A 72,089-nucleotide genomic window follows, 5' to 3' on the forward strand; every position below is an offset into this window, starting at 1 on the left:
TTCATATATATATATATATATATATATATATATATATATATATATATATATATATATATATATATATATCCTTGACTAAAGATGATTAAAATCTTAATCCTTGACTAAAGATGATTAAAATCTCAATCTAAGCTTTTAGATTTAAAATGAAGTATAATTTCCTCTCCCTTAATTATAGCAAAACAACTTTTACCTAATTGAAACTTTTGTTTTCTATAATTAACATTGCTAACTTGCAACACTTATCATAATTTATTATGCTCCCACTAGCATAATAATTACTAGCATAACCATTATGCTCCGACTAGCTTTGACATGTACTCAGAAATCAACTGAACTTCTAGAAATCAATACTTTATTGACTTTCTTACCAAAGTTCAGATTTCTGATACGAGATGCTTTGATAAGAGTTTATCAAAATCATACACCTTTTCTTAGATAGCTCACATGTGTGTCTAAACAATTTTTAGAACTATGAAAAGGGATGCCGTAATCATAGTCTCAATTGTTTAGACCTTTGCCGTTTCTCACAAGTCCATGTTAGTGTGCCGGTTAACCATACACGCTCCACTAACGACTTTGAGAATGCAAATATCACAATTGCTATCTACTTAAAATCTACTTAGTGAAAGCGTTTCCTCACCGTCATTTTCATGAATCGGAGAGAGACCTTATGGCACTTAGATTTTATGGTGTATGTGTTCCTATCCATGTGAATTTGTCATACCTGCAAGAGGAGGTTAGTGACCAATCGAAACTCATATGGATTGAACTTTTTTCAATCTTAACTTCTTGCCACCTGGCAGCACAAGGGCCTACCATTGCTTCCAAGTAGTTATGCAAACAACTAAGAACTCACAGAACTCACATGCATAGTCAACTTTTAACTAGAATGGGCACAGAAATAAGAATATGTCAACACGATAGGTTACAAGCCTCAAGTCGTGTGCTCATGATAAACAATACCCTTGATTAGTTCTTGAGACTTTTCAAGATCTTTAAGACTCCCACTGACCTCTTGACATATAAGATTCTCTTGTCAAGAACCATTCCTTGACAAAACAAATATTCAAGAGTTCGTGCGTATTCTTATCAAGATAAACACTTCACTCAATTGGTCTTAGTTGTTCTTTGTTTTATCCAAAAACATCACAACTTACCAATTTCAAATGTACAAGAGTAAGGAAACATTTTACTCTACATTTGACAAGTGTTATAAACCTTCTTAAGATTATGTCACTCAAGTTACAATCTTGGAGTATGACTCTAAGACTTGTTTTGGAACGAAGTATGATTCATCTTTTTTATTTTAACCATTTCAACAATCCACGATTCCTCTTCTTAGCCAAACAAATGCACTAAGATGTCCTTAAAGAATCAATTGTGATATGGTTTCACAATCACTAAGATAATCATAAAACAAGATACTCAAGTACTCTCCCATCTTTTCAAATTGGAGAAACTTTTATCTTTCTGCCTAATTTGATTCTTCTTGTTCGTTCTGCCTTACATTGAAACTTTTCCAATGTTTCAGAATTACACTTAAACTTGTAAGTATAACCATATTCACTAAACTTTAGTAAATCATGACGAATAGTCTTATCGATCTTTGTGGTGGACCTTGACCAGTGCACTAGAATGTGTACTCGATCCCTTAGTCCTTCACTTGACTCACATATACATGTGATCAAGGAATTAGTCTTAATTTCCCAAAGATGAAAATTCTCATTCATCATACAATACAAGTTGCACGATTCCAAGTTTCTATCCAACTGAAACTTGGGTGATGGGAATCTTTCCTTATTTGGTAAATTATGACACTACCACAAACGAAAGAATCAAATCCATTTTCCAATATATCTATCAATTGAATCATATAAACAACAATTTTTCACAAATGCCATTGTAAGGAAACTTTAAATAAGATAAAAATAAAACTTTTCTTTTATTTATAAAATATTTGCGGAAAAACTTTTCCTTACAATGCACTTACAAGTGAAAACTATGTTGTTATTTACTCCTAATCAATCTATCACAACTCTTTAAGTAACAACTCAAAATTCTGATCACCGAACCATGCGATCGAAATCCATCTTCGCGATCAGAATCAACATGTTCTTCTTTTAAGCTTCCTTTCTTTTGATTCTACAAAACATCAAGATGTGACCTAGTCACATCATGTAATAAGAATCTCCAAATAGGAACTTAATAGAGTTAGATAGTGGACTTTACCTAAAGCAAAGTCAATCTTTTTGACTTTTACCATCCTCATGTACTTTCAGGTAAACAGGGCAGCTTCGCAACCAATGTCCCTTCCTTTGGCAATAGAAACATATGGACTCTTTAGTAATGGTACACGAGACTATCTTAGACTTAGCCTTTCTCTTTACCATTTGGTCAACCGGGTTGACCATGGCCGATCCCTTTCCATTGGGAAGAGAAAACTTTTCTGGATTTCCAATGTTACCATTGTCAATGTCCATGGAAGTTTGGGAAATCGATCTTCCAATCAAATTTGCTCTACCCGTGCTCAAAATCATTGCTGATTCAGCAGCATCAAGCAAATAGGTAAGATCATTAAGGGTCATGTCATGGTCTTGTTGGATAAGGTGTCTAAGTCCATAACTTATTTGGTATATACTTGACCCGACCCGGCATGGTCCATTTGGGTTGCACTTCATCCGAACTAGTTATGGATAATTTTATGAGAATTGTATACTTACGATTTATTAATATATTATAAGTTATAATATATTAATATATAGTCATGTTATTTAATTAGTTTTAATCTTGAATTAATTATGAATTGATTTAGTGATTAAAAGGAAGACTAATTAAATCATGGGCTATTATATTTATATGGTGTGGGCTAACACTCATTTGGAATGGGCTAAGCTTATATGGAAGTCCATGGATGATCCATGGAGCTTTTACCCATGGATCCTTGGAAGAGGAAAAGACATGGGTTATTAGGGTTTCACCCTAACCATGTACACTATATAAACAAGCTTATGTTGCATGAAAAAGACACTAATGTGTGTGTAAGTGTGGTGGCCAAAATCAAGAGTTAGTATACTCTCTCATACATTTTCCAAGTTTGTGGTGATTTGTGATTTCCATTTGAGGCATTCACATTATTGGTGCTTGGCTCTCAAACTCCAAGGAATCAACAATCAACAAAAGGTATGTAATTCATCTAGTTCTTTTATGGTTAAAAGTACCCCATGCCATGCTAGATAGGTTATAAACCTTGGAAAATAATATTTTGCATGTATCTTAGACAAACATAGATCCAAGGTTTAATAGGGTTGCATGTACACTTAGGAAGTGTTAGAATGCTCAAAACCCAACAGTGGTATCAGAGCCTAGGCTTGTTTGTTTGATACTTGATGCAAAATAGTGAAAAAAGTCGAATTTTTTGTTGTCTGCCTGATGAACTCGCCGAGTCCATGGGGGGACTCGCCGAGTTCATGAGTAAACTCATCCTACTCGGTGAGTAGGTTCGTGCACTCGGCGAGTAGGAGCCTCAGAATGCAGATTTTCGACTTTTACTGCTGGAAATGGACTAGAAACATTACCCTAAACTGTTTTGGTGTTTTAAAACTTGTTTTAGTTGGTGTAATGGTTGTTCTAATCCATTTACAATAGCTTATATCAAAATTTCATGCTTTGTATGTGTTCATATAATTCTTGAAACTTTGATGATCATGTTCATGTTCTTATGAATTTAGAAGATGATAGGAATTATTTGCTGAATTGTTTAGGATTAATTCTTGATCATTTATGTGTTTTAATGGAGTCCATAATTTGTCCTCAAGTTATGGTTATCCAAAGGTCACTTCTTTTAAACACACACTTAAAACACATAAGTTACATGGAAATGAAGAGTCTTCATTTTTATGAACCTTTAATTCATAAGTTATGAAATGAAAAGTTTTGAATAGTTTCAAAACTTGTCCTCAAGTTTTGGAATTTGTAAAGTTACACACACTTTAATATACTTTAATTCCAAACCCTTAGAGTTTTAAAAGTTAAAATTCAACCCTTATACTATTTATAACATTAATGGTTAATTATTATATATATGTATAAGTTCAAAGTCGTCTTACCGCTAGTACGCCTCATTCACGAAGCCAGTCTATAAGGTGGGTATAAAGTTGTTGCCTATAAAATGGCAACTTAATGGGTGTCCACTCTCACCCACCGCTTGCTTGACTGGTGGAGGGTCGTTAGCCGAACGGGTAGGACACGAAGGGTGACTTAATGTTTATCATAGATCGGTGGAGCGTGTGTGGTTAACCGGCACATTGATTAGGTGATAATATTAAGGGTACCAAGTGAATTTGCATGGTTATTCACACCTTGTTTTGTGATCCTCGGCATCCCAGTCACAAAACTTGAACGGCACAATCGAGATTGAAACATGCCATTGAAAAGTTCAATGAATCTCAAAGGAATCTAGGAATTTCAAAACCAATTAAACCTAATAATTCATTTCGTTTTCATGGTGGAAATTGGTGAATCGTCATTCACCTACCTTCAAATATATTATAGCTTAGATTACGGCATCCCTCTTCTAAGTTATAATACATTGTGTTGGATCCTAGCCTTAATATTACATTTGGGTGTATTATTAAGGATTCGATATATCTAATCTAAACTTGTTTTCTTCTTTTCAGATGTCTTCCAACAACAAAGCTTCAGGCTCTAACCCTACTGGCTCCTTTTCCCTCATGAACCTTTGTGGGAGGGTCATCTTTGATGGTTCCAACTTCATGGATTGGATCCGGAACATCAGGATGGTTACTCATTACGAGGACAAGGAATATGTCCTTGATAAGGAGCTAAAGGAGCTTGATGAGTCCACTGCTACTCCTGAGGAGGTCGCTGAGTATCAGGCACATGAAAGAGATGTCACCAAGGTGGCATGCATCATGATGGCCACCATGACAGCTGAACTCCAAAAGTCCTATAAGGACTATTACCCTTTTGAGATGCATCAGGATCTGATGGAAAGGTACCATCAGAGTGCTCGTCAAGAGCGGTATGAAATAATCTCCTCCATGATCACTACCCGTATGAAGGATAGCGAACCAATCACGAGCCACATGCAGAACATGAAAAGGTATGTGGACCGTCTAATGAAACTGAATGTGAACTTCCCTTAGGAGTTGGCAATTGATATCATTTTGCACTCCTTGCCATCGTGTTATGATCAATTTCGTATGACATACCACATGAACAAGGAGGAAGTCACACTCAGTAAGCTTCAAGGACTTCTGAAGACTGCCGAAAGTGGTCTTAAGAGTAAGTCGGCTGCTACTCCTACTCCTACTACTACCCCTGTTTTGGCTATCGGGCAAGGCAAAGGGAAAAAGAGGAAGCACCCTTCGAAGGGTACCAAGGGAAAGTCCCTTGAAGGCTCCTCATCTGGAACCAAAGGTGGTTCTATCACTCCTTCTGCCATCCCTAAGGATGCTGAATGCTTCTACTGTCAAAATAAGGGGCACTGGAAGCGAAACTGCCCAAAGTACTTGCAGGATGTCAAGGATGGGAAAGTGAAACCATCCCATGCAGGTATTTACACTATATTGTCTAATAACTCACCATATTCTAATTCTTGGGTTCTTGATACAGGTTGTGGTATTCACATCTATTGTGACTTGCAGGGCCTAAGAAGAAGTGAGGATGTGGAGCACGGAAAGATAAACTTAATCATGGGGAACAAGAAGGTTGCACCTGTTACCAAGATTGGAGTTTATACTTTGTTGCTAGATAGTGGGTTAAAGTTAGATTTGAATAAATGTGTGTACTCATCTGAAATGGCGAGGAATATTATTTCCTTTCATGCTTTGTACAAACAAGGTTTTACCTTTTCATTTGATAATGAAGTTGGTAGTATTAATGCTTTCTTTAATAATGTTCTTTATTTTAAAGCATTACCTTGTGATGGTGTGTATGAAGCTGTATCGGTTGTAGATAATTTAGGAAATAATGTATTATGTATTGATTCTTCTACTAGCTTGGATAAAGCATCTTTGTGGCATTGTCGTCTTGGACATGTAAGCAAGAAACGCATAGGCCAGCTCCAAAAGGATGGAGTCTTGGAGTCGTTCGACCTCAAGTCGGATGATAGTTATGAGTCTTGTCTACTTGGAAAAATGACAAAATCACCCTTCACTGGTACTTGTGCAAGGGGTGAGGGTTTGTTGGACCTTATACATACTGATGTATGTCGACCATTCAAAACCGCCACAAGGGATGCTAATCGCTATTATGTGACTTTTATTGATGATTTTAGTAGATATGGTTATGTCTACTTAATCAAACATAAGTCAGAAACTTTTCAAAGGTTTAAAGAGTTTAAAAAGGAAGTAGAAAATCAATTGGGCAGGAACATTAAGATGCTTCGATCCGATCGAGGTGGTGAGTATCTTAGTACTGAGTTCCTCGACTATCTTAAGGAGTGTGGGATTGTCTCACAATTGACACCTCCCAGGACACCACAGCTGAATGGTGTAGCTGAGAGGCACAATCGAACTTTGTTGGACATAGTTCGCTCTATGATGAGTCGAGCTTCGCTACCAATCTCTTTTTGGGGGTATGCCTTAGAGACTGCCGCCCACATCCTTAATCTAGTCCCTACAAAGAAGGTTGCCAAAACACCTCATGAGATGTGGACTGGGGAAGTTCCCAATTTGGACCACATCAAGATTTGGGGTTGCGAGGCTTTCGTGAGGCGCGAGACTCATGACAAGCTCGAACCTCGAAGTGAAAGGTGTATTTTCATCGGCTACCCACAAAAATACTTTGGTTACCTCTTCTACAGACCCAGTGAGAATGTGGTCTTTGTGGCTAGGAGAGGGGTCTTTCGAGAGAGAGAATTTATAAGCCAAGGAGACAGTGGGAGGCAAATTGACCTTGAAGAAATTCAAGACTCGATTGGTGAAGGAACCTCAGACACTAGCAATCAACTTGAGGAGGAAATTCCTGTTGATCCAGCTGACGAGTCTATACTTCCGAGGCGTTCCACAAGGGTTAGGAACACACCTGAGTTTTATTATGGATTTCATATTACTACGGAAGGTGATACATTTATCAGTGACAGTACACTGGTAAATCTGGATGAACCTAACAGTGTTAAGGAAGCCATGGCAGGCCCAGAGTCTGCTAAATAGAAGGAGGCTATGGACAGCGAGATACAGTCCATGTATGACAATCAAGTTTGGAACTTGGTTGACAATGTACCAGGCCGTAAGACAGTCGGGTGCAAATGGATCTTCAAGAAGAAGACCGACATGGATGGGAAGGTGCACACTTATAAGGCTCGACTGGTTGCGAAGGGGTTTACTCAGACTCAGGGAATTGATTATGATGAAACCTTTTCACCAGTAGCAAAGATTAAGTCTATTAGGGTTATGCTAGCCATTGCTGCATTTCATGATTATGAAATATGGCAAATGGATGTCAAAACCGCTTTCCTTAACGGAAAGTTGACTGAGGATGTTTACATGAATCATCCAGAAGGTTTTGTCAGTGCAGAGTACCCCAATAGAGTGTGCAAGCTTGAGAAATCCATTTATGGATTGAAACAAGCATCTCGAAGTTGGAATCTTTGTTTCGATGAGAAGGTCAAAGAGTTTGGTTTCTCAAGAAGTGAAGATGAGTCCTGCGTGTATGTCAGAGCTAGTGGGAGTATAGTTAGTTTTTGGTACTGTATGTGGATGACATACTACTCATAGGAAATGACATCCCAACCTTGCAGGAGGTTAAGTCCTGGCTTGGGAAGTGCTTTGCTATGAAGGACCTTGGAGAAGCTACCTATATCCTAGGGATAAGGATATTAAGAGAAAGGAGTAAAAGACTAATTGGACTTAGTCAGAGTATCTACTTGGATAAGGTGTTGAAAAGGTTCAACATGCAGAATTCCAAGAAAGGAGAATTACCGATCCAAAGCAATGCCAAACTGAGCAAGGCTCAGAGCCCGAGTACAGAAGATGAGATAGCTGAGATGAGTCGATTACCTTATGCTTCCGCTGTTGGTTCGATCATGTATGCTATGACTTGTACTCGTCCTGATGTGGCCTTCGCTTTGAGCATGGTTAGCAGATATCAGGGGAACCCTGGCAAGGCTTATTGGACTGCGGTAAAGAATATTCTCAAGTATCTGCGGAGGACTAAGGATTGGATCCTTACCCTTGGTGGGAGTGATGACTTGAGAGTAGTAGGGTATAGTGATGCTAGCTTTCAGACTGATAGGGATAACTTCCGCTCTCAGTCAGGCTGGGTCTTTACCTTAAATGGAGGGGCAATCACTTGGAAGAGTTCCAAACAGGAGACTGTAGCTGATTCGACTTGTGAATCAGAGTACATAGCAGCGAGTGAAGCGGCAAAGGAGGCGATATGGCTGAGGAACTTCATCGGAGACCTTGGAGTTGTACCAGCTATTAAGGAGCCTATGGAGATTTTCTGTGACAGCAATAGTGCGGTTGCCTTAGCCAAGGAACCAAGAGATCATGGCAGATCCCGACACATTGACAGAAAATATCACTTCATACGACACAAGATAGAAGAGGGACTCCTCGTGGCAAAGAGGGTATCGTCAGATGAGAACCCTACGGATCCCCTTACGAAGGGACTGACGAGGGTGAAGCATTTGCAGCATGCGAGGCGCATCGGGCTGAGGGACGATATTAGTTTTATAGATTAGATAGCCTTTTTCTAAAACTTGTAAAATGTAATCGACGTTTGATGATGAATAAAATTTGTGATTTATTTGTGAGCAAAGTGTTGCTATCATTGTCAATTATTTACTATTGTTTCAGTTTTGCATGTTTTGACTTCCAGAATAATTAATTTATTCAAACTCTCCACAGTCGGTCATATGTCGGAAGTAGGTATGAATCAATACTGTCATGAATTGGGATTGTAGATGACTAAAGGTGTTTAGCCATAGCAATGGTTGCTACAACATTCATGAGTACTCATAAGTTATGAGTATTGGAATAAATCCACGCTCACTTGTATCACTTCATGGAATTTATCTCGAGTGATCGTGAGACGGTAATATCATATAAGTCTTCAAACCTAGAGATATGAGTTGTTACCTATGAGTTGGTTGTGCATTGATTGCACGTAAACGCATCAGTAACTTGATGTTATAAAACGTGCCTTTGTGTGCAATTCAATAAGTAGTAGAACAAGCATATGAGTCGAAGTTTATCTGTTCCTTCTAGAAATAGAAGCGATATCTGGGCCCCTCGATGATTTTGTGTTGACCCATGTACCGGGCCCGGTCAGAACTAAATTGATGTGTTCAGTTAAGTTCTTTGTCAAACAAATCGGAAATCGAGAAACAACTGCTAGACAATAAGTAAGACATTGTTCCATGTATTTGTCCGGCTGATATCATGAGAGCAGAGGATTATATGATCACTTATCTAAAATGGCGCTTCATAGTTCACAAGAGTTTTCGAGAGCTACGATTGCCGGTTGGTTCCTGAAGTAATATAGGCAAATACAGTTATTAGACTTATCCAAGTGGGAGTCTGTTGGATAAGGTGTCTAAGTCCATAACTTATTTGGTATATACTTGACCCGACCCGGCATGGTCCATTTGGGTTGCACTTCACCCGAACTAGTTATGGATAATTTTATGAGAATTGTATACTTACGATTTATTAATATATTATAAGTTATAATATATTAATATATAGTCATGTTATTTAATTAGTTTTAATCTTGAATTAATTATGAATTGATTTAGTGATTAAAAGGAAGACTAATTAAATCATGGGCTATTATATTTATATGGTGTGGGCTAACACTCATTTGGAATGGGCTAAGCTTATATGGAAGTCCATGGATGATCCATGGAGCTTTTACCCATGGATCCTTGGAAGAGGAAAAGACATGGGTTACTAGGGTTTCACCCTAACCATGTACACTATATAAACAAGCTTATGTTGCATGAAAAAGACACTAATGTGTGTGTAAGTGTGGTGGCCAAAATCAAGAGTTAGTATACTCTCTCATACATTTTCCAAGTTTGTGGTGATTTGTGATTTCCATTTGAGGCATTCACATTATTGGTGCTTGGCTCTCAAACTCCAAGGAATCAACAATCAACAAAAGGTATGTAATTCATCTAGTTCTTTTATGGTTAAAACTACCCCATGCCATGCTAGATAGGTTATAAACCTTGGAAAATAATATTTTGCATGTATCTTAGACAAACATAGATCCAAGGTTTAATAGGGTTGCATGTACACTTAGGAAGTGTTAGAATGCTCAAAACCCAACAGGTCTGTCATGTAGCAGTCCTAAAGGAACTCACTATGTGACATAGAAGGTGATTGAAGAACCTAGTCAACAACCAACTTCCTCAAGACCTTGACACCTAACTCTCCCGGCTTGTCAATATGTGACTTTATCTCCAAGATGTGAGCACACATAGACTTTGCTTGCCAATAGGGATTGAGTGACCTTGAACTTTTCAAGAACTTGTGGGTTAAGGAGAATAATTGGAGGAGGTGGAGGAAGAGAAGTATGATTTCCATGATCCAACCACTGGACATCATCTTCCTTAGGAAAGCTTGTTTCAAGGGATTTGGGAAGATCATAGTTGTCTTAACCAGACATCTATAATGGGAGAAATTCAAGTTAGTTGATTTAAATCCTTAATATAACACCTAATATGAAACATTACGGCTATTACCCAACAAAATATTTTATGACTTGAAAGAGGGATGCTGTAATCCAAGCTAAAAAATATTTGAAGGTAGGTAAATGACGATTTACCAATTTCCACCACGAAAAACGAAAAAAGAATTTTAGGTCTTAAGTGAATTGAAACTCCTAGATCCTTTGAGATTCATTGAACTTTTCAATGGCATGTTTAAATCTCGATTGTGCCCTTCAAGTTTTGTGACTGGGATGCCGAGGATCACAAAACAAGGTGTGAATAACCATGCAAATTAACTTGGTACCCTAAATTTTATCACCTATGCGATGTGCCGGTTAACCACACGCGCTCCACCAATCTATGATAAACATTAAGTTACCCTTTGCCACATATTTTCAGTCCCATGTTAGTGTGTCGGTTAACAACACACGCTCCACTAACGACTTGGTAAGGTGCAAAGTGCAATTTCATGGGTTAGCACCAAATTCACATTTTCCTAAGTAACTATGATTGCGAATTTATAAGTATTTAGTTACTTAGTATTTATCATTATACTTTTAATGAAGGGAGAATTATAGTCCTGTTAAACCCGTTCGGCTAACGACCCTCCACCAGTCAAGGAAGCGGTGGGTGAGAGTGGACACTCATTAAACTGTCATTTTATAGGCAGTAACCTTATACCCCCCTTATAGATCGGCTTCGTGAATGAGTCCTACTAACGATAAGACTGACTTTTACTCTTATATATATATATATTAACTATTAATATTATACTAGTATAAGGGTTGAATTTTAAACTCTTAAAATTCTAAGGGTCTAACTTGGAATTAAAGTATTCATGGGGGGAAACTTTACAAATTCCAAAACTTGAAGGCAAGTTTTGAACAATTCAAAAACTTTTGGTTTCCATAACTTATGAGTTTAAGGTAGTTTTAATGAAAAACTCTTCAAGTTCCATAACTTGAGGACAAGTTTTGGAAGACTTTAAAACATTAAAAGAAATGAGACTCTTCATTTTCATAACTTATGGAAATCTTATGAGTTCTAAAAATCATAAATGAGACTTTTCATATAACTTGAGGACAAGTTACAAAAACACATTTTATGAACAACTTTTAGATTAATTTGGACCGAAAACAAATTATCACATAACTTTTCTATTAATCTAAACTAACTCATAAGAACAAGATAATTCAAATCATCAATCATTAAGAAATTAGCATGAACACATAAACTAATACAAATCTTGAAATTATGACAATTATCTTAGAAATTGGATTAGCATGAACATTACCACATCAAAAACAAGTTTATAAGTTCAAAAACAGCTTAGGGTAATGTTCCTAGTCCAATTCCAGCCAAAAAACTCGAAGATATGCTGTCAGGGGGTTCAACTCGCCGAGTGCAAGATCCATCTCGACGAGTTGGATGATTTTATACATGGACACGTCGAGTCCCCTGTCCAGACAGCACAAAACTTCGATTTTCATCCATTTGCATCAAGTATAATTGAAAACAAGCCTTGGCTCTGATACCACTGATGGGTTTTAGTATACTACAACATCCTATGGTGCACATACAACCCTAAATACCTTGGATCTATGTTTTCACTAATTATACATGCAAAGGAGTTTCCAAGGTATTAAGCCTATAACTAGCATGCAAAGATGTAAACTACACAAGATGCTAGTTAGTGTAACATACCTTTTATGTGGTTGGAAGTCTTGATGCATTTGGCCTTTAAGAACTTAGTGCCCCAAGTGTTGCACCTCAAATGGAATCACAACTCACCTAGACACAAAGGTGACTCTTGAGAGAGAAACTCCATGCACCAAAAACCTTCATGAACTCCAAGCACAAGCACACACACAAGGTGGGGGTTTTAGGTCATCATATATGTATTTATATGTGTGGTATTTCAAGGGTCATGGGTATAACCCAAATCCATACCCAAGGGTTTTTATGATCCATGGTTCATGTGGCCCAACTTTTTATGTATTCATACATAAACTTGGTCCAACATCGATCATAAGCCCAACACATATAAATATAATTAATTACCATAATTAGTCCCCATAGATTTATTAGTCTCTTTTGATCACTAAATTAATTCCAAATTAATTCTTGATCAATAATAATTAAAACATATGATCTTATATTAATATATTAGAACTAATAATATATTAATAAATCATATATAACCTTTCTCTCAAGAGTCCATCCTAACAAATTGTCCATGTGTTATGCAACCCAAATGGACCATGCTACTCTCGGGTCGAGTACATACCAATAATAGTTATGAGCTTAGACATCTAATCCAACACATAGATAGGCCATAACTGGGCCTCGATGATTATGAGATATTGGGCCATCAGAATGACAAGTGTTGGACCAATAATAAATGGTTGGGCCTTAAGGTAAGACCATGTGAGGAGCTTGGGCCCAATTTGGAAAATTGGGCCATAGTTGGGCCTTGGTTCATTATTAGACTTTAGGGCCTTGGGCTTGAGTCAAGATAAGTTAGGGATAATGTAGTCTTTTACCCCAAGCAAGGACTTATGGATATGTATTAGGATCTAACTAATAATTGGGTTTATTTGGAAGTTGACAGCTTGGTGATCTGTCAGCCAGCAGCCCGTGATTTATTCGCGGGACTTCAACAGTGCAAGGTGAGTCCTCTTCCAGTAGGAATGGGTCTAAGGCACCAATGCCGGCCCGTGTAGTTTATATGTTCTTGATAGGAACACAGAGTGTGGGCGGGGCCCGTATCTCATTATTACCAGAGTATAGATATCAGTCAGATTGTTGGATTGCTATACTTGTTGTCTGTGTGATACATGTATGTGGTTGTTTATGTCTGTGAGTGTAGGCGGGGCCCGTATCTCATTATTATTCGAGTGTGGGCAGGGCCCGAATCTCATAGAAGCCGAGTGTGGGCGGGGCCCGAATCTCGTAGTATTATTTGAGTATGGATATGCGACTGCTTGATAGAATTAGATATACTTGTTGTATGTGTGATACTTGTATGCATGTTAGTAGCGGAGTGTGGGCGGGGCCTGAATCTCCTAGACAGCGGAGTGTAGGCGGGGCTCGAATCTCCTAGACAGCGGAGTGTGGGCGGGGCCCGAATATCCTAGATAGTAGAGTGTAGGTGGTGCCCGAATCTCCATGAGAGTGGACGGGGCCCGTATCTTCCAGTTGCATGTTATGTGTATGGTATGTGGTAGTTTAGGGAGACTCACTAAGCTTCGTGCTTACAGTTTTCAGTTTTGGTTTCAGGTACTTCGGTTTTCAAAAGAGGAGCTCGGGATGATTGCAGTGCACACACCATTTGTTCAGCCTGGGATGTTTATACTCTTATATATTGACAGATGTTATGATATTCTTGAGATACACGATTTATGATTTTTACATGTTGAATGATAATTATGGTTTTATAAATGATTTAAAACGAAATTTTTAGACTGTATTTTTGGGATGTTTCATTATACCTGTAAAATTTTATGTTTGCTAATATTCTAATACATGATTCTTTCATATATAGATTCTTGAGAGCATTTCTCTGAGCAGTTTGTTTGGTACTAGACAATCGAATAAGATATGTCGGGCTGCTGAATAGTCGAAACTAAAGAAGTTACATATGGAGCAATGCGAGAGGTTTCTTATAGTCTAAGGGTATGATTATTTTGGTTTTGATACATGATTCTTTCATATATGGATTCTGGAGAGTTTTCTGGTCAACATTTTGTTTGGTACCCAACCTCCGAAAGTGATCCATCGGGCTGTTGGATGGTCCAATCTTAGGAAGTTACAAATGCAATAATGCAACGTGTTTCTTGATGTTGAGCGGGCATGATTATTGATATAAATTTCCCATGGTCACCATATTTATAATGATGTTAAAAGTTGATGTATAATTATGTTATGAGGATAATAAGCTTATAAAGAAATTGCAGTCGATAGCAGATAAGAGTCGTACCAACTGGTGGTTTTTTATCTCCACGTGGATTGAATGAGATTCTTTACCTAATGCACATAATCAACTGGCACAACCTCTAACACTATCACCTGGAAAGTCACCTATTTATCAACCTCCACAAAATCAGGCATGACGAGCTGCAAGAAAAGGTTCATATCGATCTGACCCACCACCACTACCACCATAAACTGGACCAAAAATTGATAAAGACAAAATCATAACATAGTTTCAAAAGAAGCTTCAAGATTGTCAATGGAAATTGTTGGCAAATGATATATGTATGTCTCGTGTTAAGGTTATGTAAGAGATACATTTAGATCTTAATGATAAGGGTACCAGGATGACGGTACCTCACTGGGTTGGAGGTAAGTTATTATTTAACCCTCGTACATTGTTATTTAAATTAATGGTATGACTATTATTGCATCATTCATTATTTAATAGTATGGAACTGTTATATTATTATAGGATGACAAGGTTTCCCATGTAGAACCATTTATCATTGAGGATCGTGGTACGTTGCATGACGACAACTTTTGGACACTTGGATATGAGGTAGATAAATAATCACGTGTGTTATTACCCGTTGATGTATTGTTAAAAACATAATTATATTTATTCTTATCTTTTTGAAGGGTGACACTAATACTCTCATATAGGATGATAGACTTGATTGGATGTTTTTCACTCTCAACATATACGATAAGCTACTATAATGGCGATTATTTTTCAGAATTAGCATCTTGGTTTATCTCTATGTGAACCTGTATCCACAAACTCCTAATGTCTAGAAAGTATTAGGGTACAAAGCCTACTAATGTAATCCCCATAGCGAGTTTCAAACTCACCCTTGTGAAGGGCGTATGTGTACCACAATAGTCAGGCAATAAAGAGGAATGTGGAGTGTTCTTATGTTGGTTCCTAAAGAGGTTGGTCGCTGACCAATCTATGAGCATAGAGGGTAGCACCCAAACCTGTATCGAATGAGACTTGCATAAATTGCATGAGGTACAAGGAAAAAGTAGGGTTCATTTGCACGTTGTATTATTATTTAATATATTTATGTTTTGTAATTATTAGTTTTTACACTAGATTTATTTGTTTTTGCAATATAGTCTTTTCTTAAATCATATAAAAACCCACTTAACCATAATTAAACACATAAATATACACACTACAAATGACCAACGATTAATTTAAAATGGACAAACTAGAAAAACCCACTCCAAAATGAACACACTACAACAATGAGTAAACCTCCATAATGGCTTATTTGGAATTTTAGACGAAATGAACTTCCACATCTACTCATCCAACTGTCCGACTCCAAAGCCCGAACCCTCACCAGTACTAGAACCACTACCAGGTCTTCCTCGAGTGACCACCATACTGAAAATAGATCATTCAAAACATCAGGACACAATATATATATATATATATATATATATATATATATATATATATATATATATATATATATATATATATATATATATATATATATATATATATATATCGAGGAATCCCATATTCTACAAGCATCCTGGTATCATTGCAGCTTTCCTTGACTCAAGTACGGATCCTCTGCTTCCAGTAGTATGGGCCCATACTACCTTCCACATCTATTTGTACTTTCCCCAAGGATTGCTCCGAATCCTCCAAGTCACTCCCTTATCCGTACATACAACCCTCAACAAGACAAGGCTCCCCGCATAAAATCTCTTCCTAGGGTAGTCACCACACCACTCTCCGACATCAGATGCAGAAGGAACTCCCTCTAACCCCCTCTAACTAGCTCACGAATACAATTACATATCACCGAAACCAGATAATTCTTCGAATGAAAGGTCTCACACTACAACGGTTGGACTCAAACAAGAGCTGCACAATAGAGTTAAAACCTAACCATCTAAAATTATTTAGTCTCAATAATATTTAACTTAGCATATTTGCTTACTAGTTAACTGAGGTTAATGAGAACTCCTAAAAAGCATAAAGCAAGCAGCATTCGAGCATTGAGTAATCAGAACAAGTATAACCTAAACAGGCCATCCTATCACTGACTGATCAGTATTAGCATGCAAGTCTACAAGCTCATATAGCAGGCATATAAATGCATCTCTTCTAGATCCTTAGCCCTAATCTAGCATGCAATTCACAGGTTCACATATCAAGCATATCAGAAAATGTGTATAGGTATTTTGGGAAAACTTACTTGAGCTCAGTTGATTGCATGCACCACACCCCTTTCTTTTGTTAGAAAATTCCTCTTGTAAAACATTAATTTTTATAAAAACCTACCAAATCCTTAGTTTGAGATCAGACACACCCGAGAGTGTGCCCGAATCCCTCAAACCAAGGCTCTAATATCAACTTGTAACGTCGCAAAAATTAAGACCAAAAAATTCTTTAAATTATAGTAAAAACCATCATTCAAAACGTGTTCATAAAACCATAATAGAATCAGACTATGATCAAAACATCCAAATACATCATAGTCAAATATACTGCATAACAATATGGTGTGTGCGATGCGATGACCCCGAGCTCTTCCCTTTTGATCCAGAAGTACCTGAAACATAAACTGAAAACCGTAAGCACGAAGCTTAGTAATTTCCCCAAAACATCACATATCATACATATCAAACATATAATGGGCCCCACCTGGAATCGAGCCCCGCTCGGAACAGATCTGTCAATCATCAGGCCCCGCCTGGCATCGAGCCCGGCCCGGTATACATACAAACACATAAACACATGCAAGAATCATAAAGATAAATAACATACAATATATCATCAGGCCCCGCCTGGCATCGGGCCCCGCCCAGTATACATATCAAGTATCATACATGCAAGAGTCACACATACAACTAGCATTTTAATCATAACAAACTATGGGCCGACATTGGTGCCTTCGACCCGCCAAACACAGTGAGGAAACTCACCTCAATCTGCTGAATCTCTCAGATAAAATCTCGGACTACTGATCCGGAAAAATCCCCGCGCTAACACCTTCAAATAATATCCAATTAATAATTGGTCCACAATCTAAAACTGGAATCCTAGTCCGAAGTCCAACCCTCAGGGTAAAAGTCCATTTTACCCTTTCCTCACTTGGCCCAAACCTAAGGCCCAAAAAGCCCAATAATGCCCAACTTCCTAGTTAGACCCAAAACCCATCATGGTCCTAATCCAAGAAAGCCCAAAGCCTTATAATGCCCCAATATCAAAAGACTATTGGCCCAACAAGGCCCAAACCCTAAAAGTCCAAAATCTAGCCCAACAGGCGAAAGTCAACAAAAGTCAAGCTGCTGAGTACGCTTGGCGTACTCAGACTTACGCTCAGCATACTCCCTCGGGGCCAGTACGTGCAACGTACGAGCTGGTTACGCCCCGCTTACTCCACAGACGACCAACCCAACCCATTAAGCACTTAATCGGTTAACCTACTAATCTAAACTCTCAGATCTTATCCTAAGTGGTGTCCTAATACGTAAAGTTGGCAACTTTACTCCCATGCATGACTTAATGGGACCCAAACCTCAAAGAGAACCATAATAATGATCCTAACACATGCATGGACCAATATAACTCATAAATATTGCATATTTTAGGACAAGGGACCTCAAAGGTGATAAGATCTAACATCCATGGCTTCTAGAGTAGATCATACTCTCAATTATGGCTTATACGACTCAAAAATGCAAAAGTGAAGCCCTAACTTGGATCTAGCAAATGGAACCATCAAGTTGAGAGCTTTATACCCCAGATAGCTTGCAAAGATGATGATGATTCTGGAACTACAAGCTCAAGCCACTCCAAAGCAACCTCTGACTGTTCTTCTTCCTTCAAGTCACCAAAAGCACCACCAAAACTCACTTCCAAGCTAAAATCTCACAAATGCCATTTAGGGATTCAAACTTAGGGTATAGAGAGATGGAGGTTGGTCATATGGAGGTCTAAGGGTGACATAAGTTGTTTAAATAGGGCACCAACCCTAAAAAATAGGGTTCTCCCCTGCTTAGCGTACACCCTGCGTACTCCCACATACGCCCAACGTATGTGGGTGCTTCCGCGTTCCACTCACGAGCCAGTACGCTCAGCGTACTCATAGAGTACGCCCCGCGTACTCGGCTAGGGACTAAAATGAAAGGAATTTTACATTAAGGGCTAAAAAGAAACATGCCTACATGGAAAAAGGGTTAGAAGGGTTGGAAAAAATGAGTTCCTTCCACCTTTAGAGAAAATATAATGATTTAGGTAAGTAGAGAGTCTTTCTAGCTATTACAAATACATCTAAGGTTAAGTGTGCATATCTAACATGCAACTTTTAATTTCAAGAAATTGAATGTCATCACGATCCTAACTTCCTCTTTTGTATATACCTATGTCCCTTTGATTCGTGGCATCGCCATCTTCGAATTTGAAGGATTAGTCGATTTGGAATAAAGAATCACCAAATCTATTGACTAAGATGTCAAATTGCTTCATCATCTTCTAAAAATTGTCCTCAAGTGCTCTGATTTATGATTTCTGAATGCACCACGTTAATTCTTCATTCCATCTCATTAAATCTTGAGTTAATGTCTCCCTAAAATGAAATAAAACCCTAAACTAACTAGAAAAATGACATAAGACCTTTTAAATTGTAGGAAATAGTTAAATAACACTTTTAGTCCATGTAGTTTCAAGTTTTTGGAATTATATTTTTGGTCTTTAAGTTTTTTATTTTTATAAGTTACATTTCAGGTTTAAGATAACATTTAATAAATGGTCATGTGGTATTCAAAAAGTTGCAAGTTCATGATAACTTTCGATTGCCTTGCACCCATGGTACCTCAAGTTACCAAATCAAACACGGTTGGTTCCTCATCCGTTAAAGTTAACTTTTTACTTTATATTTAATTTTAAATGACTAAATTACTCTTTGACCAAAATTGAATTATACAAATACTACAATGACCGTTTTTGTAATCTTATTTTATTTCTATTTTTCTATTTTTAATGTTTTTTTATTGTTTTTTGGTTTTTTGGTTTTTTTTTTTTTTTTGGTTTTTTTTTGTTTATAAACTAGACTTTTCTTTTAGATATTATGTATTATTATATAATTCGAAATAATATTAAAATTACAATACACAAATAAAAAATATTAAAAGTGAAAAGTAAAATACAAAATTACAACACTACAAGAAATATGGGCATTAGCGGCAACGTCTGTCGCTAATGCCCTTTTTGTCGCCGCTAATACTTCACTGTCGCCGCTATTGACCTGTCGCCGCTAATACTTCACTGTCGCTGCTAAAAACACGTCACCGCTAATACTTTCGTGTCGCCGCTAAAAGCGTCGCCGCAAAAACTCTTTTCATTTTTTTTTGTTACAATTTTATGAAATCTGTTACAATTAAAAATATTAGTCGCGATAACTTATAATAAATTATTGAAAATAGCTAATAAATATATCAGAATAAAACTTACCATCCTGTTCATGCTGCCCGCGACCAAAGCCTCCTAGAGGTGGTGGATCTCCAGCTCTATCACCTCCGTGACCAAGGCCCATAACATCGGCCATCATAACAAAGAATATCGCCCACGTAAACCTCATTTGTAGCCTGTAAAATTAAAAGATGTACAATATAGAAACACAATATGAATAAAAGTTAGTTACAAAACAATTTATGATTATGAATAACTATATTTCTTATAACTATATTTAATATCTAAATTAATAATAGAAAATTTAATTAAATAGTTTTACAAAACAAGTTATGATTATGAATAATTTTAAAACTAAAATACCACATAAATATTAAATTTGATTTGAAAATTACTCTTTGTAATATACACACTTTGTTTTTCACACATAACATACATAAATACACACATTATACATACAAATACACATAAACATTTTCCTACACATATTCATTATAACATCATACTTATTTTTCTATTATAGCAACCTAATTTTTTTCATTTTTTCCATACATACAAATCACATATATAATTTCAAAACTCATACACATACACAAACACAAATAATACACATACAAATAACACACAAAAACAATTATGACGACAATTTCGGTAAGAATTCCAAATTCCAAATAATAACCATACAAATAACACACAAAAACATACAAATCAGATATATAATTTGAAAAGTCATGAAAAAAAACCTGTGCTAGTGTAATTTAGAGATTTTCCAATAAGAAATCCAATTTTCCGGCAACAATTCCGGCAAGAGATCCGGCAGAACTAGATTTTTCGACAAGGGTTCCAAAAACCTTAAATTAAACACTTAAAACTAGTAAGGAAAACTCCAAAACAGAAGTTGAATAGAAAATAGGGGAGAAATCGGACCTTTAATCGAACTTTTGTCGTCGGAAATAAGTGTGGTCGCCGGTAATAATGGAGCTCCACTGGTGGCCGACGGTAATGGTTGCCGGAGACGAGTCCTGTGGCGCAAACAAAGTCGTCGGACGAGGTGAAAGGAAGCAGAACGAACAGGATAGTGACGCAGTGGGGGGTTATCTGCGACGCATATTAGCGGCGACGCTAGGGTTTTAGCGGCGACAAAAGTTATTAGCGGCGACACCCCTGGAGGGAAAAGACAACGCCATTTTTCCTCATTTCCCACCGTTGGATGAAAACCAGATCGAACGGACAGGGTTCATTTGACGCGGATCAACACTGTAGCAACATTAGCGGCGACGGCTTTAGCGGTGACGCCAGCTATTAGCGGCGACATGTAACGCGTCAATTACATGTCGCCGCTAATAGCTTGTGTCGCCGCTAAAGGCGTCGCCTCTAATGCCCGTATTTCTTGTAGTGCAAGACTAATGCTCCTTATTATTCTATTTCTCCTCTTTGTTTTTTCTGAGTTTGTAGTGGTGCGATGAGATATGGCAACTGGAGTTTATGGTGGTACTCCCCTTCCCTCGTATCTTTGTGTCTCCTCTATTCCTTTTTTCTTTTTCTTTTTTAGTTGTAGGTCCGATCGGTAAGAAGATCGATCAACAGGAGTTAATTTTGATGAGTTTGTGGTTGTGTGATTGAGATATGACAAAGAATGTGGCGTGTGATGATTAGAATAAGAGATGGAGATGGTGGTCCACCCCAAAATCTAAAATTAAATTATTGGTTGATAATTTGTTTGGTGATTTCCGGTTAGAATTTTTGGGTAACTTGTTGGCAGGATCTTTGTTAGGAAGATAAACATGATAAACAAAAATAACATAATTCAACATATATATAAAGTTAGAAAGGGGTAAATTAGTCGTTTCACATGTTTAACCAACATCTTTTAATGGAGTTACATAAATGGATCAATCATGCTTGACTTGGAAACTTAGGTCCCGTTTGATAGTTTCTGTCTGCGAAAGTGATGTCTGGTAAAGTGCTGTCTGGGAAAGTTTTCTGACCGGGAAAGAAACCATGCTGTTTGATTGTACATCTGATTCAATAAAAAATAAATTTTAAAAAAGTTATTTAAAAATAATTAATAATCCAAGAAAGAAAGAAAGAGGCCGGGTTTGGTGCATAATTGTCTTTCCAGCCAATTCAGCCAGAAAGATATGATTTTTGAGCTTTCCGGGAAAGACATATCTTACCGAGAAAGACCCTTTTTTGTGCAAATCAAACAGTCTTTCCGGTCCATTCAGCCAGAAAGATATGTTTGGACCTGCAAAGATGCGTATCAAACGGGGCCTTAAGGTACCACGGATGTAACGCAAACAAAAGTTATCCTGAATTAATTTGCTACTTTTTGAAAACCACCCATTTATAAATTTTTGTCTAGTTTTAAATTTCCGAATAACACTTTAAGTTCTTTAACTTGTTAATTTGTAAGAATAAAAAACATTTTTTTGTCCCTTTAGTTTCAAGTTTTTAGAACCATATTTTTGGTCCCTAAAATTTAGTTTGTATGAATTATATTTCTAGTCCTTGCCTCATTACTTCTCACAGAAAAATAATCCCAATAGAAAAAGAATTTTACGGTACAAAATAGGTATAACTTTTCACAATTAATTTTAATTTTTAAGAAACAAATGATTTATACTTTTGGTCGACCCTATTTTTTGCAATGTTCTGCACTTAATTACGTCTACGTTTAAATACCTTTTTCTAAAAAGACTAAATTACATTTTGGATCCATATGCTTTCTATAATTACTTATTATTTGTTTTATTAATATCTCTTAAATTACACAAATTACATGCCAACTTTTTATATTATTTTATTCTGTGAAAAATATTATTTTAAGATTAATGAAACCGACGACCCGTGTAGGCCATCACTACGTGTTTATTACAAAGCATTAAGAAATTTCCAACAAGCAAACTCATTTAACCCTTCTAGACTTACCCGATGCCATGTAACTTTTCCTTTATCCATGCACGCATCATGCATTCTTTATTTCCGGCTCATGTGTGAACAAAAGGCCATAGAGAGACTCAAGTGACATAGTCTTCAAGTTCTTCGTTTGTCTTATCATAAATGTTACAGATGCCCATGCTGAAGATAGACTTTTGAGAAATTTATTCAGAATTTCATCATTATCAAAGGTTTTGCGGTGTTGTCTCAAATCATTGATGAGATTATTAAAACGGAGGTATGTCTGAGTCAATGATTCATCAGGCTTGCATGTGAACACCTCGTACTGCTGTATAAGGAGAGATCTACGAGAGTCCATTGTTTCATCAGTACCTTTAAACAGGACGATGAGATTGTCCCACATATCCTTAGCTGACTCACAGTACATGACAAAACGATAAATCTCATCAGGCAGGGACACATTCAGAATATGCATTGCTGTATAATCAAGGCCGACTTTCTTTTTATCTTCATCACTCAATTTGGATCGTTCCTTTAGAGGAATATGCCGACCTTCCTTTATTGTTTCCACCAATTTGCTGTCAACAAAGTTTAGCTAACCAATCATACGGTTCTTCCAAATGGAGAAGTTATCAACACTAGAGAGTCTTGGGGGCTCATTTATTGAGCTATGTTGGTCTTCTGAATTACTTCCGGATGCCATAACCAAATCCTGCAACCCATTAATTGCATTGTTCATTAGTAATATCTATACACACATACACACACACAAAGGAAGTATATAAACATGCATGAATTGATGAATTAAGTGGAATGCAAAACTCGAATCTTGCAACTGTAGGGTACGTACAACCATGTCCTCATAAAATCAAAAGAAACGGTTTCTGTTAGGATGAAGTTAAATAAAGAATCCGGGATATTATAATGAGAACTTTGGTCGTTAGATCTAACCTGTTTTTTTATGTCTCTATTGAAGATAAACTATAAGGATATTATTGTAATTTTATAATAGATAGCCAGTTAGAATCGTTTTACTTTTCCCTCATGTATATATGTAACAGCTTTATTGTTGAAAGTAATGGACTGATTACTTTTCTGTTAGATGTAATATGGTATCAGAGCTAAGAAACACTCAAATTTCCGCTTTCAGTTCATATGTTCCTTGATCTGAATCAATCATTCGTTCTTATTTTGTAAGGTCGTCTTCGTTGATTCTATTTCCTTGAATTCTCAATTCACAAATTGCTCTTGTAAATTATATTTCTTTGATTTCTCGATTCACAAATTGTTCTTGTGAATTTGTATTGTATCGATTCATTTCATCTTGATCTGAAAATCATATCTTCAACATCTAATTCTCATCCAAATTCTCCGATTGATGATCGGATGCATCCGTACTACTTACATCACTCTGAGAGCCCTGGATTCATTCTTGTATCACAACTTTTAACCGTTGATAATTACAATTCATGGAGTCAGGCTATGCAAGTAGCATTATCTGTGAAAAACAAAACTGGACTCATTGATGGAACTCTTCCAAAGCCCAACAATGGTGATCCTAATTACAGTGCTTGGATAAGGAACAACAAACTTGTTATATCTTGGATCTTGAATTCTGTATCCAAAGAGATATCTACAAGTATCATGTTCACTGAAAATGCTCACGATATCTGGAAGGATTTACATGAACGTTTCCAACAGAGTAATGGTCTGAGAATTTTTCAAATCAGGAGAGAGATCATCAATTTGAATCAAAATCAAGACTCAATTGGTGTTTACTTTACTAAATTGACGTCTCTTACTGAAGAATTGGTCAATTTCAGACCTCACTGTACTTGTAACAAATGTGATTGTAATGGAGTTCAAGAGATCGAGAAGTATTTTCAAACAGAGTACATCATGAATTTCTTAATGGGATTGAATGACTCTTTTTCTCAAACTAGAGGTCAGATACTCTTCATGGATCATGTTCCTTCCATTAATCGTGTTTTCTCTTTGGTTGCTCAAGAAGAAAAACAAAAATCCATTATCAAAGAATCTCAACAAAGTGTGGCCTTCCTTGCTAGAACTAATCAAAGTTTAAGTTCAACTCGCAAGAATAGCAGCAATGTTACCAGATCTTCAAACAAAGAAAGGTCATATTGTACTCATTGCAAGTTTCAGGGGCATACTATTGACTAGTGTTATAAGATTCATGGTTATCCCCCAGGATATAAACCAAAATCAAAGTCTAATTTCACAGTTGCTGCTATCACCAATGATCAATCATCAAAGAACAACAATTCTTCCTCCATTAATGATGGTCTTAGCAACATGTTCAGAGGATTTTCTCAAGAGCAATGTCAACAAATCATGTCTACTCTATCTTCTCACATGATTTCTGTTAATCCTAGTGAAGAGACCACTACAGGTAAACATTATTCTCTCTCAATTATGTTGGGGTTGGAAAACTCTTCTATTAAACACGAAAATAGAATTACAATAGGAGGAGCAACTCTCACACTCAACTATTACAAAAAACCAACCCTCTCACTAACTCTCTCACTCTAAGTGTTATACTATCTTTTTCTCTGTGTTTTTTGGGATGCATACAACTGAAGAATGAAGTCTCTATTTATAGTCTTGGCAGCCACCATTGTAGTTGCGTCTATTAATTGTCTTCATCATAGGGTGGGAAGAAAAACTTGTCCCGTAGGTTTCATTTTGTCAACAATGATGGCTACTGTAGCTTTGGAGGCTTTGGAGGCTGGAACACAACAAATCTCCCCCTCCAGTCTCCGTCCAACAATCCTCATCCCAACTATGTCAGCACATAGTCTGTGTTTCTCTTGTGTCACCACCTTTGTCAACATGTCTGCAGGATTGTTATTGGTGTTGATCTTTAACAACTTCAATTCTCGTCCCTCAATTGCTTCTCTAAGCCAGTGATAACGTATATCAATATGTTTTGTATGGGAATGGTACATCGAGTTCTTACTCAGGTCCATAGCACTCTGACTATCGCAATGAATGATGTACTCTTCTTGTGGAAAGCCTAATTCTTGAAGAAACCGTTTCATCCATATAAGCTCCTTCCCAGCTTCAACGGCAGCAATATACTCGGCTTCTGTTGTTGACAGTGCGACACACTTCTGTAACTTGGATTGCCACGAGATAGCTCCCCCTGCCAAAGTAAAAATGTAACTTGATGTAGATTTCCTACTATCAAGATCTCCTGCCATATCGGCATCTGTATAACCTTCCACGATTGGCTTTGCTCCCCCGTAGCATAAACATAGTTTCGAACTACCCTTCAGGTATCGAAGTATCCATTTGACTGCTTCCCAATGTTGTTTTCCCGGATTAGCTAGATATCTACTCACAACACCGACAGCATGAGCAATATCTGGTCTTGTACACACCATTGCATACATAAGACTTCCTACGGCTGAGGAATAGGGGACTGCCTTCATCTCTTCTTTTTCTTTCTCAGAAGATGGACAATTTTTCTTACTCAACTTAAAGTGGTTAGCCAAGGGCGTACCAACGGGCTTGGCATTTTCCATGTTGAACCTTTTGATCACACGTTCAACATACTCTTCTTGTGATAAGCACAATTTTCTTGATTTTCTATCACGGATAATTTTCATGCCCAATATCTGTTGTGCTTGGCCTAAGTCTTTCATATCAAAGAACTTAGACAAATCCTTCTTCAAGTTGTTGATCATCATTGCATCTTGGCCTACTATCAACATATCATCCACGTAGAGCAAAAGGATGACAAATTTCCCATCTGGAAACTTCTTCAGATAGACACAATGGTCTGCAACAGTTCTCTTGTACTCATGATTCATCATAAATGAATCAAACTTCTTGTACCACTGCCTTGGGGCTTGCTTAAGACCATAAAGGCTCTTCTTTAATTTACAGACGAGATGCTCTTTCTTTGGGACTTTAAATCCATCAGGTTACTCCATATATATTTCTTCATCCAAATCACCATGGAGAAAGGTTGTTTTCACATCCATCTGCTCAAGTTCAAGATCTAGACTGGCAACTAATCCGAGTACAACTCGAATAGACATCATCTTCACAACTGGCGAAAAAATTTCATCAAAGTCGATTCCTTCTTTTCGTTGGAAACCTTTGACAACGAGTCTCGCCTTATACTTCATAGTATTTCCCTTGCCGTCTTTCTTCAACTTGAAAACCCACTTGTTTTTCAAGGCTTTCTTTCCTTTGGGGAGGTTTACCAACTCATATGTTTGATTCTTCTGCAAAGAATTCGTTTCTTCTTCCATGGCCTTCTGCCAATTTGCTTTGTCAATATGAGATTGAGCTTCTTGAAAACTCTCTGGCTCCCCCTCACTAGTAAGAAGGATGTAGTTTGAAGTCGGATATCTTGTTGATGGAGCACGTACTCGTTCGGATCGTCTAACTTGAGTTCCTTCGTTTGCAACTTCTGGCAGTGGATCTGAATTATCCAGGGGTGGAAGCTCCCCCTGCTCAACACCTTCTTGATCTGCATCATCGACTTCTTCATCCACTTCTTCAGTGGAAACATCATCTTTATTTTTAGATATTATATCTGAAACTTTGGAGCTTTGTTGCTTGTTAACCGGTGCCTTGAAATCATAATACTGGTTTTCATAAAAAACCACATCTCTGCTTCGAATAACCTTATTTAGTTCTGGGTCCCATAGCCTGTACCCGAACTCTTCATCTCCATATCCAATAAAGATGCATGGAGTGGATTTGAGGTCCAATTTCTTCTGCAATTCACTTGATACATGTGCAAACGCTTTGCGCCCAAATACTCTCAAGTGAGAATATGATATGTCTTCACCCGTCCATATCTTCTCCGGAACTTCAAAATTCAATGGAGCGGAAGGTGACCTATTTATTAGATAGCAAGATGTCAATACAGCTTCACCCCAGAATGGCTTTGGGAGTTTAGTCATGCTGAGCATGCATCGAACTTTCTCAACAATGGTGCGATTCATCCGTTCTGCTACACCATTGTGTTGTGGGGTTCGTGGGACAGTCTTTTCATGTCTGATACCATGTTCCGTGCAGTATTTAGAGAACTCACGGGAATAGTATTCGCCTCCATTATCTGATCGGAGACATTTTAGCTTCTTGCATGTTTGTCTTTCCACCATTGCATGAAAAGCTTTGAAGCGGTCCAATACTTGGTCCTTCGTTCTCAAACAGTATGCCCATACCTTTCGTGACGCATCGTCAATGAATGTCACAAAATATCGGCTTCCACCAAGAGATTCTACTTCAATGGGTCCACATACGTCGGAGTGGACAAGGCTCAGCAACTCAGAGCGGTTCTTTCTTGTGGAGCTAAAGGAAACTCTGTGTTGTTTCCCGAATAGGCAGTATTTACAAGGATCCAAGGCAACATCTTTTGCCATTGAAATGGACTCCTTCTTTGCAAGAGTCGTCAATCCCTTCTCGCTCATGTGGCCTAGTCTTCTATGCCACAAGTTTGGTGATGTCTCTTCTTTAACAACATTGAGACTTGGTTGAAGCAACTTTGCATGACTTTTATAAAGAGTACCATCAAGTTTTCCCCTTGCAACAACCATAACACCTTTCAACAACTTCCAGGTGCCATTTTTGAATTGATTATCATATCCTTGGACGTCAAGAGCTCCAACAGAGATAAGATTCATTCTCAGCTCTGGGACATGCCGAACATCTTTCAACACCAATGTACATCCAACATTGGTCTTTAAATGCACATCACCAATACCAGCAATGCTTGAGAAACTGGTGTTTCCCATCTTCACGGTACCATGGTCTCCGGGTTTATAAGTACTGAATAAATCCCGGTTTGGAGTCGAATGATATGATGCAGCGCTATCAATCACCCACTCATCATCATGAGTTTCAACATGTAGGCATGCTTCCTCCTCGTATGTAACAAGGGCAACGTCTTGTGTTATGGTGACCATGGTTTCACCATTCTCCCTGCTTGGATTCTGGCTTGTCTCGGGCTGCTCTCGTAAGAACCTTCGGCAATCACTCCTTTTGTGGCCATAATAATTACAATGATTGCAATAGCCTTCGAACCATGTATTTGAAGATTTACCTCGCTCTCGCGATTTCCCTCGATCTCGTGATTTCCCACGATCTTGGGATCTTCCTCTACTTTGACCATGTCTACCTCTGCCTCTACCTCGACCTCGGCCTCCAGTTCTGCCTCCGCCTCTTTCTTTGTTTTCTGACACGAGGGCAAAAGACTGGTCTGTACCAGCTTCTTTCCTTCTGGCTTCCTCGTTCATTAGGGCATCTGTGACCATCTCCATTGTCACTTTACCACCGGGGGCAAAATTGCTGAGAGTCACAACAAGCGTCTCCCAATTATCTGGTAGAGAACTCAAGAGCAATATGGCTTGTTCCTCGTCTTTGAGAACCCAATCAGCAGCACCGAGCTGGTTTACGAGATCCTGGAACTGACTCGTATGCTCGGTTATGGACGTACCACTTCGTAACTTGTGGTTTACAAGGCGCCTCATCAGCAAGGTCTTGTTGCGTGCCGTCTTTGCCTGATACATATTCTCGAGCTTCTCCCAAAGTTTGTACGCGTCTGTCTCTTGAGAGACATGATGAAAAACACTATGGTCGATCCACTGTCGAATTTGTGCCACCGTTTTCCTGTTTATTCTCGTCCAAACTTCGTCTGTCTTCGTGTTGGGTTTGACGCCTTGCTTTTCTATAGGCTCTGCTAAATCTTTCAGATTAAGCAAATCTTCCATCCTTGGCTTCCACATGTTGTAATTTGTGGGCGTAAGTCGAACCATCGTAATCGTACTTGTAGATTCCATCGAAAATAATTGCAAATTTATTTTACAAATATTTCGAGGAAAAATTAGATAAAACCGAGCTCTCGGTTGGATTCGGAAGCGTAAAAAATGGTGGGGTAGAGTTTTTCGGGGTCAAAATATACTTTCTTGAAAAGTTATGTGTTAATTTGTAACTTTTCGGAACTACAGGGGCTAAACTGTAATTTTCGGAACTTACAGGGGCCAATCTGAAATATTTCTGCCAACCAAGGACTTTTCTGAAACTTTTCAGAACTCCAGGGACCAAAACAGTTATTTTCAGAACAACAGGGACCGAACTGCAGTTTTTCAGAAACAGATGGACCTTTCTGCAATTTTTGGAAACTTCAGGGGCTAAACTGCAACTTTTCTAAAAAGCTGGTCAATGCTGACGTCACTGATGACGTCACTCGTCTTCTCCGGCAGTCTTCTCCGGCCACCTGGTTTTTCCGGTGAATTTTCCGGCAGGTTTGACCAATCTTTGACCGGTGTTTTGGAGGTCTTCCCGTGGTCAAAAAATTACGAAAAATATATTTTCGGAATCCTTGAAACGAGATCTTTCTAATGGTGTACCTAGAAATCGATTTTGAGACAAAACAATTTTGACGAAAAAACAGAGAAATTCGTGAAAAATTCCCTGGACACCAAACGGTGCTCTGATACCAGTTGTTGGGGTTGGAAAACTCTTCTATTAAACACGAAAATAGAATTACAATAGGAGGAGCAACTCTCACACTCAACTATTACAAAAAACCAACCCTCTCACTAACTCTCTCACTCTAAGTGTTATACTATCTTTTTCTCTGTGTTTTTTGGGATGCATACAACTGAAGAATGAAGTCTCTATTTATAGTCTTGGCAGCCACCATTATAGTTGCGTCTATTAATGGTGTTCATCATAGGGTGGGAAGAAAAACTTGTCCCGTAGGTTTCATTTTGTCAACAATGATGGCTACTGTAGCTTTGGAGGCTGGAACACAACAAATCTCCCCCTCCAGTCTCCGTCCAACAATCCTCATCCCAACTATGTCAGCACATAGTCTGTGTTTCTCTTGTGTCACCACCTTTGTCAACATGTCTGCAGGATTGTTATTGGTGTTGATCTTTAACAACTTCAATTCTCGTCCCTCAATTGCTTCTCTAAGCCAGTGATAACGTTTATCAATATGTTTTGTACGGGAATGGTACATCGAGTTCTTACTCAGGTCCATAGCACTCTGACTATCGCAATGAATGATGTACTCTTCTTGTGGAAAGCCTAATTCTTGAAGAAACCGTTTCATCCATATAAGCTCCTTCCCAGCTTCAACGGCAGCAATATACTCGGCTTCTGTTGTTGACAGTGCGACACACTTCTGTAACTTGGATTGCCACGAGATAGCTCCCCCTGCCAAAGTAAAAATGTAACTTGATGTAGATTTCCTACTATCAAGATCTCCTGCCATATCGGCATCTGTATAACCTTCCACGATTGGCTTTGCTCCCCCGTAGCATAAACATAGTTTCGAACTACCCTTCAGGTATCGAAGTATCCATTTGACTGCTTCCCAATGTTGTTTTCCCGGATTAGCTAGATATCTACTCACAACACCGACAGCATGAGCAATATCTGGTCTTGTACACACCATTTCATACATAAGACTTCCTACGGCTGAGGAATAGAGGACTGCCTTCATCTCTTCTTTTTCTTTCTCAGAAGATGGACAATTTTTCTTACTCAACTTAAAGTGGTTAGCCAAGGGCGTACCAACGGGCTTGGCATTTTCCATGTTGAACTTTTTGATCACACGTTCAACATACTCTTCTTGTGATAAGAACAATTTTCTTGATGGTCTTAGCAACATGTTCAGAGGATTTTCTCAAGAGCAATGTCAACAAATCATGTCTACTCTATCTTCTCACATGATTTCTGTTAATCCTAGTGAAGAGACCACTACAGGTAAACATTATTCTCTCTCAATTAGACATGGTTCCAAATTCTCTTTGTGGATTCTTGATTTAGGGGCTTCTCAACATTTGTGTCATGATATAACTCTTTTTCACAACAAAAGGAAGGTGTATAGACATACATTAACTCTTCCTAACAAAGTTACTTTACCTGTTCATCTTGTTGATGATGTGAAATTAGATCCTATAATCACTCTTCAAAATGTGTTGTATGTTGCTGATTTTGATATGAAACTTATATCAATCAGTGCACTTACTAGAACACAAAGATTTATAGTATATTTCACTTACAGTCATGCAATGATTTAGTATATCAAGGAAATGAAGATGTTTGGCAAGGCTGAAATTGATGAAGGATTATATGTCATGGGAAATTGTGGAGTCAAGAAGGAAGAATCTCAGTTTACTACATCAAGGATTAGTAATGTTTCTTTACAAGTATGGCATAAACGATTAGACCATCCATCCAATAAATGTTTGATTCCTATTAAAGAACTTTTGAATGCTTTTGTCTCTAGTAATCAAAATGACAACTATTGTCCAATTTGCCCCTTGGCTAAACAGAAACAACTTCCTTTTAATTCCATGAATCATATTTGTGATGAGAATTTTTCCTTAGTTCATTGTGACATATGGGGGCCTTATCAAAATGTTACACACACTACACATAGATATTTTGCAACTTTGGTTGATGATCACAGCTGATATACATGGATACATCTTTTAAAACAAAAGTTAGACATTCAAGAAATAAACCCAAAGTTCTATTCATTCATTTTAACTCAATTTAACAAAAAGATAAAGATTTTTAGATCTGATAATGCTAAAGAATTGGAGTTTAAGAATTTTTTTTTGGAGAAAAAGGGATTGAACATCAAAAATCATGTGTTGCAAGACGTCAACAGAATTCTGTAGTTGAAAGAAACATCAAAATCTATTAAATGTTGCAAGGTCTTTAATGTTCCAGTCACATCTTCTAATTACTTTTTGGGGGCGAATCTGTTCTTCCAGCTGCATATCTCATCAACAGAATTCCTTCTAAGGTTTTTTATAATGATTCACCGTATCTCTGATTACATGGTTTCAATCCCGAATACTCTTCTCTTAGAACCTTTGGCTATTTAGCATTTGCTTCAACATTAACAGCTAATCGTCTCAAATTTGAACCAAGAGCAAAGATGTGTGTTTTTCTTGGGTATCCTCCAAATATGAAGGCTTATAAACTTCTTGATTTCAATACAAAGAAGATTTTTTATTCAAGAGATGTTGTTTTTTCATGAGAATATCTTTCCTTTTCAAAATTACTCTAAAAACTCATGTCAAGATGTTTTTGACAAAATTGCCCTTCCATACCCCTTTGCTGATAATGACATTGTTGACAATTCAGTTCCACAAATTGACACTTCAATTCCTGTACATCATGATCAATCAAATGTATCTCAAGATAATGTTTTAAGGTGATCTACTCATATAAATCAACCTCCTTCTTATCTTAGCGATTTTCATTGTAATGATGTCACCAATTCTAATAACCCACATTCGTTGCATAAAGTTCTTTCTTATGACAAACTTTCAACCAAACATCATGTTTTTGCTATGTACATTTTTGCTACATTTGAACCCAAACATTATAATCTAGCGTCCAAATATCCAGAATGGTGTAATGCCATGGATTTTGAGATAGAGGCAATAAATGTTAATCACACACGGAACATTGTTCCATTATTAGCAAACAACAATATTGTGGGTTGCAGGTGGGTATATAAGATCAAACATGGTAGTGATGGGAAGATTGAAAGATATACGACAAGATTGGTGGCCAAAGGTTTTAAACAAAAAGAAGGAATTGACTATTTTGAGACTTATTCTCCGGTGGCAAAGCTAGTAACTGTTAAGATGCTTTTAGCTATTGCAGCCATTAAAAAGTGGAACATGGTTCAATTAGATGTCAAAAATGCTTTCCTCAATGGTGAATTACATGAGGAAGTATTCATAGATCTTCCACCTGGTCTTCATGTTAACAATCGAGAACAGAAACATTCATCAAGATTAGTATGCAAATTGAACAAATCAATATATGGTCTTAAACAAACTTCTAGACAATGGTTTGAAAGATTTTCTCAATTTATGCTCAGTTCTCAATTTATGCTCAGTTCTGGTTTTGGAGATAAACTATAAGGGTATTATTGTAATTTTATAATAGATAGTCAGTTAGAATCTATTTAGTACGTAGTTAGTATTGTTTTACTTTTCCCTCATGCATAAAGATGCAACAACTTTATTGTTATAGTAATGGACTGATTACTTTTCTGTAATCCTGTTAGATGTAATAGTCTCACTACGCAAATGGAAAGTAAGAAGGCATGTGACCTAATATGCTTACAAGATTAATTAATCAGACGGATAATATATGACATGTGATTAGCAAAATGTTTATGATGTGTCTAAGAGATTTTAAGCCTCTATATATAATATTGCAAACAAGGACATGTTTTGGATAAATTAGAATTCACCCAAGCAATAGCGTGAGAAGAAACGCTCAACACGTCAGGATTTAAGGTATATTTTGGAAAATGGAAACGTACACTGGCCCTTGTGATCCCAACATCTTCATGACCTCCAACGTTCTTCGTTTGTCCCTTGGGTTCGACCATGTGATGATTAGCCATATCAACCCCCTTCTTGCTCAGTACCACATGCTTGTAAATGTGAGCCAACAATTTGGTGAAAGCGTTGTTGACACTTGATTTATCGAGAGCCGATGTTTCCATGAATAAGTTAATATTCACTCTCTCAGAAAATGACAGTGCATCCTCCCTTTGGACCGATCGTAAGTTAATTTGATCAGCTTTGTTCCCAACGAGCATGATCACTATGTTTTGATCTCTGCGATCCCGAAGCTCCTTTAACCACCTTTCCACGTTTTCAAATGTTACTTTACGTGTAATATCGTATACGATCAATGCACCTATTGTGCATCGATAGTACGTGCCAACTAGCTCTCGATACCTATATTCATATAAACGGATATGACTGATCATATCTAGCTAATATATATAGATATATGGGATACCAACGAATTGCATGTATACCTACCTCTCTTCACCAGGGGCATCCAAAATTTGGGCTCTGATGATTTTGTCATCAACGTTGATGTTAACGACGTCGATCTCAACACAGTTGTTGGGTTTGGATTCAAGGTTGAATTGGTTTCTGGAGAATTGTAATAAGAGATTAGTTTTCCCGACACCTGAATCCCCGATCAAAATAAGGATGAACCGGTGATCGTGAACATGATGCTCCACCATTTCTTTAAGAAAGAGATCCAAGATTGGACGATGATTAGAGTTTTTTATTTAAGTTTTCCGATTAAGTTTTCTATGAACACTTCATAAAATCTAAATTTACCAAATAAAATAACTAGACTTGATCTCGCACATTGCGTGGGTTTGCAATCATACGGTTAACATAGTCATTGTCAAAAAATTTAAAATTTAAAAATATGTTCGAATTTACTTTTTTAACTATATTTTTTTGATCAATTTATATTCACAATCCTTATTTACGAAATAAATATTATATATATATATATATATATATATATATATATATATATATATATATATATATATATATATATATATATATATATATATATATATATATATATATATATATATATATATATATATACTAGCCGTTTACTCGCGCCAAGCGACGGGTGAAAATAGTACTTTTGTTATTTTGTTTATCACAATAACAAACTTTCATCTCTTTATATTATAACATTTTACTTTTAGGTATTTATTCAATTAGAGTAACAACCACTTCTATATTTGGGTTTATTCCAAAGTTTAATGCTTTAATAAGAAAAAAGTTGAATGTACAATGCTATATCTGTATACAATTCTCAAAGTACAGTGAACCTAAACCGATTCTTTTTGGTTCCAAAGCAAATTGCTCATGTTTTTCGGTCCTTTCCAATTAATACCAGAACCGGAACCGGTAACCAGAACCGGAACCGGTAAAACCTTGGGTCTCGTAATCAAATAATCAGTCTGGTTTTTGGTTCCTATTTTTGGTCATATTCGGTTTTCGGTTCTTCGGGTTCAGGCCGTTTCCAGACCAGTTTATATGCTGAAAGCATTAACGGGAAGAGGTTGAAATCATATACTTATATGCTGAAATCATAAACTTATATGCAAGTTTATATGCTGAAATCATAAATCTTATATGTTGAAATCGTAAATCTTTGCTGAATATGTTAAAGTCTTTGCTGAAATGGTTTTTTTTAACTTATTTGCTGAATTGTTATCACTTGTATTTCTTGAATGGAGATCAAGTTTATGCTTATATGCAAGTTTGTGCTTAAATCGTTGAATATGCTAAACTTATTTGTTGATTGTGTTGTATAATCTTTGCTTTTATGGTTTTTATATTCATTCATGATGCATTGTTGTTGAATATGCTAAACTTATTTGTTGATTATGTTGAAATATGATTAATCTTTGTTACTAAAGTATGTATTCTATATTTTTTTGTTATTAGCAATGGGAGATAAACGTACATGGACCAATGAGCAAACAAAATGCTTATTGCTAACTTGTATTGAAGAAGTACAAACCGTGGGTAGAAAAGGTTTGAGTTTGCACAAACAATCATTGCACAAGTTAGGAACAACCATTAAGGAAAAGTATGGCGTGAATTTGAATCAACGACAATTAAAAAACGTCTATGATAACCTTAAAGCCAAATACACAGGATGGTTATACTTAATAAAAGAAAACCGGAAACCTTTACAATCCACAAAAAAAATACTTTTAACTTAACAAATGAGGAGTGGGAGGACTTTAAAAAGGTATATATATATATATATATATATATATATATATATATATATATATATATATATATATATATATATATAGGATATAGATATATATAGGATATAGATCCGATAAGAAGGAAATTTTTGGTAGGAAGGTAAAAAGTTTTTTTCTATATATTTTTTTGACGAACAAAATAAATGAATCACTAGATGATTCATTTGTAAGATGATTCACAAGAAAATATTCCCAAAAAAACATCTTTATGATTCATTTTTAAGTAAATTAAGAAAAAATTCACTTTTATGACAATTTTAATGAATAACAACAAAATCATTGTATAAATGAATCATCGAGATGTTTTTTTGAGAATTTTTTCTTGTGAATCATCTTACAAATGAATCATCTAATGATTCATTTTGTTTGTTCGCGAAAAAAATATGTAGAAAAAAAACTTCTTACCTTCCTACCAAAATTTTCCTTCTTATTTGATCTTGACTCTATATATATATATATATATATATATATATATATATATATATATATATATATATATATATATATATATACTAGGTTATAACCCGTGGACACCACGGGTGAGAAAGATAAAAATAATTTTAATTAAATTATAAGGTAATTATTAAGCAATGATGAATTCTTTTAATAATTTATAAAAATAGATGTTTTGTTAGTAAGTTCATAATTATATTATGATTGGTTGAAACTACGAATGCATATTGATTTGAATATCCGATCGACAACTGTATTTATAAATATGTTATAAAATTATGATTTTATACAACGCTATATAAATTTGAATATATATTTAAACAAAAACAGAAACAATCACGGAACTGATATTGCTACATGACATTTAAAAACTATTGTAATATAAGAAAATTAAGTAGACACAAAAAAAATTACAAATTAAAATTTTGAATTAATGGTCATTTACTATGAATTAAATAAATAAATAAGACATATTACATATGTAAAATAAAGTAAGAAAATTATGGTATTGGCTAAAATGAATATCATGTGCAGTAGGTATACATTGAGACGATTATGCATTGTATTTTTTCTTGGATTTTCTATTATCCAAGTATAAGTGATATTTTTTCTTTCTCTCTAGCATCTGTGACATCCGTCCCATTATTGTTTCCAGAGCTTTGTGCAGAACTCTTTGTTGGAAACAGTGCATCTGGTAATCTCAGTTATGCCACATCCCAAACACCATCGAGACAGGGATCATCTTCTTTCCATGTCACACCACTAAAGCTTATGGACGCCCCTTCCATTAACATAGATGAAGATGATTACTTTTCCAATCATACTAGTGAGCATTTTACTCAGCCATCACCTTCTGCTGCTTCACCTTCTGCTGATTCAACTTCTGCTGCTTCACCTTCTGGTAACCCCAACAAAAGGGCTAAACCCTCAACTCCTAGACCTTGAGCTCCTAGTGCCTCACCTGATCCACCTTCTTGTGTCTCGCCTAAAGCTTTTATTACTACTGATGATTTAGCACTGGAGATGCAAAAAGCTCTATGCCATTTGACTCAAGGGCCAACAATTGCCTAATGTTTAGAGAAGCTTGAGTTGCTCGAGTTAGGCCCAGTAGACCCTCTACGATTTGTTGCGTATCACATTTTGGAGGGACCATGAATATAAGAGAGATGTGGGTAAATTTGCCCAATGATCCACAAATATTAAGAGGATGGATCGAGACGACAGCTACAAGTTTAGGAGTTTTAAAGGATGGAAAGATTGTTCGTTAAGTTTATATGTTTGAGTTGTTTAGGTTTTAATTGCATGGTTTGGAACTATATGGTTATGTTTTTTGGTTATTTGCTACTTGAATGTTATTTGTAGTATTTGGTACTTGAATCTTATGTTATTTGGTATTTGACTTTTATGTTATGTTTTTTGGTACTTGAATCTTATGTTATTTGGTTGTATGAACTTTATTGCAAAATTATTGTAAGACTAATTTGGTTGTATGAAATTTATTTCAATGTTTTAAGACTACAATTATTAAATCATCTGTGTTTAAAAACCATTTTCGGTTTGTTAAATTAGTCTATTTTAATTTTTTAATGTCTGCAGAAGTTAACAAAAACAAACACGCTTCTTATTACAGTCTGCAACCGTTTGGTCCACCTCTTCTGCTGCGCAGAGGTTAGCAGGGATGGTCCGCAGACTTTATGAATTTTTGCTCCAGAAAAACAAACAACACCTAACTCTCTTGAAGAAGAGAAGATTATATGAATATTACAAATTCATCCACAAAACAACATCTATTGTTTCTAATATGAAAGTCCAAAATTTGAAAATTAGGTTATAAAAATTCATCACGAATAACATTTTTCATTACACATGATAAAAGTATTAAAATGTACGAAAGTAATACAGAATAACATACATGAGAACTAGAAACGCGCTTACATCATTTTGCTTAATAAAGTCTTGAAACTACTCAAAGCATCTTGCATCAGGTTTAAAACTTGGACAATTCACCTCTGCTTAATCATGTAGCCATTATCAGTAGAGTACTGATTGTTAATAAATTACATATTTCAAATTAATAAATTAGAATTAGTTGGCATTTATAACATGTCGTGTTGCTTTTCTACCCAAAACTTCCATCCATGGTGAAACTTGATTTTTCAAATAAATAAGGTCACGAGGAAGGTTATCAAGAACTTAGCAGAAATTGATAAAAATTAAAAAGTAATTGTAAATTGATTCCATCATGAAACATCTCCCGAGGAAATTGTAATGTTAGTATAAACAAATATAGATAACACTTACCTCGAGCATTATAACACAACATGGTTGTTGCCCTACATCTTTTGTTTATACTAACATTACAATTTCCTCGGGATCCTTAGGTTTCGCCTGCTTTGGATCTATTTTGATGGTGTAAACCCCTGTTCACCAAAGTAAAATTAAACCAACAAAAACATGAATTAATCAAAATTTGTTGAAACCCAAATTGTTTTTGATTCAATCGTGTGAAAGTGAAACCCTTGAAACAAAGGAAAATTGAAAATTTCAGCGTCGGTGAAGACGGGTCATCGACTCTCGAATTAAAACCTTAGATAGATGGAGATACATGGTGGCAACTGGCGGTGAGGGTGGCGAGAGAAATGTAGTCTGTAGTTTTTCTGCTGCTGAAAGAATGTACATATATCTTGGGTGGCATCATTAGGCGGAAGGTAATGTGGTGGTGGTCGTAACTTTTAACTGATGATGAAGAAGGAGCGCAGTGCGTTCGATTTTTGAGAGAAAATACGAGAGAGAGTGCAGGGCGAGATATTAGTGAATTTTGGAATTCAAAATAAATGCAACTATATTCCCTTGATTTGTGTTTTGAATTGATCATCTAAGCCAACTAAGCCAATTATGGAGAGAAAAAGTGAAGAACATAGATAATTATGTAAACAGATAAGCGAGAGAAGTACCGATATGCATTGGTTTATTGTACTTTAAGCTTAAAGTTTTGGACGTCTTAAATCTATTTTTAGAATAATAAGGTTTGTATAATAATATAGTAAGATAATATATATATATATATATATATATATATATATATATAGAGAGAGAGAGAGAGAGAGAGAGTCAGGTTCAAATGTTTCTACTATCTATTGCGTGCATATATGATTGATTATGGACTAATCATTTTAGTTATTTTAATAAAGCATATATATATATATATATATATATATATATATATATATATATATATATATATATATATATATATATATATATATATATATATATATATATGCTTTGTTAAAATAACTAAAATGATTAGTCCATAATCAATCATATATGCACACAATAGATAGTAGAAACATTTGAACTTAAGTCTCTCTCTCTCTCTCTCTCTCTCTATATATATATATATATATATATATATATATATATATATATATATATATATATATATATATATATATATATATATATTATCTTACTATATTATTATACAAACCTTATTATACAAGCCCTATTTCGGTTATACCTAGGATGAAAAGATAACGTATGGAGTCATTATACAAGCCCTATTTCGTTGATGATTCCGGGACGTAATCATCCTAAGGGGGAGATAATTGTAACACCCGCAGATTCGGGTTAGTCAATTTAGAGACAATAAGCGTCAAAAATAATTTTTTTGATATAAGATTATTTAGAATAGATAATCTTGACCAAGTAATAGTATATGTCACAAGAGTTCCGTACATATAAAGAACGCTGGAATTCGAGTTATAACGAAGAAGTTATGACTTGTCGAAGTTTTACGGCAAAACCGTCACGACACCGAGAATCGTAAAAAGTGAATTTATGATAAAATACTTTCTAGCCTTAGCAATCTAAATGAAATTCGTAGTATATGTTAAGCCGAGAGTGTGCATAAAAATAATGTCCATATCTGACTTCGTATGAGAAAATTATGATTTTTCTAAGATTTAGCATAGCAGTGCACAGTCCGAAATTCGAATTTTAGATCGGTCGATTTTTAACCAAAACAATCTAAACGAGAATTGAAGATATCGTTAATAGGAGTTCAATGATAAAAATACAGTCGAAAACGGAGCTCGTATGCGAAAGATATGGACGAAACTTAGTCCCTACTCTTCGAGCGCGGCGAATTCGATACAGTTTTGTAAATCTGAGATAGAGTGAGAATTAGCCGACGGGATCTAAATGAAAGTTGTAGTACTCGTAAATACTAACGTGTGGATATAAAGAACGTCGATAATAGAGCTCGTATGCGAAAGATATGGACGAAACTTAGTCCCTACTCTTCGAGCGCAATAAATTCGATACAGTTTTGCAAATCGGAGATAGAATGAGAATTAGTCGACGAGGTCTAAATGAAAGTTGTAGTACTTGTAAATACCAACACATGTATATAATCGTTAGAAGCGAAGCGCTGCCCAAGTTTGGAATCATCACTTTGACAAGTGAGGGCATAGTTACTTTCATCTTACACATAGATATGAAGTATTTTATATAAATTACGTGCTATGTGTGCATATTATCTGTTTATTTGAGATCTATGTTGGATGAACAATTTTATACATGTTTTAAGTGATTTAAATTGTACATGTATTTTATATCTACGAATATGTTGGGTAAAACATGGGTAGATGAATGAGGAGGGATGAAAGAGGATATAAGTAAACATTGGCGACTATGGACTAAGTGCCTAAACCCTGGCGACTATGGACTTAGTGCCTATTGTATAAACCCTGGCGACTATGGACTTAGTGCCTATTGTATAAACCCTGGCGACTATGGACTTAGTGCCTATTGTATAACCCTGGCGACTATGGACTTAGTGTCAATTGTATATACCATGACGACTATGGACTTAGTGCCTAAACCCTGGCGACTATGGACTTAGTGGCTATTGTATAAACCCTAGCGACTATGGACTTAGTGCCTATTGTATAAACCCTTGTGACTATGGACTTAGTGCCAATTGTTTAAACCATGGCGACTATGGACTTAGTGCCTAAACCCTGACGACTATGGACTTAGTGCCTATTGTATAAACCTTGGCGACTATGGACTTAGTGCCAATTGTATAAACCCTGGCGACTATGGACTTAGTGCCTATTGTATAAACCCTGGCGATTATGGACTTAGTGCCTTTTGTATAAACCTTGGCGATGATGGATTTCATGCCTATTCTTTAGGATAATCCTTAGGAACGAATGAACGAGGAATAGCCGATTCTTAGGGTAGATCCTTAAGAGTAAAGAATATAATGGGGATGGGTAATTGGGTTGATTGTTTGATGTTTAAACATAATAATTATATTATTGTGGGTTGAAAACCCTATGTACTCAGCAGGTTTCCCAACCAGACCCACTCTGTTTATTTGTATCACATGTGTCGATATGAAGTTACATTACACTGAGAGATTAAGGAGATATAAATCACTAGTGATAACAAATGTAAGGTCTGTTTATGCTTATGTTTCTGTATTGACGATGACATCCCAATGTTTTAAAATGAATAAAATACATTTCTTCGGAAATGCTTTGATAACGTATTTATCATGTTTTTCTGGGAACAAATTCCGCAACACTTTTCTTTAAAAGATTACTCTGATTTTCAAAATAAAGAATAAACAAATCGGTCTTTTCTGGCCGTGAAAATGGGGATGTCACAGTTGCCGACATAAACTTAGAATGTTAAGCGATGATCGTGAGGAGTGTGTCTAATATATTTTAGGAAGTACGCCTGAACAGACACAAGCACTAGCTCAATTAGGGAATATGCCTAAGATGCTTTTATGTGCTAAATAATTTGTCATGCTTTATGCTATCATTTGATCGGATCTATGGTCAGTTGCCGACCGGATCTGGAAATTTTATGTGTTCAGATTTCTAAACGTTTAGTTACGATATTAGAACTGACATATAATTTTTCGAAGTAATAAGGAGGAATACGCTTCTAAACCTTCCTCTATCTATATTCTCGTCTTGATACACCAAACGACTGCTTTGGTGTGCAGAACATCATGGTGAAGACTCGTAGTGAATTGAGTAAATGGAGGAAATGAGAAGGCTTACGATACTGAATGGTACCTATCGGAAGATATCGTAAGAGTGATATCTTGCCTTTAGAATGCGTCTAATAAATAATACGTCAAGTACGAGAGAATTACACTTTCGATGTAACAACCTGATATTTTTCAAATCAATGTAACATTCAAAAAGTCAAATATAATGAACTATTTGGAACCAACGAAATTAGCGTCAAAAATGAAGTGTTCTAAAATCTTAATTGGGATGCATAAAGTGTTAGATATCGTGCCAAGGTTTCCAAAAACATAAAGAACACTCAAATCCGAGTTATAGCGAAGGAGTTATGACCAATCGAAAATCCACGACACACCCGGTAAAACACTGCTAAACGTAAAAAGTGAAACTTCAATAAAATGTTTTTCAGCCTTAGGTATCTAAACGAAAGTCGTAGATTACATTAAACCGTGAACATACATAAAAAGAACGCCCAAATCTGACTTCGTATGAGAAAGTTATGATTTTTCTAAATTTCGGAACAGCGGTAGACAGCTAAAAACTCGAAATAAAGATCGAGCGATTTTTAGCCGACGCAACCTAAACGAGAGTTCAAGGTCTCTACAATAGTAGTACAATGGTAAAAAGACAGACGAAAACAGACACCGGATAAAGAAGTTATGGATTTTTAACGGAATTATCGTGTCCCGGCCTATTAAATAAAATATAACTAAAAATAAATTCAAAATTAGCCGACGAAGTCTAAATGAAAGTTGTAGAGTATTTTCTCACCTTCGCTTGGATATAAAGAACATCAAAATCGGAGCTCGTATGCGAAAGTTACGAATTTTACAAGTTCGAGGTGCACAAAAGGAGACGATTTACGCCCAGCGTACCCTCGTACGCCCAGCGTACTCGGATGCTAGGCTCCGGATCGTCCACGTCGCCCCCTACGCCTCTACGCCGTCCCGTCCGAAGTCCGGCAGTCGAAGACGCGGTCATGCATGACGCACGAGTACGCCCCGCGTACCCTCGTACGCCCAGCGTACCGAGGGCCTCCAGCCACTATAAAAAGGATGCGAGGGTTCTGGGCATTTGTGCTAAATTTCTCTCCTTGTCTTGCGTTTTCACTCCTTATTGCGTGCAAGAAATATCCCGAAGCCCCGGTTTTCATACCCAAGCCCCGAAGGAAGTTTTACGCCCCCGAGATTTCCGAGAATCCCGAGAAATCCGCTTTCTCCTGTCAAAGTTCTGCCCGGTTTTTGTCTCACTTTCTTCAATCTATCAGGTGAGTTCATACCCCTACTTTTTACGTCTTTTCATATTTTAAGGGGGGAAATACAAGTGCAATACGGGAAAAACTTATCATTTTATACGGATTCAAATACACCACCTACATTTTATAAATGCTAAAACAACTTTTATATCAACGTTATACTTTACATGCAAAGTTAGTATTACATCGAGTTTCTATCACCAAACGGAACACATTTTTGGAAAAGCTATAATGGGTATAGTTTGCGGGTTATTCATTACATCTTTATGTAAACATTGTGAAAATGAAATACTATCATCTATATGAATTATAGACTTTCTTTTCGTAAATCTATTAATACTAAGTGTTGTGAGGCATTCAACTTCAACGTACTCACAAGTACGCATTTCAAGTCCTGTATTATAAACCATAATCTCTTGGAGGGAGAGCGTGATACTTGTGTATAGATCTATACGGGATTGACAATCCCGCACCTAAACTGTTAGCTACAGTTAGACCGGCAGGTCTGGGGTGACAAACGTCATAACACTACAACGCCTGAAGAACGTTTTTACAGGCAGTCTAGGTCAATAGCACGGTTATAAAACTCACACGGAAGTATTAAAATAATTTGATTTACGTGACTTTCGATGCATACCTTAAATACATTATTTGAGTATAAACACACATTCACCATTTGAGCACAAAAGATACTATTGCAAAACCAGTCGTTGGATCTTTTCAGACTATATGTAGAAAATATTAGATTTTCTGGAAAATACGTTCAGTTATTCTTACAAAAAGGGCATACAAATTTTCAGTACAAAACTCTTGTGAACTCACCAACTTAATTGTTGACACTTTTCAAAACTACTTGTATTTATCAGGGAATCGGTAATACAGGTAACCATCAGCTTTTGGAGAAGGAACGCTAAGGCGACAATTATCAAAAACATTTTAAATCATCATATTTGTAATATTCTTTTGAAACATGTAATACACGCAACAATGTAAGTTTTTATTATATTTATGATGGTTGTGTTTACTTTCTTTACAATATTCAACTGTTATGATACTACGTGAAGTCACCCACCCCCGAATGTTTCCGCCATCCTGGTTTGGGGGTGTGACAGATTGGTATCAAAGCATTGTTTATAGTGAACTAAGTATATCGAACCACATAAGATATATAAACTATAAGTGCAAAGGGACCAAAAACCCTCTGACAAAACGTTTGCATAAACGATACTTTTAATAAATTAAAGTGATATACATTTTTTTTAAAAGTATAAGTACATGCATGCATCAGTCTCGTATCATAGCAAAGTTTTATAAAGAAGTATTAAGACAAGTTGCGACACTACGACTACGCCTCGGGGTATGTAATCAAATCGAGAATAAATATAGCATGATCAACTATATTTATCCTGGATGTGACCAACGTATGTCCAGGAATGGTCGTAGTAAACAACGAGTCGAAAACTTACCAAATTAAATACTAAAATCAAACTCACAGTTTTGAAATACTATAGGAGTATTTTGTAAAAAAAAAAAAAAAAAAAAAAAAAAAAAAAAAAAAAAAAAAAAAAAACTAAAGGAACTGTTATAATCATGAGAACCCCGGTATTTAATTAGAAATAGGAAATCGTCAAATAAAATTTATTCTTATCGAAAAATTCCTATCTTACTCCCGAGTTTTATATATAATTCTCTTGCCCCTATTCTCGATCAGACGAAATGGCAGGTTTTCACATTCCCGGGGATCCCTACTACCCTAACCAGGGTAATGGAGGCTGGATTGAGGACGACCCCGAAGAGGATTCCGAAGAGGAAATTCCCGAGGAAGAACCCGAAGAAGAATCCGAAGAGGATCCTGAGGAAGACCCAGACGAAGATGTTGGGTTATGAGCATTCTAACACTCCTAAGTGTACATGCAACCCTAAATACATTGGATCTATGTTTGATCTATTATACATACAATTATGAACATCCAAGGTATTATCCTAATCTAGCATACAAAATAATAAATATAACAAGATATAATACATACCTCTTTGATGTAGAATGTCTTCATGAAGCTTGAGTGCCTAGTGCCCCAAGTGTGACACCTCAAATGGTTCACACAACACCAAATACACTTGGAATAACTTGAGAGAAACTTGAACACTCCTTGAAATCGTCTAGCCCTCACACTCACACATTAGTGCACGATTTCTTGAGGCATGGGATTCTTTTATATGGTGGCTATTAGGGTTACACCATGTAACTCATAACTTTACCCATTCCTTATGCTCCATGGATTTTAACCTCCATGGAGTATCCATGGGTCACCCCATGGACTTAGTCCAACATAAGGAATCTTGGATCACAAGCCCACATATATAAGAATGAATGATTTACACAATCAACCCATATATTTAATTAGTCTCCTTTTGATCACTTAATTAATTCCAAATTAATTCTTGATCAATACTAATTAAATAACCTTATTAATATATTAGAACTTATAATATATTAACCAACCTTAAGTGTTATTTCTCTCATTATAGTCTATCCAAATGCATGATGCCATGCAGCCCAAATGGACCATGCCGGGTCGGTTCAAGTCTTACCAATTATAGTTATGGACTTAGACATTAATCCAACAGTCTCCCACTTGGATAAGTCTAAAACTATTATTGCGTATGACTTCAGGAACCGATCAGCAATCGTAGCTCTCAAAAGCTTCTGTCGAACTCTGACCTTGTCGATGAACTCTGACCTTTGTCAATGACTTGTCCATTAGATAAGGGATCATATATTCCTCCATTCTAGATATCATATGGACTGAGACATGGATTATCAATCATTCTCTCTATCCATTTGTTGTTTCCCGATTTCCGATTCATGATGACTGACTGATTGAACAAATCAAATCAGTCCTGGCTTGGCCAAGCACTCACATGTATCATCTTTAAATCATCGAGGGGCCCACAGATATCGCTTTTATCCCGAAGGTAAAAGGAATGGATAAACTTCGACTCATATGGCTTGTTCTACTACTTGTTGAATCATACACAAAGGCACGTTTTATAACATAGAGTTACGAATGCGTTTTCGTGCAATCAATGTATAACCAACTCATAGTAACAACTCATATCTCTAGGTTTGAAGAATATAAGATATTATCGTCTCATGATCACTCGTGATAAAAGCCATGAAGTGATTCAAATGAGCGCGGGTTGAATCCAATACTCAGAACTTATGAGCACTCATGAGTGTTGTAGCACCACTTTGTCCACCAACTTGGACCTCTACAAACCAACCCATGACAGTCTTGATTCATATCTACTTCCAACATATGACCGACTGTGGATGGTTTGAATAACTTAATCATTCAGGAAGAGCGACTTAGTTATTCTGGAAGTCAAAACATGCAAAGTGAAACACAAGAATAAATGAATCAAATATGGTATCAAACCCTATGAATATAAATAAACACTTTTATTTATCACCATACTGATTACTCATTATTCATTGTTTCGGTTTTATCAACTTTATACTTGAATTTAAAACAATAGTTGTCCCATGCTCCAAGCATGTACACTATGTTTTCTAAACACTAGTCATGCCATACACCAAGTATGCATACTATGTTTGTCTATGATCTTTACTTTGTAAAATAGATCAATTGAACATCACTCCAATGATCCTCTTTTCACAGTCCCAAATCCTTACTGCAAATGCAAGAATTCCAAATTCATGTCATTTACTGAAATCTGTTAGATTCTAAACTTATATGCATTGATCCTCTTAATGATTATGCACAAAGTCAGAAAGACTTGACAACAATCATTACAGAGCATTCCAAAGGAGATCAGCTCCTTGGAAACATCCTTCTTTCATTAAGTTTCCTAATCTTACACAGATTGAATAATTTCTAACTTTGAAACATTTCCATATTCCATTTTGACTATCACTTCTAAACAAGAGTTGCCTCCTTACAGATTATGTCAATATGGTCCTTCCAGAATTAACATTATACTTCCAACTGTCCTTGAGCAACCAATCTTTGGTAAACCTTAGATTGTCCTCGACAATTGCTTAATAATTTTAGTCATATCCAATTCTAGACCTTTTCGCTTCATAATGCCCCAGGCATTTGGAAAATTTTAGAAAGGATGAATATAGCACATGTAAACGATCCTATATCCGAAGCATATGGGACACGATTCATGATGTCTCACATAAAGACTAAACCAGTCTTTTGCTATAATATTTCCATTTCAATTTGCCAAGTTCTCAAAATTCAGATTATGAAAAGGGATGCCGTAATCATAATCGAATTTTAGAACGCAAATAATGGACCCATATATAGAATTTCCTTATGTTGAGCCATTCCAACATGAAATTCATATATATATCCTTGATTAAATACGATTAAAATCTCAATCTAAGCTTTTAGAATTGAAATGAAGTATAATTTCCTCTCCCTTAATTATAGCAAAACAACTTTTTCAACCCCTGCAACCTCACGAATTGAAACTTTTGTTTTCTATAATTAACATTGCTAACTTGCAACCTTTGTCATAATTATCATGCTCCCACTAACATGATGATTATTAGCATAACACTTATGCTCCCACTAGCTTTGACATGTACTCAGAAATCAGCTGACTTTCTTACCAAAGTTCAGATTTCTGATACTAGATTGTTTTGATAAAACTTTATCAAAATCATACACCTCTCTTAGATAGCTCACATGTGTGTCTAAACAATTTTAGAACTATGAAAAGGGATGCCGTAATCATAGTCTCAATTGTTTAGACCTTTTCCACTTCTCACAAGTCCATGTTAGTGTGCCGGTAAACCACACACGCTCCACTAACGACTTTGAGAATGCAAATATCACAATTGCTATCTAGCTAAAATCTACTTAGTGAAAGTGTTTCCTCACCATCATTTTCATGAATCGGAGAGAAACCTTATGACACTTAGATTTAATAGTGTATGTGTTCTTATCCATGTGAATTTGTCAAAACCATAATCACAAGACAAGGTTAGTGACAAATCCAAACTCATATTGATTAAACTTGTGCAATCTTAAATTCTTGCCATTTGGCAGCTCAGGTGCCTGCCATTGCTTCCAAGTAGTTGTGCAACCAATTGAGAACTCTCAGAACTCCTATGCAAAGCCAACTTGAATAGGCACAAAAATTTCAACACGATAGGTTATAAACCTCAAGTCGTGTGCTAGTGAAGGACTTTAGGTTTTATTCTTGATTAAGTCTTGAAACTTTCAAGAGCTTTAAGACTCCCACTGTCCTCTTGACATATAAGACTCCCTTGTCAAATATTCAAGAGATAGTGCGGATTCTTTATCAAGACTAACACTTTACACAATTGGCCTAAGTTGGTCTCTGTTTTATCCAAAACATCACAACTTACCAATTTCAAATGTACAAGAGTAGATAACCTTTTACTCTTACATTTGACTAGTGTTAACAAACCCTCTTTAAGATATGTCACTCAAGTTACAATCTTGGAGTATGACTCTAAGAATTGTTTTGGAACGAAGTATGACTCATCTTTTTGATTTAACCATTTCAACAATTCATGACTCCTCTTCTTAGTCATAAGAATGCACTAAGATGACTTAGAGGACCAATTGTGATATGGTATCTTAATCATTAAGATGATCATAAACATGATACTAAAGTACTCTCCCATCTTTTCAGATTTGAGAAACTTTTGTCTTTCTGCCATACTTTGATTCTTCTTATTCGTTCTGTCTCACATTGAAACTTCTCCAATGCTACAGACTTATACTTAAACTTATAAGTATAATCATATTTACTGAACTTAAGTAAATCATGACGAATAGTTTTCTTGATCTTTTGTGGTGGACTTGACCAGTGCACAAGAATGTGTACTCGATCCCTTAGTCCTTTCCTTATTCACATAAGGAATTAGTCTTAATTTTCCAAGCTGAAAGTTCTCATTCATCATACTATACAACTTGCATGATTCCAAGTTTCGGTCCAATTGAACCTCGGGTGATGAGAATCTTTCCTTATTTGGTAATATTAGACACTACCACAACCGAAAGAATCAAATCCATTTTTCCAATATTGCTATCAATGGAATCTTATAAGCAACAACTTTTCACAAATGCCATTGTAAGGATACTTAAAATAAATAAAATCAAAACCTTTTTCTTTTATTTTAAAACTTTGCGGAAAAACTTATCCTTACAATCCATATGAAAATCTTGTTGTTATCTATTCCTAAGCAATATAAATATCATAACTCTTAAGTAATAGCCCAAAATTCTGATCACCGAACCATGCGATAGAAATCCATCTTCGCGATCAGAATCAACATGTACTTAATAGAGTTAGACAATGGACTTTACCTGAAGTAGAGCCAAACTTATTGACTTTAACATCCTTAGGTAAATTTGGCAGCTTCGTAACCAATGCCCCTTCCTTTGGCAATAGTTACCTATGGACCCTTGATAATGGGACTATCTCAGACTTCGCCTCTCTCTTTACCATTGGGTCAACCGAGTTGACTATGGCCGATCCCTTTCCATTGGGAAGAGAGAGCTTTACTGGATATCCAATGTCATCATTGTCAATGTCCATAGCGTTTTAGGAAGTTGATCTTAGCAAATAGATAAGATCATTAAGGGTCTTGTCTTAGTATGTTTCATAGGATTCCCAAAAGAACTCACTATGTGACTTAGAAAGTAGTTGAGCCACCAACTTTCTCAAGACTTTGACACCCAACTCTCCCGGCTTGTCAATATGTGACTACATCTCCAAGATGTGATCACACCTAGACCTTGCCTTGCCAATAGGGCTTGAGTGACCTTAAACTTTTTAGGAACTTGTGGGTTAGGGAGAATAATTGGAGGAGGTGAAAGAAGTATGATATCCATGGGACATCATCTTCATTTAGGAAAGCTTGTTTCAAGAGATTTGGGAAGATCATAAATGTCTAGACCATACATCTTTTTGGGAGATATTCAAGATAGTTGATTTAAAGTCCTTAATATGACACCCAATATGAAATATTAAGGCTAGGACCCAACAAACTATTTTATAACTTAGAAGAGGGATGCCGTAATCCAAGCTATAAAATATTTGAAGGTAGGTGAATGACGATTCACCAATTTCCACCATGAAAAACGAAATAATTTATTAGGTTTTAATTGGATTTGAAAGTCCTAGATCTTTGAGATTCATTGAACTGTTCAAAGGCATGTTTCAATCTCGAGTGTGCCCTTCAGGTTTTGTGACTGGGATGCCAAGGATCACAAAACAAGGTGTGAATAACCATGCAAATATACTTGGTACCCTTAATATTTACCCCTTAATCAGTGTGCCGGTTAACCACACACGCTCCACCGATACTATGATACATATTAAGTTACCCTTTGCCTACCTTGTTAAGTCCAGGTTAGTGTGCCGGTTAACCACATACGCTCCACTAACGACTTAAGCAAAGTGCAAAGTGTAATTTCATGGGTTAGCACCAAATTCACATTTTCCTAAGTAACTAAGATTGGGTATTAATAAGAGTTTAGTTACTTAGTATTTATCATTAATACTTTTAATGAAAGGAGAATTATAGTCCTTGTCCTACCCGTTCGGCTAACGACCCTCCACCAGTCAAGGAAGCGGTGGGTGAGAGTGGACACCCATTAAACTGCCATTTTATAGGTAGTAACCTTATACCCCCCTTATAGACCGACTTCGTGAATGTGGCCTACTAACGGTAAGACTGACTTTACTCTTATACATATATATAAATATTATTAACTTATAATATTATAAAGTATATGGGTTGAATTTTAACTTTTAAAATTCTAAGGGCTAACTTGGAATTAAAGTATTCATAAGTGAAAACTTTTCAAATTCCAAAACTTGAGGGCAAGTTTTGAAACTATTCAAAACTAATTAATTCTATAACTTATGAGTTTAAAGTAGTTTTAATTAAAACTACTTTAAACTAATTAATAAAAAAAATAACTTTTTTTATTGTAACTTATGGAACTAATTAAGGTTACACTTTTTTTTTAATTTAATGAAGAGACTCTTGAACCTCCATAACTTGAGGACAAGTTATGGAGTCATAAAACCATTTAATTAGAACTAGACTCTTCATTTTGTAACCTTTGCCAACTTTTATGAGTTTTATGATTCTTAAATGTGACTTTTCATATAACTTGAGGACAAGTTACAAAAACACACTTTGGAATCAACTCTTAGATTAAAATGGATTGAAAAACAACTATTTCACACAACTTTTCTATTAATCTAAGAACCTCATAAGAACAAGATAATTCAAATCATCAATCTTCAAGAAATTAGCATGAACATACAAACTAATACAAATCTTGAAATTATGACAATTATCTTAGAAATTGGATTAGCATGAACATTACCACATCAAAAACAAGTTTATAAGTCCAAAAACATCTTAGGGTAATGTTCCTAGTCCAATTCCAGCCAAAAGAATCGAATATATGCATCCAACTCGATTTTTTCAGCTACTTTTGCAAGTATAACAAGAAAACAAGCCTAGGCTCTGATACCACTGTTGGGTTATGAGCATTCTAACACTCCTAAGTGTACATGCAACCCTAAATACTTTGGATCTATGTTTTATCTATTATACATACAATTATGAACATCCAAGGTATTATCCTAATCTAGCATACAAAATAATAAATATAACAAGATATAATACATACCTCTTTGATGTAGAATGTCTTCATGAAGCTTGAGTGCCTAGTGCCCCAAGTGTGACACCTCAAATGGTTCACACAACACCAAATACACTTGGAATAACTTGAGAGAAACTTGAACACTCCTTGAAATCGTCTAACCCTCACACTCACACATTAGTGCACGATTTCTTGAGCCATGGGATTCTTTTATATGGTGGCTATTAGGGTTACACCATGTAACTCATAACTTTACCCATTCCTTATGCTCCATGGATTTTAACCTCCATGGAGTATCCATGGGTCACCCCATGGACTTAGTCCAACATAAGGAATCTTGGATCACAAGCCCACATATATAAGAATGAATGATTTACACAATCAACCCATATATTTAATTAGTCTCCTTTTGATCACTTAATTAATTCCAAATTAATTCTTGATCAATACTAATTAAATAACCTTATTAATATATTAGAACTTATAATATATTAACCAACCTTAAGTGTTATTTCTCTCATTATAGTCTATCCAAATGCATGATGCCATGCAACCCAAATGGACCATGCCGGGTCGGGTCAAGTCTTACCAATTATAGTTATGGACTTAGACATTAATCCAACAGAAGATACAGAAGAGGAAGGAGATGGTGGGAGCACAGACTCGGAGCCTGAGATCTACAATCGTCCTCGAGGAGCAGCAAATCCCCCAAGGAACTTTCAGGGCCCAGCGCCCCGCTGGGTTGTGGATCTGAAGCGATGGAGCAGGGATCAAGGGCAACGCCCACCCTACAGCATGGCGCGAGGCTTTTATAACCTCCGTAACGGGGGTTCAGCTGACAGGGCACTCCCTGTCATGGTCCGACGCATTGCCAACCAAGGCGAGCAAGCAAGAGCAAATGCCAACCAACTCTTGGACATTGGGGCCACCGCTGCTGTCACCGTGGTACGTCTTCGTCGTCTGGACGAAGAGCATGAGCGAACAATAGAGCACACCTTCTCCCTGCAGGAGGACATTACTGCTACTAGAAACGAAGTGAGGGAGCTCTGTAGGAGCCAAGCCGCAATGGAGAGGTGCGTCATCGAGGCTGAACAACAAGTAGCCCGAGCTAAGGCTTCCACAACCACATATCATGGTCCGCAGCGTGCCACCCGCTCAGAGTAGAGCGCGTACTTCTGGCGCTATGTATATACCTATCAAATAAGTGTTGGTGCTACTCTTTCCTTTAAGAATGTAAACCCGACGAATTGTGAGAACGCAGTTCGGGGGTCGGAATGCGGTCAAATTTTTTCATTGATGTACCCTAGACCTATATGAGGTTAAATTTTCCCGATCGTTGTATCATATACTAATATCAATGAAATTGACACGCATTTATTAATTCCTTGAGTATTCCATTAAATTCTTAAAAGAAGCATACACTTATTTTTGAAAGTTTCCATTTACATGCGAAAACCAGAAATGTTCAGAACTAAAACCTTCCATAATCATTTCTAATGACTTATCAAGAAATTCATCTTTTAACTTGTGGCAGAATCATGCCACCAAGGAGAAATCCCCGACGTTTCAATACACACGGAGCACCAGCACCACCTCCACCACCCCCTCCAACAATGGATGCTGCTACCTTTCAGGCTGCTGTAACAGGAGCTTTGGGGTCTTACGATGGTAGGCTCGAGCAGGAGCTTTGGGGTCTTACGATGGTAGGCTCGGACATCACAAGCTATACAAATAGGTTCAGTGATTTGATGATACTTTGCCCAGGAATGATGATTCTGGAAAGCCAAAAGGTGGAAAGGTATATCTGGGGGCTGTCGCCCCGGCTTCGAGGAAGTGTGCTAGCTTCCAAACCCACGACATTCGACAGCGCCAAGGAACTGGCACAATCTCTCGTTGATCATGGGGTCTGCCAAGGTATCACGACCGTCGTCCCGGAACCAACCAAAGGAAGCAACAACAATGACAGCAATGCCAACAACAACAACAAGAAGAAGTTTTGGAACAAGAGGAAAGGTCAAACTTCGCAAGAACCATCAAAGAAACAAATAGTGGCGGTCCATGCCGCTACTACCCCCACCGCTGTTCCCGCTACCCCCGCGCCGACAAAACAATATGCAGGGAATCTGCCAAAGTGAAACAAATGCAATTACCATCACCACGGTAATTGCCGGGAGATGCACTGTAAAAACTGCGACAGAAAAGGGCACACTGCCCGTTTCTGTAAGGCACCGGCGCGACCAATCACCCAAGTTCCTGGTACTGGAATAAGCCAGGCATGTTATGGGTGTGGGGAAACTGGGCACTTCAAGAGGGATTTCCCTAAGGCAAGGAATGCTGGCGGTGTAGGAAGAGTGCTGGCAATAGGGCAGAATGAAACAATAGTCGATCCCACGGTGGTTACGGGTACGTTCCTCCTCAACGACATTTATGCATGCATACTCTTTGACTGTGGTGCGGAGAGAAGTTTCGTGAGTCATAAATTCAAACACTTACTTAATCAAAAACCCCAAACACTCGATAAAATATTCACGGTAGAAATGGCAAACGGAAAAACGGAAAACACAAAAGATATGTACATAGGTTGTACGTTAAATTTAAATGAACACTCGTTCCAAATCGATCTTATGTCGCTTACTATAAGGAGTTTTGATGTCATCATCGGTATGGACTGGTTAAGCCTTCACCATGCCGATATACTTTGTCACGAAAGGGTCGTTCGCCTCAATCTGCCAAGCGGCAAAACCCTTGTCATTTATGGTGACAAACCCAGTACAAATTTACAAATCATCTCATGCGTCAAAGCCCAAAAATACCTTCGCAAGGAATATCATGCCTTTCTAGCCCACGTGGTAGACAAGAAACGAGAAGTGAAGGACACTAAAGACATTTCAGAAGTCTGCAATTTCCCCGACATTTTCCCTGAAGATCTTCCAGGATTCCCACCGGAACGTCAAGTCGAGTTCAGAATCGATTTGATTCCCGGAGCTCCCCCAGTAGCAAAATCGCCATATCGTCTAGCACCGGCTGAAATGCAGGAGTTATCTAGCCAGCTGAACGAGCTTCTAAATAAGGGATTCATCAGACCGAGCTTCTCATCTTGGGGAGCACCAGTTCTGTTCGTAAAGAAGAAGGACGGATCTTTTCGCATGTGCATTGATTACCGGGAACTTAACAAATTCACGATCAAGAACCGATATCCCTTACCGCGCATAGACGATCTGTTCGACCAACTACAAGGAGCGAGCTACTTCTCAAAGATCGATTTAAGATCTGGGTATCACCAGCTGCGAGTCCTGGAAGGAGACATTCCCAAAACGGCATTCCGAACTCGCTATGGTCACTATGAGTTTGTAGTGATGCCCTTTGGATTGACAAATGCATCGGCCGTGTTCATGGACCTGATGAACCGAGTATGTCGTCCTTTCCTGGACAAATTTGTAATCGTTTTCATAGACGATATACTCATCTATTCAAGGAGCAAGGAGGAACATAGCCAACATCTCCGACAAGTCTTAGAAACATTAAGGACAGAGAAGTTTTACGCAAAATTCTCAAAGTGCGAGTTTTGGATTCGGAAAGTAGATTTCCTAGGTCACGTGGTCAGCGAGGAGGGGATACACGTGGAACCTTCCAAAATCAAGGCAATCGAGAACTGGACAACTCCAAGGACTCCAACGGAAATCCGACAATTCTTGGGCCTCGTCGGGTATTACCGAAGGTTCATACAAAACTTCTCAAAGATTGCTAAGCCACATACCACCCTGACTCAGAAGGGTGTAACCTTCAGCTGGGGAGAGAAACAAGACGTTGCATTCCAAACATTAAAGTGAGCCCTATGTAGTGCACCTATATTATCTTTGCCAGAAGGAACGGAAGACTTCGAGGTCTACTGTGACGCGTCAAACCAGGGACTTGGATGTGTCCTGATGCAACGAGGGAAGGTCATCGCATACGCCTCAAGACAACTGAAGACGCACGAGGTAAACTACACCACGCATGATCTCGAACTAGGAGTCGTCGTCTTCGCTCTAAAGATCTGGAGGCACTATCTTTACGGCACGAAATGTACAATCTTCACCGACCATAAAAGCCTTCAACACATCCTCAGTCAAAAGGAACTCAACATGAGACAAAGACGGTGGGTAGAACTGTTAAACGATTACGAATGCGAAATTCGTTATCATCCCAGGAAAGCTAATGTAGTAGCCGATGCACTCAGCCGAAAGGAATACTCAGGTCGCCGAGTGAAATCCTTAACAATGACCATCCACTCACACCTGTCATCGCAAATCAAAGAAGCACAGGAAGAAGCCTTGAGGCCAGAGAACGTGACAGGTGAAGCATTGAGGGGAATGGACAAAAACTTTGAAGTCAGGGATGACGGAGTTCGTTGTCTCAGGAACCGGATCTGGACACCAAGATTTGGTGGATTCAGGGATGTTGTCATGAACGAAGCTCATAAAACTCGCTACTCCGTACATCCCGGCTCAGACAAGATGTACTTAGACCTCAAGAAGTTGTATTGGTGGCCGAACATGAAAGCCGAAATAGCTACCTATGTAGGCAAATGTTTGACTTGCGCCAAGGTCAAGGTGGAATACCAAAAGCCCTCGGGATTGTTACAACAACCGGAAATACCCGAGTGGAAGTGGGAGCGGATAACCATGGACTTCATAACCAAGTTACCCAAGACGGCAAACGGACTCGACACCATCTGGGTGATCGTCGACAGGTTAACCAAATCCGCGCACTTCCTACCAATCAAAGAAACGGATAAACTAGAGAAACTAACCAGAACATACATCAGGGAGATTGTACGACTGCATGGTGTGCCAATATCCATTATCTCGGACCGAGATAGTAGATTCACCTCGAGGTTCTGGCAGTCACTACAGAAATCTTTAGGAACGAAGCTAGAAATGAGTACCGCTTACCACCCACAGACCGACGGCCAGAGTGAGAGAACCATTCAAACCTTGGAAGATATGCTAAGAGCTTGTGTGATCGACTTTGGTAAGGCATGGGACACCCATTTACCATTGGTCGAGTTCTCGTACAACAATAGCTATCACACTAGCATCAAGGTTGCCCCATTCGAAGCCCTCTACGGCCGTAAGTGCAGATCACCTCTGTGTTGGGCTGAAGTGGGTGACACGCAACTAGCAAGAGGTCAGATACCCGACGGCACTCTCACTGGACCGGAGATCATAAGGGAAACTACAGAGAAGATTGTTCAAATCCGAGAACGACTGAAAGCTTCAAGAGACAGACAAAAGAGTTATGCGGATAAAAGACGGAAACCCTTGGAATTCTAGGTTGGAGACCGAGTTCTACTAAAAGTCTCACCCTGGAAAGGATTAATACGTTTTGGAAAGTGTGGGAAACTAAACCCAAGGTATATCAGACCATTCGAGATCCTTGCCAGGATCGGCCCAGTGGCGTACAAACTTCGATTACCGCAGGAATCAATAACGTACACCCTACCTTTCACGTATCGAACTTAAAGAAGTGCTTGTCCGATGAGACCCTCGTTATCCCTCTGGACGAAATTGAAATCAACGAGAGTCTCCAATTCGTGGAAGAGCCAGTAGAGATCATGGATCGGGAAATTAAAAGAACTAAACAAAGCCGCATACCCATTGTGAAGGTCCGTTGGAACGCCAAGCGAGGACCTGAATACACCTGGGAACGCGAGGATCAGATGAAACAAAAGTACCCACATCTTTTTCCTAATCCATAAACTCTGTCTTAGATTAAATTTCGGGACGAAATTCCCTCTAACAGGGGGATGATGTAACAACCCGATATTTTTCAAATCAATGTAACATTCAAAAAGTCAAATATAATGAACTATTTGGAACCAACAAAATTAGCATCAAAAATGAAGTGTTCTAAAATCTTAATTGGGATGCATAAAGTGTTAGATATCGTGCCAAGGTTGCCAAAAACATAAAGAACACTCAAATCCGAGTTATAACGAAGGAGTTATGACCAATCGAAAATCCACGACACACCCGGTAAAACACTGCTAAACGTAAAAAGTGAAACTTCAATAAAATGTTTTTCAGCCTTAGGTATCTAAACGAAAGTCGTAGATTACATTAAACCGTGAACATACATAAAAAGAACGCCCAAATCTTACTTCGTATGAGAAAGTTATGATTTTTCTAAATTTCGGAACAGCGGTAGACAGCTAAAAACTCGAAATAAAGATCGAGCGATTTTTAGCCGACGCAACCTAAACGAGAGTTCAAGGTCTCTACAATAGTAGTACAATGGTAAAAAGACAGACGAAAACAGACACCAGATAAAGAAGTTATGGATTTTTAACGGAATTATCGTGTCCCGGCCTATTAAATAAAATATAACTAAAAATAAATTCAAAATTAGCCGACGAAGTCTAAATGAAAGTTGTAGAGTATTTTCTCACCTTCGCTTGGATATAAAGAACATCAAAATCGGAGCTCGTATGCAAAAGTTACGAATTTTACAAGTTCGAGGTTCACAAAAGGAGACGATTTACGCCCAGCGTACCCTCGTACGCCCAGCGTACTCGGATGCTAGGCTCTGGATCGTCCACGTCGCCCCCTACGCCTCTACGCCGTCCCGTCCGAAGTCCGGCAGTCGAAGACGCGGTCATGCATGACGCACGAGTACGCCCCGCGTACCCTCGTACGCCCAGCGTACCGAGGGCCTCCAGCCACTATAAAAAGGATGCGAGGGTTCCGGGCATTTGTGCTAAATTTCTCTCCTTGTCTTGCGTTTTCACTCCGTTTTGCGTGCAAGAAATATCCCGAAGCCTCGGTTTTCATACCCAAGCCCCGAAGGAAGTTTTACGCCCCCGAGATTTCCGAGAATCCCGAGAAATCCGCTTTCTCCTGTCAAAGTTCTGCCCGGTTTTCGTCTCACTTTCTTCAATCTATCAGGTGAGTTCATACCCCTACTTTTTACGTCTTTTCATATTTTAAGGGGGGAAATACAAGTGCAATACGGGAAAAACTTATCATTTTATACGGATTCAAATACACCACCTACATTTTATAAATGTTAAAACAACTTTTATATCAACGTTATACTTTACATGCAAAGTTAGTATTACATCGAGTTTCTATCACCAAACGGAACACATTTTTGGAAAAACTATAATGGGTATAGTTTGCGGGTTATTCATTACATCTTTATGTAAACATTGTGAAAATGAAATACTATCATCTACATGAATTATAGACTTTCTTTTCGTAAATCTATTAATACTAAGTGTTGTGAGGCATTCAACTTCAACGTACTCACAAGTACGCATTTCAAGTCCTGTATTATAAACCATAATCTCTTGGAGGGAGAGCGTGATACTTGTGTATAGATCTATACGTGATTGACAATCCCGCACCTAAACTGTTAGTTACAGTTAGACCGGCAGGTCTGGGGTGACAAACGTCATAACACTACAACGCCTGAAGAACGTTGTTACAGGCAGTCTAGGTCAATAGCACGGTTATAAAACTCACACGGAAGTATTAAAATAATTTGATTTACGTGACTTTCGATGCATACCTTAAATACATTATTTGAGTATAAACACACATTCACCATTTGAGCACAAAAGATACTATTGCAAAACCAGTCGTTGGATCTTTTCAGACTATATGTAGAAAATATTGGATTTTCTGGAAAATATATTTAGTTATTCTTACAAAAATGGCATACAAATTTTCAGTACAAAACTCTTGTGAACTCACCAACTTAATTGTTGACACTTTTCAAAACTACTTGTATTTCTCAGGGAATCAGTAATACAGGTAACCATCAGCTTTTGGAGAAGGAACGCTAAGGCGACAATTATCAAAAACATTTTAAATCATCATATTTGTAATATTCTTTTGAAACATGTAATACACACAACAATGTAAGTTTTTATTATATTTATGATGGTTGTGTTTACTTTCTTTACAATATTCAACTGTTATGATACTACGTGAAGTCACCCACCCCCCGAATGTTTCCGCCATCCTGGTTTGGGGGTGTGACATTCGATTAGCAGAAAGAAGGAGTTTTGGTATAATCCATGAAGTTATCCCATCGTCTGACATTTCCATCACCAACCGAGATGAAGCAGAATTGATGATTGGAGATACGCATAGAAGAAGTCCTAGTAGAGTCTAGGAAAATTTTATGATTGTTTGGACACATTTGTATGTGTTAAAATTGTTTTTGATAATAACTTGGAAAAACTGCGAGACAATACTTGGGACGAGTATGAGTAGTTGTGAATGGTAGTAGAGGCCTATACTACCAGAAGCACATGACTCGCACTTGGATCAGGGAAAGTCACAAGGTTACCAAGGAGCTAGTAATTGATTCTGTTTTGTTCATGTATATCGTTACCATCATTTCGGTAATGACTAAAAAGATGATTGTTGTTACGACTCAAGTGGTCATACAAAATCGAGTCCGACTAAGATGAGTATGTTACGTGGTTCAAAGAACCAAGATCGATGTAGCATCTGACTTAAGTCAGAAGATTGAAGTGAAAGATAATTGAAGCGATCAATATAAGTATCATAACCGTTGTTAAGGTTAGAAGCTTGTACCTAGAAGTGCTGCATGTTAGAATGTGATTATATCACATTAGAACATGAAGGAAGGTATATTCCGTTCTGGAATTTGACTCTAAAAGACCTGAGTCTAAGCGTTGCATCATACGACGAGATGTCATTAGAACATGTCCCATCGGTCTGTTATGGTAATCGAAGTAAAGACTATTTTCGAAGGAGCAGGAGTCTCCAATAAGGATCGATATTGTGACTTGAAGGTCACGATTGAAAGTCCAACGTGAGATAGAGAGCGGGTGCAAGATCGAGCACTGCCTGCAGTCCAGAAGTCGAAGAGTTAGATACTCATTCGAAGGAACATAGGAGTTACGGTTATACCTAGGATGAAAAGATAACGTATGGAGTCATTATACAAGCCCTATTTCGTTGATGATTCCGGGACGTAATCATCTTAAGGGGGAGATAATTGTAACACCCGCAGATTCGGGTTAGTCAATTTAGAGACAATAAGCGTCAAAAATAACTTTTTTGATATAAAAATAGTTAGAATAAATAATCTTGACCAAGTTATAGTATATGTCACAAGGGTTCCGTACATATAAAGAACGCTGGAATCCGAGTTATAACGAAGAAGTTATGATCTGTCGAAGTTTTACGGCAAAACCGGCACGACACCGAGAATCGTAAAAAGTGAATTTATGATAAAATACTTTCAAGCCTTAGAAATCTAAATGAAAGTCGTAGTATATGTTAAACCGAGAGTGTGCATAAAAAGAATGTCAAAATCTGACTTCGTATAAGGAAGTTATGATTTTTCTAAAATTTAGCACAGCAGTGCACAACCCGAAATTTGAATTTTAGATCGGTCGATTTTTAACCAAAACAGTCTAAAAGAGAATTGAAGATCTCGTTAATAGGAGTTCAACGATAAAAAGACAGTCGAAAACGGAGTTCGTATGCGAAAGATATGGACGAAACTTAGTCCCTACTCTTCGAGCGCGACGAATTCGATACAGTTTTGTAAATCTGAGATAGAGTGAGAATTAGCCGACGGGATCTAAATTAAAGTTGTAGTACTCGTAAATACTAACTCGTGGATATAAAGAACGTCGATAATAGAGCTCCTATGCGAAAGATATGGACGGAACTTAGTCCATACTCTTCGAGCGCGATAAATTCGATACAGTTTTGCAAATCGGAGATAGAATGAGAATTAGTCGAAGAGGTCTAAATGAACGTTGTAGTACTCGTAAATACCAATCCATGGATAAAGAGAACGTAGAAAACGAAGCCCGTACGCGGAAGATACGGACGAAACTTAGGGCCTACTCTACAAGAAAACCCCTATAAATAAGAGATGAACTCTTCATATTTTCTTCACACCATAATCCTTTCTTTCTCTCTGTAACTCCTCTATAGACTCCCAAAACCTCTCTAAATCTCTAGTAACCTCAAGTTGCTAGAGGAAAGACCCAGAGCGCCCGAAGGCTCCGAGAAAAAGAGCTTTTCGGCCCAGAAGCTCTCCTCCAATGGAACTCGGTTTTTAGCAAAACCCGTTGTAAGTGAGATATGCCTACCCTACTTTAAATATAGCTTATATTTAAATATAATATCGTTATTAAGAACCTATAAATAAAATTTATCAGTGATTCAAATTCGTTATACTGATTGAGCTATTTACGGGAGAGGTGTCTAGAATGGTCACGTTAGGTTTGGTTGTTGGATTTCAGAAAAGCTATATGCCGAAATGGTCCTTCCTCCCAACTGTCCTGCCTGACTGATCCTTACTTGATAGATCATGAAGTAGACTCTGAGTTAATGACGAATCTAGACTAATAATTAGTCGCAATAAATATTAGATTGAAATTTAGCGATAATAATGTTAGGTTTCGTCGAAGGAAAATAGAATCGTTAGAAGCGAAGCGCTGCCCGAGTTTGGAATCATCACTTTGACAAGTGAGGGCATAGTTACTTTCATCTTACACATAGATATGAAGTATTTTATATAAATTACGTGCTATGTATGCATATTATCTGTTTATTTGAGATCTATGTTGGATGAACAATTTTATACATGTTTTAAGTGATTTAAACTGTATATGTATTTTATATCTACGAATATGTTGGGTAAACATGAGTAGATGAATGAGGAGGGATGAAAGAGGATATAAGTAAACATTGGTGACTATAAACTTAGTGCCTAAACCCTGGCGACTATGGACTTAGTGCCTATTGTATAAACCCTGGCGACTATGGATTTAGTGCCTATTGTATAAACCCTGGCGGCTATGGACTTAGTGTCAATTGTATAATCCATGGCGACTATGGACTTAGTGCCTAAACCCTGGCGACTATGGACTTAGTGGCTATTGTATAAACCCTAGCGACTATGGACTTAGTGCCAATTGTATAAACCAGGCGACTATGGACTTAGTTCCTAAACCCTGGCGACTATGGACTTAGTGCGTATTGTATAAACCCTGGCGACTATGGACTTAGTGTCAATTGTATAAACCATGGCGAGTATGGACTTAGTGCCTAAACCCTTGCGACTATGGACTTAGTGCCAATTGTATAAACCATGGCGACTGTGGACTTAGTGCCTAAACCCTGGCGACTATGGACTTAGTGCCTATTGTATAAACCCTGGCGATTATGGACTTAGTGCCTTTTGTATAATCCTTGGCGATGATGGACTTCGTGCCTATTCTTTAGGATAATCCTTAGGAACGAATGAACGAGGAATAGCCGATTCTTAGGGTAGATCCTTAAGAGTAAAGAATATAATGGGGATGGGTAATTGGGTTGATTGTTTGATGTTTAAACATAATAATTATATTATTGTGGGTTGAAAACCCTATGTACTCACCAGGTTTCCCAACCCGACCCACTCAGTTTATTTGTATCACAGGTGTCGATATGAAGTTACATTACACTGAGAAATTAAGGAGATATAAATCACCAGTGATGACAAATGTAAAGTCTGTTTATACTTATGTTTCTGTATTGACGATGACATCCCAATGTTTTAAAATGAATAAAATATATTTCTTCGGAAATGCTTTGATAACGTATTTATCATGTTTTTCTGGGAACAAATTCCGCAACACTTTTCTTTAAAAGGTTACTCTGATTTTCAAAATAAAGCATAAACAAATCGGTCTTTTCTGGCCGTGAAAGTGAGGATGTCACAAAGACTATCTCCATCGAGGGTTATATGCGAGCGGCTCACCGATTATTTAATTTGAAAAAATAAAAAGTAAAAAAAACTGCAGTGATCCACTCACCACAACAACCCAGCTCGTCCATCTAATGACCCATGTTTCTAGCCACGTGCCCATCATAAAAAATGGTGTTACATTAATATTTAAGATCAAAAAATAATTTCATAAATAATCATATATTATTCTAAGCAAAAAATAAAATATATTATATATTAATACATGATTTCTTTTTCTCTACGAAATAAGATCAATATCGATATATAGTTTTTTTACTTTTTTTTATTAAAAATTCGTTTGGGTCGGATTGCTAATGGGTGTAGAAAATTGAATTGGTTTGGGTTGTATAGGTGGAAGAGAGATAAATTATTTTTTTATAGAAAAATTGGATTGTGTTGGGTTGCTAATGGGGGTAGTCTAACCACATTGTTAGTCTCTCCCATCCTTTCCTCAACCATCCAACCCCACTGATGGTGGCAAGCACGAGTTTTTCCGATTAAGAAAGAGGGAGCGATTTCTGAGGTAGAGGTGACCTAATCTTGTGCTTCCATGGAAAATTGAATGCTTGAGGTATTCCTTTTCAATCTTGTTGTCAAATTCAGTGGTATTCCTTTCTGATTAAACGACGAAGTGGGTGGAGGAAGATGGAACATCGATGGGCTGAGGAACTCCATATCCAACATCACAACTTTTCTTCCCCTTCTCGTTATCCCGATTTGATCAAGATTAGGTCAACTCCAAAAGAAAGACTCCCCGTCTTCTCCCTTCTCTTTCCTTCTTTCTATCTAGTCGGACATCAAATTTGAGACCAATTTGTAATTTTTTCTCTCCGGAAAATCATATCTGACACCCATTGCTTAATGTTCAGACTTTGGAGTCATCTGGTTATTTCAAGATAGTATTTCAGAGTCACACCCCCAACAACTACATTTACTTCCTATGTTGTGAGGGATGATAATGAGGAAGAAAATATGGTGGTGGCTGTGGAAACTACGGAGGAAGCTGGAGTGGTAGGATGGTGAGAATGGTGATGATGTAAGGTGAAACGACGATGAACATGAAATGGGGTCGAAGATGGAGAGATAGGGTCTCAACGATTTTTTTTTCTAAACTCACCAAAACCAAAATCTATGTAATCCGATGTTGCAGTTATGATTCGTTTATTTCTGGAGATTTGTTTTGATTCTTGTGTGGATTTACAAATCTTGAAAATCCAACTTAGTTTGCAGTTTGCTCCTGAGTATGAATTTGAGAGAGAGAGAGAGAGAGAGAGAGATGCATTTTTTTTAATTATAAAAGCATTTAAATAAATAAATATTGAAAAAACAATAACCAATGACAAAATCGTCATTACAAAAAACTATAAAGTAAATTGGACCAAATTGGTAAGAAAATGAAAACCTTTAGACCATGAGTGTTAGTCCAAACCTTTTTAGCCCAAAGTGACAATTTACACCTCCCCACAGGTACCAATCTTACAATTTTGTCTTTATTGAATGTTGGGAAATATGAGAGTGGGAGGAGAGAGAAAGCCGATACCTACATGGCAAAAGGGTTAGAAGGGTTGGAAAAAATGAATTCTTTCGGCCTTTAGCGAGAAAAAGTAATAATTCAGGTAAGTAGCGAGTCTTTCTAGTTATTATAAATACATCTAAGATTAAGTCGAAAAATTCGTGTATCTCTAACATGCAACTTTTAATTTCAAAAAACTGACTGCCATCATGATCCTAACTTCCTCTTTTGTACAACACTATGTTCTTTAGATTCGTGGCATCGTCATCTTCAACATTTGAAAGATTAATCGATTTGAAATAAAGAATCGTCAAATCTATTCACTAAGATTTCAAATTGCTTCATCATCTTCTAAAAATCTTCCTCATGTGCTCTAATGCACCACGTTAATTCTTAATTTCATCTCATTAAATCTTGAGTTAACGTATCCCTAACATGAAATATAACCCTAAATTAACTAGAAAAATGACATATGGCCTTTTAAATTGTAGGAAATAGTTAAATAACACTTTTAGTCCATCTAGTTTCAAATTTTGGGAATTATATTTTTGATCTTGAAGTTTTTTATTTTTATAAGTTATTACATTTCAGGTCAATATAGTTTTAAGACAAAATTTAATAAATGGTCATGTGGTTTTCAAAAAGTTGAAAGTTCATGATAACTTTCATTTGCCTTGCACCCATGGTACCTCAAGTTACCAAATCAAGCATGGTTGGTCCCTCATATGTTAAATTTAACTTTTTCCTAATTATTTATTTTTAAATGACCAAATTACTCTTCGACCAAAATTGAATTATACAAATACTATAAGAGCCGTTTTTGTAATCTTATTTTATTTCTATTTTTCTATTTTTATTGTTTTAATTTTTTTATAAACTAGACTTTTCTTTTAAGATATCATGTATTATTATATAATTCAGATAAAATTAAAATTATAATAAAAAATAAAAAATATTAAAAGTGAAAAGTGAAATACAAAATTACAAGATTAATGCTCCTTATTATTCTATTTTCTCCACTTTGTTATTTCTTAGTGTGTGAGTTTGTGGTGTTGCGATTGAGATGTGGCAAACAGGAGTTTGTGGTGATACTTCTCTTTCCTCGTATCTCTGTGTGTGTATGTAGGTCCAATCGGTAGGAAGATCGATCAACAGGGCAACATGAGTTAGTTATTGTGAGTTTGTGATGGTGCGGTTGAGATGTGGTAAAGAACGTGGCGTGCGATGATTAGAATAAGGGATGGAGATGGTGGTCCACCTAAAAATCTAAAATTAAATTGTCGGTTGATGATTTGTTGGGTGATTCGGATTAGAATTTTTGGGTAATTTGTTGGCAGGATCTCTGTTAGGAAGATAAACATGATAAATAAAAATAACATAAATCTAACATGTATATAAAGTTAGAAAAGGGTAAATTAATCGTTTCACATGCTTAACCAACATCTTTTAATGGACTAACCCAAATGGATCAACCATGCTTGACTTGGAAACTTAAGGGACCACGGATGTAACGCAAACTAAAGTTATCTGAATTTGCTACTTTTTGAAAATCACCCATTTATAAAATTCTGTCTTGTTTTAAATTTCCGAATAACACTTTAGGTTCTTTAACTTGTTAATTGTAAGAATAAAAAATATTTTTTGTACATATAGTTTTTAGTTTTTAGAACTATAATTTTGGTCCCTAAAATTTTTAGTTTGTATAAATTATATTTGTAGTCCTTGCCTCATTACTTCTCACAGAAAAATAATCCCACGAGAAAAAGAATTTTTACGGTACAAAATAATTTTTAACTTTTCACAATTAATTTTAATTTTTAAGAAACAAATGATTTATACTTTTGGTCCCTATTTTTTGCAAATGTTGTGCACTTAATTACGTCTAGGTTTAGATACTTTTTTACAAAACGACTAAATTACATTTTGAATCCCTATTGTTTCTATAATTACTTATTATTTGTTTTATTAATATCTCTTAAATTACACAAATTACATGCCAACTTTTTATATTATTTTATTCTGTGAAAAATATTATTTTAAGATTAATGAAACCGACGACCCGTGTAGGCCATCACTACGTTACGTGTTTATTACAAAGCACTAAGAAATTTCCAACAAGCAAACTCATTTAACCCGTCTAGACTTACCCGGTGCCATGTAACTTTTCCTTTATCCATGCATGCATCATGCATTCTTTATTTCCTCTTCATGTGTGAGCAAATGGCCATAGAGAGACTCAAGTGACATAGTCTTCAAGTTCTTCGTTTGTCTTATCATAAATGTTATAAAGTCCCATGCCGAAGATAGACTTTTGAGAAATTTATTCAGAATTTCATCGTTATCAAAGGTTTTGCGGTGTTGTCTCAGATCATTGATGAGATTGTTAAAACGGACGTATATCTGAGTCAATGATTCATCAGGCTTGCATGTGAACAGCTCGTACTGCTGTATAAGGAGAAACCTACGAGAGTCCAATGTTTCATCAGTACCTTCAAACAGGACGATGAGATTGTCCCACATATCCTTAGCTGACTCACAGTACATGACAAAACGATAAATCTCATCAGGCAGGGACACACTCAGAATATGCATTGCTGTATAATCAAGGCCGACTTTCTTTTTATCTTCATCACTCAATTTGGATCGTTCCTTTAGAGGAATATGCCGACCTTCCTTTATTGTTTCCACCAATTTGCTGTCAACAAAGTTTAGGTAACCAATCATACGGTTCTTCCAAATGGAGAAGTTATCAACACTAGAGAGTCTTGGGGGCTCATTTATTGAGCTATGCTGGTCTTCTGAATTACTTCCGGATGCCATAACCAAATCCTGCAACCCATTAATTACATTGTTCATTAGTAATATCTATATACACACATACACACACACAAAGGAAGTACATGTTATGTATGGATACAAGTTGCATGCAAAACTCGAATCTTGCAACTGTAGAGTGTACGTACAGCCATGTTCTCATAAAATCAAAAGAAACAGTTTCTGTTAGGATGAAAGTTAAACAAAGAATCAAGAATATTATAATGAGAACCTGGGTAGCTACCCAATTTTTTTAAGTCTCACGAATAAAAAGGCAACTATGCAAATGGGAAATAAGAAGGCATGGGACCTAATATAGTTCAATAAAATAAACTCAGAATACAAACACACTTTCGAGCAAATATGTTTCATACCTGTTTAATTAATCATACGGATAATATATGAAATGTGATTAGTTAAATGTTTATAATATTGGAAACCACAAACCAGGAGATGTTTTTGATATATTAGAATTCAATTCCAAGCGAAGATTGAGAAGAAACGCTCAACACGTTAGAGTTTGAGGTATTTTTGGAAAAAGGGAACCTACACTTGCCCTTTTGATCCCAACGTCTTCATGACCTCCAACGTTCTTCGTTTGTCCCTTGGGTTCGACCATGTGATGATTATCCATATGGTAAATCTCAGTCAACGCTTTGGTGAAAGCTTTATCGACACTTGATTTATCGAGAGCCGATGTTTCCATGAATAAGTTAATATTCTCTCTCTCGGCAAATGCCTTTGCATCCTCCCTTTGGACCGATCGCAAGTTAGTTTGATCAGCTTTGTTCCCAAGGAGCACGATCACCATGTTTTGTTCCTTGTGATCCCGAACCTCCTTCAACCATTTTTCCACGTTTTCAAATGTTATTTTGCGTGTGATGTCATAGACGATCAATGCACCTACTGCACCTCGATAGTATGCACTGGTTATGGCCCGATACCTGTAGTACTTCATATAAATAAACAGATATGACACATCATATATGCCATAACAACATCAATGGGATTCTAGCACAGCCTAGGTCAAGGGTTCAATTTTGGTTCGTGAACATACATGAAATTAAGGAATAGTTTGTGAGTATGATTGATTTACCATTCTAAAAGAAATATGGGATACCAACCACCGAATTAATATAATATAATGAAAGTTAGTGCGTGTAAGATATAAGAATTTTAAAGATAAACACGAATATATGTACTTTTCTTGGCCAGCTGTGTCCCAAATTTGGGCTTTGATAACCGTGTCACCAACGTTGATGCTGCTGTTGGCGAATTCAACCCCGATAGTGGCTGAGGATTTGAGGATGAATTCGTTCCTAGAGAATTGTGATAAGAGATTGCTTTTCCCGACACCTGAATCCCCGATTAAAACAAGCTTGAAGAAGTAATCGTGATCATTATACGCCACCATTTCTTTAAAGAGAGATCAAAACTTTGTTCGGGAAGAAAGAGATCCAAGATTGGACGATGATTAGAGTTTAATTTGTTTTAGTTTTCCGATTAAGTTTTCTATCAATCGTGTAATGGTAAGCGTTTCATAAAATCTAAATATAGTTAAGTCTAACAAAATAGAATATCCCAAAACATTTTTGTAAGTTTCGAGCTTGGAATATATGAGGTAGGAAACATTTTAATTAGTAAATTTAGCACAAAATGAACTCTCAAATCCGGACAGGTTTAATATATACGTCTCACGTCCACTAACAAAAATAAAAATGAAAGCTTTTAATAGCCAAAATCCAACCATAACCATTATACGTGTTTAATGCATTTCGGTAGCCATTAAGTATCGGTTAGTATTGTTTATGATTAACGGTTTAGCCGGTTAATGGTTATGCACTACAAGAAATAAAGGCATTACCGGCGACGCCTTTAGCGGCGACGATGACTTTTAGCGGCGACTCAATAATTTGTCGCCGCTAAAAGCCCTTGTTGCCGCTAAAGGCGTCACCGGTAATGCCTTGTCAACCGAATCCGCGTTATCCCCTTCTGGTAAACCCCAACCGTTCGATCGAGTATTGTAACGACCCAAATATCATAAGGTAAAAATTTCATTTTTATTTCAATATATAAACACCTTTTATTCTTATCAATCATTCTAAAACATGTCAAAGTGAAAATAGTTATCAGAGTACACTCCCAAAATCATAAGTGCGGAAACATCGGTGGATGCGCTGCGATCAAGCCGGACTCTACCCTTTCGAACCATAACCATAAAACTGTAAACACAAAGCTTAGTGAGTTCCCCAAATACCTCATACCATACATATCAAACATACAATGGGTCATGCCCCACAACCATTGGGCCCTGCCTGGCATCGGGCCTCGCCCGGCATCGAGCCCCGCTCGGAACAGATCTGTTAGTAACATGTGATTGGCCCCGCCCAACACACTCATCAGACACCGCCCGGTATACATACAAACATATACAAGACATGCAAGATTCACAAAGACAATTAGCATACTATAACATAATCAACTGGCCGATATTGGTGCCTTCGACTCGCAAGTACAGTAACAACTATCATACTATAACACACTCATCAGACCCTACCTGGCATCGGGCTCTGCCCGGTATACATATAACACATGCAAGGTCACACAGACAGCTAGCAGACCAATAACCACAAATCATGGGCCGACATTGGTGCCTTCAACCCGCTAAACACTAGGATGAGACTCACCTCAATCCGAGATAACCAGAACACATGTGTTGCTGCTACCGGATTCCTCGGACTGAACATAACCAAAATATCCCTAATTAATAATTTAATACAGTTTCCCAAAATCCAAGGTCCCCAACAATATTCTATACTTCCAATGTATAAAAGACCATTTTACCCTTCTCATATCTGATCCAATAACCCATGGCCCAAACTCCAAAAGACCCAAGG

At 37.0% G+C, this 72,089-nt stretch overlaps 4 protein-coding genes and 1 long non-coding RNA gene across 6 annotated transcripts; 1 reads left to right on the forward strand and 4 right to left on the reverse strand.

The window, feature by feature from the left end:
- Nucleotides 1-19,847: 19,847 nt before the first annotated feature.
- LOC145109950 (uncharacterized) lies at nt 19,848-21,790 on the reverse strand. The gene is made up of 4 exons (XR_013709356.1): nt 21,024-21,790; nt 20,840-20,947; nt 20,139-20,272; nt 19,848-20,055 (listed from the first exon to the last, which is right to left on the reverse strand). It is a non-coding gene; the product is annotated as an uncharacterized LOC145109950 (long non-coding RNA).
- A 1,274-nt stretch (nt 21,791-23,064) lies between these two features.
- Nucleotides 23,065-23,472, reverse strand: LOC145104835 (uncharacterized). The gene has a single exon (XM_079042007.1). The coding sequence runs from the start codon at nt 23,470-23,472 to the stop codon at nt 23,065-23,067; it is 408 nt and encodes a 135-aa protein (XP_078898133.1).
- Nucleotides 23,473-24,383: 911 nt separating this feature from the next.
- On the forward strand, nt 24,384-25,178 carry LOC145104836 (uncharacterized). Its single transcript, XM_079042008.1, has one exon. The coding sequence runs from the start codon at nt 24,384-24,386 to the stop codon at nt 25,176-25,178; it is 795 nt and encodes a 264-aa protein (XP_078898134.1).
- A 7,497-nt stretch (nt 25,179-32,675) lies between these two features.
- Nucleotides 32,676-35,114, reverse strand: LOC145109951 (ras-related protein Rab11B-like). Of its 2 annotated transcripts, none has more exons than XM_079047048.1 (3): nt 34,856-35,114; nt 34,345-34,768; nt 32,676-33,170 (listed from the first exon to the last, which is right to left on the reverse strand). In XM_079047048.1, the coding sequence occupies exons 1-3, from the start codon at nt 35,065-35,067 to the stop codon at nt 33,066-33,068; spliced, it is 741 nt and encodes a 246-aa protein (XP_078903174.1). In that variant the 5' UTR covers nt 35,068-35,114; the 3' UTR covers nt 32,676-33,065. The 2 variants fall into 2 exon arrangements, with proteins under 2 accessions (XP_078903174.1, XP_078903175.1); XM_079047049.1 differs by lacking the exon at nt 32,676-33,170 and adding an exon at nt 33,640-33,769.
- A 33,265-nt stretch (nt 35,115-68,379) lies between these two features.
- LOC145109952 (uncharacterized) lies at nt 68,380-70,755 on the reverse strand. Its single transcript, XM_079047050.1, has 3 exons — nt 70,395-70,755; nt 69,743-70,136; nt 68,380-69,207 (listed from the first exon to the last, which is right to left on the reverse strand). The coding sequence occupies exons 1-3, from the start codon at nt 70,604-70,606 to the stop codon at nt 68,563-68,565; spliced, it is 1,251 nt and encodes a 416-aa protein (XP_078903176.1). The 5' UTR covers nt 70,607-70,755; the 3' UTR covers nt 68,380-68,562.
- Nucleotides 70,756-72,089: the final 1,334 nt, after the last annotated feature.

The sequence above is a fragment of the Lactuca virosa genome, chromosome 4, assembly GCF_052849685.1.
Source record: "Lactuca virosa cultivar CGN04683 chromosome 4, Lactuca_virosa_CGN04683_v6, whole genome shotgun sequence".
In the NCBI taxonomy this organism is placed as follows: Eukaryota; Viridiplantae; Streptophyta; class Magnoliopsida; order Asterales; family Asteraceae; genus Lactuca; species Lactuca virosa.

What these genes read in the sequence shown, in the direction of transcription:
- LOC145104835 (XM_079042007.1), bottom strand. Translation starts at nt 23,472, where the DNA reads ATGCATATTCTGAATGTGTCCCTGCCTGATGAGATTTATCGTTTTGTC.
- LOC145104836 (XM_079042008.1), top strand. Translation starts at nt 24,384, where the DNA reads ATGCATCCGTACTACTTACATCACTCTGAGAGCCCTGGATTCATTCTT.
- LOC145109951 (XM_079047048.1), bottom strand. Translation starts at nt 35,067, where the DNA reads ATGGTGGAGCATCATGTTCACGATCACCGGTTCATCCTTATTTTGATC. An exon ending in GATGCCCCTGGTGAAGAGAG is followed by an intron (nt 34,769 to 34,855) that starts GTAGGTATACAT and finishes ATATGAATATAG; the next exon opens with GTATCGAGAGCTAGTTGGCA. An exon ending in TTGGGATCACAAGGGCCAGT is followed by an intron (nt 33,171 to 34,344) that starts GTACGTTTCCAT and finishes CATGATGTACAG; the next exon opens with GAATTGAAGTGTCAATTTGT.
- LOC145109952 (XM_079047050.1), bottom strand. Translation starts at nt 70,606, where the DNA reads ATGGTGGCGTATAATGATCACGATTACTTCTTCAAGCTTGTTTTAATC. An exon ending in GACACAGCTGGCCAAGAAAA is followed by an intron (nt 70,137 to 70,394) that starts GTACATATATTC and finishes GAAGTACTACAG; the next exon opens with GTATCGGGCCATAACCAGTG. An exon ending in TTGGGATCAAAAGGGCAAGT is followed by an intron (nt 69,208 to 69,742) that starts GTAGGTTCCCTT and finishes AATGGGTTGCAG; the next exon opens with GATTTGGTTATGGCATCCGG.